Source organism: Heloderma suspectum, chromosome 6, assembly GCF_057233095.1.
Source record: "Heloderma suspectum isolate Gila_16-S chromosome 6, 16-S_ref, whole genome shotgun sequence".
In the NCBI taxonomy this organism is placed as follows: Eukaryota; Metazoa; Chordata; class Lepidosauria; order Squamata; family Helodermatidae; genus Heloderma; species Heloderma suspectum.
Genome location: NC_139463.1, coordinates 114,669,852 through 114,741,940, shown reverse-complemented (window position 1 = coordinate 114,741,940; position 72,089 = coordinate 114,669,852). Strand labels below are relative to the sequence as shown.

Here is a 72,089-nt window from a genome sequence, read left to right as displayed (position 1 = left end):
GCTTTGCTCCGCCACAGATTCCGGGGGGCCGAATGCGCTGGCACTCCGCCATCCCTAGGCCAGTCACAGACTCTCAGCCCAACCAACCTCACAGGGCTGTTGTGAAGATAAAATGGAGAGTGGGAGGTTCATTAGGTAGAACGCGGGAAGACCCACTCGCTCAGAAATAAGTAGGGGTGCACGAAAGTCCCTTACCTGTCCTCGAAGCTTTTCGCGGAGGGGGGGAGGCGCTTCACTGCTCCCCCCGCGAAGTTCAGGCCAGGGGGGGAGGCTTCCTGCCTTGCCCAGCCGAAATTCAGGCTGGGGGGGGAGGCTTCCCGCCTCGCCTGGCCAAAATTCAGGCCGGGGAGGAGGCGCTTCACCTCGCCTGGCCACGAACTAAAAAGTTAAAAAAAAACAAAATGCCCCCGTGATAGGCTACGTGACGATTAACGTAGCCTATCACGGCTAGATCTGCAAAGTCAGCCGTGATAGGCTACGTAAATCGTCACGTAGCCTATCACGGGTGACTTTAAAAAAAAAAAGCGTGTACGCAAATGGCGGCCCCCATAGGGAGCCGCCATTCGCGTTCCTTATTTGGTCGCCGTAGTCTACGTAATCTTTACGTAGACTACAGCGACCAAATAAGGAACGTGAATGGGGGCCTCTATGGGGGCCGCCATTATCCGTACACGCTTTTTTTTTTTTTTAAGTCACCCGTGATAGGCTATGTGACGATTTACGTAGCCTATCACAGCTGACTTTGCAAATCTAGCCATGATAGGCTATGTTAATCGTCACGTAGCCTATCACGGGGGCGTTTTTTTTTCCTTTATTGGAATGGCGGTGGCGGCAGCCGGTCGAAAGACCAGCTGCCGCCCTGCCCCGGATTAAGACCCGCCAAACCACCGGCCGGACCCACCGCCGGGAGGGACATTCGGCAAAGGTAAGTCCCGTCCTGGGGGGCGTGCGGAGAATTTCTCCCCGAAACTTGTTCGGGGGGCCAAACACGTTGGCGCTCGGCCCCCCGAAGTTTCGGGGAGAAATTCTCCACCTACCCTAGAAATCAGCAATACTGTTCATCTGCTAACTGAGGGCAACAAGCTAAATCACCTCTCTCCCTTGTTTTAAGAATGCATTTCCATGATAAAGGACAGGCCAGGGCAGGTGACTGAGTACCTCATTCATTCTCAGGTGACTGAGTACCTCATTCGTTCTCTTTTGCTGATTGCCTGGGCATAACTGAATCTCTATGACTACCGTCAGCCACAGTCACATCCAGATATTCATTCATGCCTGGCTGTGGGGGCAGGGGACTGATTCTTCCTACTCAGGAAGGTCTTCCAGCTGTTTCCTATGAGACATCGGGACCCTTGTTTTGGGGCGTGGGGTTCTGATGGCTTTCACACTATGACAGACACACAGAAATGCAAGAAGCAGAAATATGGAAAATGAGGTTTGTGTGCATTTCTAGTCTGCATGACTGGGAAGGAGGCACTGGAGGAAAGAATTGCATAGGTATGTCAGTCTGCTCCTGGCATATTTCTTGGGCTATCCTTTTGGTTCCCTCACAGCCCAGTGGTCATCCCTGCCAAGCCAAAACACAAACACACAAAATGCCACCACAACCAAGAGACCAAGACTACACTTTCCTATTTATTTATTTATTTATTTATTTTTTACTTACTTACTTACTTACTTACTTACTTATTTATTTCTATTCTGCCCAATAGTCGAAGCTCTCTGGGCTGCCGTTCACAAAAACTAAAACCTCAGCTCGTTCTCAGCTTTAGCCTTCCTGACACCATCCCTGCAATTCTGTGCTACCTGCCTGTATTCTTCCTTTGTTGCTTGGCCTTCCTTCCACTTCCTATAGGTGTCCTTTTTTGTTTTCAGGTCATCTCTAAGCTTTTTGTGAAGCCACCTTGGCTTCTGCTCTGAGGAGGCTTGCTGAAATTATAAGCTGATCTCTGGTAGAAATGATGTCGATGATGCAGACAGAGAGATGACCCTGCTAAAGGGAGGAGGTCTCCTGGCCTGTAATCACCCCTGGCCTGTCATATGGGCTCATTTTGTTCCTTTTCAAACTCAGGGTGCAGTTGACCTTGATCATCTCTCAGTTTGCCTAGGGCAGCAGCAGCACCAAGAGCTGATCCATTTGGGTTCACCTGGCACAGCCTCCTCCACCATGTCCATGCTCCTCTCAATCACTTGGAGAGGTGGTGTGATTTAATGGCTAGAGTGTTGGACTAGGAGTCAGGACACCCAGGATCTAGAACTTCTAGTCCCTACTTGGCCATGGAAGCTCACTGGGTGACTTTGGTTTGGGCCAGTCATAGACTCTCAGTCCAAACAACCTCACAGGGTTGAATGTAGGAAGACCCACTTGCTCAGAAATCAGCAATACTGTTCACTGGCTTGAGAGCCAGTGTGGTGTAGTGGCAAGAGTGTTGGGCTGGGAGCTGGGAGATCCAGGTTCTAGTCTCCTCTCGGCCATGGAAGCTCACTGGGTGACTTTGGGCCAGTCACACACTCTCAGCCCAACCCACCTCACAGGGTTGTTGTTGTGAGGATAAAATAGAGAGGAGGAGGATAATGTAAGCCACCTTGGGTTCCTTGCAAGAGGAAAAAAGGCAGGATATAAATGCAATAATCAATCAATCAATCAATCAATCAATCTGGTAACTGAGGGCAGCAAGCAAAATCACCTCTCCCTTGTTTTAAGAATGCATTTCCATGAAAAAGGACAGGCCGGGGCAGGTGACTGAGTACCTCATTCATTTAGCTGACTGCCTGGGGATATAACTGAATGTCTATCGACTACGGTCAGTCAGAGATTCATTCACATGCCTGGCTGTGGAAAGGGCAGGGGGCAGGGGGACTGATTTAGCTGCATGCTGCTGTGTCTGAATGGAAGAGGTGCCTTTCCTTTTCTGTATCTAGCAAGCAATACCTCTGCTTGAGAATGTTAAACTGTACACCTTCTGACACAGGTTTCATGGGACTGATGTATGGTGTAAGTCACTGCAGTCATCCCAGTGCAATAAGAGCCAGGTTGGAAAAGTATTAGTATAACTGTGCTCCTTGGTTTGTCCTGGGTTCTCTTCCCATGCCTGCAATCTTTCCTTTTTACACTGGGATGTCATCACATAGCCAGCCATACAAGGGAAACTGGTGTTTAAGTAGCATGCCCCCCCCACATGCACACTCTCCATTGTGTAGTGTGTTCTTCATGCAAATGTGGAGGGATTGCCCCTTGTAAAAATAGAGCTAGCTGGAAGCGCTGCCTCTCAGAGTATGTTGAGAGAGAAAATGCCATAGGTCCCTGTACTCTTCCTTCTTCCAGGAATGCATTGCATGTTTGTGAGATGCCATGGTACCCAAATACCCATTCCAGCAGCAATCTGACTATTTGTTATTGGTGAGGAGAATACTTTTCAGAACATATAGGTAGGAGGGTTGGAGTAATTCTTGCTGTGCAGAAAAGGCACATGTCTGTCTCTTATCAATATTGGGATGTGCTGTTGGTTAAATTCCTCACACAACAGTACTCCGATTTGCACAGTTCCAGTTAAATCATAATGAGAAATGAGAAAAAAGGAGAGCTTTTAAAAAATGCACTGCACATTCAGTGGGCCACAAGAAACTCTAGCCATGCCCAGCAATTCTTCCTAGTCATGAAGGTCTTCCAGCTGTTTCCTATGAGACATTGGGACCCTTGTGTTTTTTTTTTGGGGGGGGGGTTCTGATGGCTTCCTTCCACACTGTGACAGACACACAGAAATGCAAGAAGCAGAAATATGGAAAAGGAGGTTTGTGCGCATTTCACCATGACTGCCAGAACTGCCAGAAGCTTAATTGCAAAAAATGAGGTTTGTGCGCATTTCCAGTCTGCAAAACTGGGAAGGAGGCACTGGCTCCTGCTGCAAAGCCTAGCCTAGCACCATGCCTGCTGCAGCTGGAAAGGGAACTTTCCATTTCTCCAGGTATGCTGTTTATTCGTTCAGTTGCTTCCGACTCTTCGTGGCTTCATGGACCAGTGCACGCCAGAGCTTCCTGTTGGCCATCACCACCCCCAGCTCCCCCAAGGTCGAGTCCGTCACCTCCAGAATATCATCCATATATCTCCAGTTATATATAGTATATAATTTCCACTAGTGTGACAGTGGTATCACCATTACGGGCATTTTTCTTGGGCTGTCCTTTTGGTTCTCTCACAGCCCAGTGGTCATCCCATTCAAGTCAAAACACAAACACACAAAATGCCACCACAACCAAGAGACCAAGACCCCACTGTCCTTTTTATTATTTATTTATTTGTGTATTTATGTATTTCATTTCTATTCTGCCCAATAGCTGAAGCTCTCTGGGCTGCCGTCCACAAATGTTACAACCAAAAAGCACTCAGTAAAACAATAATTTATTTCCCTATTGAAAAGCACTGCCCAAAGATATGCACGCATATATTGATTTATGAACGAAGGAACTACCTTTTTCTTTCTGTATTTTCTGCTTCTGAACATATTCCATCAAATGTTGGAGTAAAATTCTAAGTTCTACGAGAGATTTGCCCCATAATAGCACACACCTTCTTGCTCTGTGGCTATCAACTTGCAAATGTTAAGGAATAGTACTTTGTAATTGTCATGCAGAAATTGAGGACAATGGCCCATTTCAGTCTGAATGAAACAACTGTCTGTTCAGGTAGGAAGGGGCTTGCTTGCTCTCCTCTTTTTCTATTCCCCTCCTCGACATCTCCCCACCCCCCACAACACCTGGATGCTGCATCTCTCTGTGGCTGTGGCATTTCTCAATTCATGGAATGCGCAAAAACAGAAGGAACCTGTCAGCTGCACTATTAATTTTTTTGCGCCAGAAAATGTGCATATATGGAATCAAGTAAATGTGCAAAATCAGAAGGACCCTGGAAACTGCGCATTTTTCTTTTTGCACAGAAAATGTGCATATCTCCAGATAAGCACATCGGGGTGCAGATGTGCAAAAGAGGAAGGGATAGCCGCCGGAGCCATTTGCCGAGCAGCTGCTCACCAAGAGCTGGGGAAAGCCTGCGAACAGGAATGCCATAGCACCTGAGACTTTGGGGGATTGCTTGACTGCAGCCAAGCAGTGCTGGGTGAGAGGGAGGGTTCGCGATCTCCAGTTCGGGAGACCGAACTGCAAGACGATCATCAAAGACGAAGCTGGAAACAAATGTTCACGACACCCCTAACACACACACACACACACACACACACAAGCAAAACTGGAACAGTATGACAGGACAACTAAACTTCCTTATACTCTCTGGGGTAGTCAGGCAACTTATGTCTTCATAAACTGGCTCCGTCCCTCAGTTTGTTTTTCTTTTCCTTTTTTACTCAATCCATATTCCTTTCCTTGATTTCTCCTTTGTGGCCATGCCCTTAAGTATCTTGTAGAAACATTTGCTATCTTTGCTGCTATCACAGGATGTATTATATTTATATTCACATTAGTTGTCAGTCATTATCCTCATATGTACAGGTAGAAAAACATTATTCAAATAAACACAAATGTTCTTGTTAAAAATTGTTACCATAATCTTATCAAAATTATTTCCATGAAAGTGGGGCTGTACTTTATAAGCAAGGAAATTGTTTCAGCTCACCATCCTTAGACTCAACAAAATATGCTGCGGCAGTATTGTAGTCAGAATAGTTTTCCGAATGAAGCCGCTTAATCCGCTGGCACAGCTTGCATCTGATCTCACAGAGCTTCCCAGAGCTAAGAAAGAACAACACTTAAAGCATATAGTATCACTGCAGTACTCTTTGAACTGAGACAAAAAGCAACCAAAGAAACCTCAGACCACAGGCTGAGAATTTCTCCTGCTCTAACATTGATGAGTTGAGTTGGCAGCTGTGAGCATTCCAATTTGGAGCAGGTTTTAAATACCCAGTGTTGAAAAAAGGCTAAGTCATCCACATTGCTGTCAAAGGTATAGTGTTTGGCTTCATATGCCATCAGAACAATATCCCCCAAACAAATGCCTTTATATATTACACAAAAGATGCCAGATCCAGGGAAACATTCAAACCCTTAGGGATCACAGACTGTAGTATGAAGATCCACTGTCCGCCTCCTTACATAGCAGTAAGTTATTATAATCTGTCCAATTGTATTTATGAGAATAAATTCTATCTATAACTAGGAACTTAAAGTCCTCATGCGTACGAGCCCGTTCTGAAAAATGTTGCATCCAAAACGTGGTTTCTTAATTTGGACCAATGTTCAATAATCCTAGTTCAAATGGTACGAGGGGGTTTTCCTACATACAATAACCCACATGGGTAAATAATAACATAGATAACTTGCTTGGTTACACAATTGGAAAAAAGATGCAGTTCAAAATGTCGATGATCCATGGGATGTTTGAAGACTTCGACTGGTAAGGAAAGATCACATACAGAGCAGCCCCCACATTTGTAAAGCCCATAAGGTGAAGTTACATGTTGTGCAGATAGATCAATATCTGAGTGTACTAGATGGTCTCTACGGCTTTTTGTCCGTCTAAATCCTATATGTGGAACAGCCTTTTCCTCCAACTGAATGTACCACAAGCATCAAAATGATTGGAATGTCAATTTCACATGAACATAACGATGGACAACATTATCTCTCCCGTGTTAGCCACTAGTCCATATTAGTCAGAACATGTCCTGTCTACATATTTCATTTTTGTTATCTTTCATTTTTGTTATCTTGCATTTCAGCTGGAATACCTACTGTCCATATCTCAATGGACTCCTTTCAAAAATGCATTTACCCCCTTTCCCAATACCGCATTGCAGTGAATATCAAATTAATGATGCATGTGCTAAAGAATGGCAGTTGTTTCCCAACCTGGGTCAGGTCTCTGTGCCATTTGATTCTGTCCTCATGAATGGAGACCCTTTTTCCTGGAGGAGTGTGAGGGTCCAGCCTTCCCACTTTGACCCTGATATAGGACTGATTAGGGAAGGTGACAAAGTTTGTACTATCAAATTCCCCGTTGTAATGTATGTAATGTAATTTCATCTCCGGCACTGTTGTTGAATGAGATTGTCTAAGTCCGTGAATGGAGCTATGTGGAGAGAGGAGGAGAGAATCAAATGGTCTATACAATGTTGAAATATTCTCATTTGGATTGTTCAAATAGCCTTCCAGGAATGGAGAATATCCCCCGTTAGGTATGAGATATAGGGAAAGAGTGACAAATAATGAATCCCTGTAAATTCAACAGGTGAAAGTGTTGCAAAGAGACCTTTGGAAAATATATGTACCAATAGGGATGGGGGAGAATTTCTCCCCGAAACTTCGGGGGGCTGAGTGCCAATGCATTCGGCCCCCCGAAATCGGCAGTGAAATTCTCCGCTCCCCGCCCCCCCCCGGGATGGGACTTACTGACTTTGGAAATCTAGCCGTGATAGGCTACGTAAATCGTAACGTAGCCTATCACGGGGGTGTTGTTTTTTTTTTTTACTTTTTTTTTTGCGGCCGGGTAGATGGGGCACTTCTACCCGTCCTGAATTTCGCCGGCGAGGGATGGGGTGCCTCCACCCCGGCCTGAATTTTGGCTGTGCAAGGCAGGACACCTCCCCCCCCTCGCATGAACTTCGGGGGGAGAACCAAAGCACCTCCCCCCCACCGCGAAGCAAGCTCCAAGGACAGGTAAGGGACTTTCGCCCATCCCTATGTACCAGGCAAAATGAGAAAAAATGCTAGGGATCTCAAAGAATTCCACCACGGATCTCGGTGACCGCCATGGATCTCGGTAAGGCTGAATGCCACTGCATTCGGCCGCCCAAACTCCATGGCGGAACGGCCTGCCATCCCCCTGCCCCCTGTGGATCCCCCCCGGGAAGAGACTCACCTGGGGTGGATCTTCCGGGTGGCAGCGGCTCCGGTGGCATCTCTGGCGGCGGCAGCGGCCGGTCTTCCAACGGGCTGCCACCGCCGCCATTTCCAGGCTTGTGTAAAGAAAAAAAAAAAGACGTGATAGGCTATGTAAATCTTTACGTAGCCTATCATGGTTGGGTGGGTTTAAAAAAAAAATGCGTACGCAAATGGTGGCGGCTACAGCCGCCTCCATTTGCATTCCTTCTTTTTACCATCTTAAACTATGTAAATATTTATGTAGACTATGATGGTGAAAATCAAGAGGAACGCAAATAGCGTAGCGGGCACTATTTGCATCCCCTTTTGATTCACCGTTTTAGCCTATGTAAAGATTTAAGTAGGCTAAAACGGGGAATCAAAAAGGGACGCAAATAGAGCCCGCTATGCTATTTGTGTTCCCCTTTATTTTCGCTGTCATAGTCTACGTAAATATTTATGCAGATTAAGATGGCCAAAAAGAAGGAATGCAAATGGCGGTGGGCGTTTGCGTACGCGTTTTTTTTTTTTTTACCCAGATCTTTCTGATGGATGACCCTCTGGAATCCATCAGAATCCATTAATTTCTGGGGAAGACCATTTTAATAGGTCCCCCACCCTTGCAGAGGGGGAAGGCTGCCAGAAGTCTAAACCTCAGCAGGAAGTGATCTGACCATGACCAAGGAACAGATGTTAATTCCTCCACTTTCAGATCACCATCCTCCTGACCAGTCGAGAAAACCAGATCAAGCGTGTGTCCTTTTATATGCATTGGGCCAATGACACATTGGGACAGCCTCATGGTTGTCATGGCGGCCATGAAGTCCTGAGCCGCCCTGGATACAGCGGCCTTGGCATGGAAGTTGAGATCCCCCAGGACCATCATCCTAGGGGTCCTCAACACCAAGTCTGAGACCACCTCCGTCAGCTCAGGCAGGGAGTCTGATGGGCAGCGGGGTGGGCAGCACACCAACAGAATCCCTAATCTGTCCCGGGTAACCAACACAAGGTACAAACTCTCAAGATCTGCACTCGAATGAGCAGGAAGCCTGGAGAGGGAGATTGAATTCCTATAGACCATGGCAACCCCCCCTCCCCGACCCTCAAGTCAGTTTTGGTGCTGCACCGAGTACCCAGGGGGGCACAGCTGGGAGAGAGTGACCCCTCCCAATTCCCCCACACAGGTCTCAGTAATACATACCAGGTCAGCCCCCTCATCCACAATCAAATCATGGATGAGGGAGATTTTATTTTGCGCCAACCTGGCATTCAGCAGCACCACCACCAGACCTGAGGGCAGACTGGTAAGGCTGCCAGGAACCATCAGGTTGGGGGAAGAACCAGAAGAGGGGACAGCTGTAAGGTGTCTAGCCCCTCTTCTCCTCAGCTGGCCTGTTAATCCCCCAACGCCATACCTCCCCCTGCCTGTGACCACAGTTATGGTGGTCCTTCAGTAAATAGCTCCTGAAACATCTGAATCATTGAAGAGACCAGAAGAAGCAGGAGGAATGGAGCAGAGGGAGACACGTCTGCAGCATCTGCTCATGTCTGCAAGCAAGTTTAGGGAAATTCTTAAAGTGCTTCCTTTTTGTAGGGCAGAATGTAGGCAAATCTGATCTGAAGGAAATGCTATTGAGATCTGATTTAGCTGGGGAATATTCTCTCACATATTAGGAATGGTAAGCAACCATATTTAAGTACAATAAGCTGACAAACACAGAAGCTGAAATGGTTAAGAATGTACATTCTCATCTATGTTCTGATATGGTGACTATTCACATGTTGCGAAACGGAGCATCACTTGGAGCATCTCTGAATGTCTATCAGTAAAAGAGACATTAGATCAAGAAACTGAATTAGGAATGGATGAATTTATGATGCTGAGAATCTTACAGAGGGGATCAAAAAAAGTAGCACCCCCACGTATTCATTATTGCCAGAAATTTTGCTTCTGTAATTAATGTAGAAAAGTTTTATTACATGGATTTAGAAATTAGAGGGGGGGGGATAAAGGCTAGGTAGCCACATATACTACCTTATGATCCTACTTCTAGTCACCAGGTCAGGTGCGTTGGTCATTGTCTCTCCTCACATTGCCACCTTTAGGCTCTCACCCACAACCCTCTTTAGTGTATTATGATGCTTCTGGGGAGGATCTTCCAGGCGGCGGTGGTGGCTGCAGCGGCTGATCTTCTGACCGGCTGCCGCCGCCACCATTTGTCTTGTAAAAAACAAACAAACAAAAAAACATGACGTGATAGGCTACATAAAGATTTATGTAGCCTATCATGGCTGGGTTAAAAAACAAAACAAAACTGCGTATGCATTTGCGTTCCTTATTTTTGGCTATCTTAGCCTACGTAAATATTTATGTAGAGTATAATGGCAAAAATAAAGGGGAACACAAATAGCGTAGCAGGCACTATTTGCGTCCCTTTTTGATTTGCCGTTTTAGCCTACGTAAATGTGGCACTGGCAGCATTTGCATACGCGGGTTTTTGTTTTTTGTTTTTTAAACCCAGCCATGATGGACTACGTAAATCTTTACGTAGCCTATCATGTTGTGTGTTTTTTTTTAAACCCAGCCATGATAGGCTTTCCCCCACCCATTTCCTCATCTGGGATCCTGGTCTGGTAGCCATGAATGCCAGAACCTAGGCATGGGCGAAAGTCCCTTACCTGTCCTTGAAGCTTGCTTCGTGGTGGGGGTGAGGCACTTCGGTTCTCCCCCTGAAGTTCATGCGAGGGGGGGGAGGTGCCCCGACTTGCCCGGCCAAAATTCAGGCCGGGGGGGAGGCGCCCCATCCCTCGCCGGCAAAATTCAGGCTGGGTAGAAGTGCCCCGTCTACCCAGCCGTGAAAAAAAAAGTAAAAACAACAAAAAAAACGCCCCCGTGATAGGCTACGTGACAATTTACGTAGCCTATCACAGCTAGATTTCCAAAGTCAGCCGTGATAGGCTACGTAAATCATCACATAGCCTATCACGGGTGACTTTGGAAAAAAAAAAAAGTGCGTACGCAAATGGCGGCCCCCATGGGGCGCTGCCATTTGCGTTCATTATTTGGTCCCTGTAGTCTACGTAAAGATTTACGTAGAGTACGGCGAAAATAAGGGCAACGCTATTTGCTGACTTTGGAAATCTAGCCATGATAGGCTACGTAAATCTTTACGTAGCCTATCATGGGGTTTCGTTTGTTTTTTACTTCACTTATAATGGCGGCGGCAGCAGCCGATTGAAAGACCGGCTGCCGCCCCCACCCCTGACGAAAACCTGCCGAACCGCTGCCGGGAGGGACATTCGTCAAAGGTAAGTCCTATCCCGGGGGGGTGGCGGAGAATTTCACCGCCGATTTCGGGGGGCCGAATGTCTTGGCACTTGGCCCCCCGAAGTTTCGGGGAGAAATTCTCCCCCATCCCTACCAGAACCACAGATACAGTTTTGGCCAAGATGATTGAGAGTGATACAGAGAAAAAGATGCCAAAAGCCATTTGTTGAAGAAGGCAGGTCACCTGATGAGGCTTTCAGATGAACAGGAAGGAAGAGAGGAAACACAAGAGGAGGGAGATGAGGAGAATGTAGGTGAGTCTTCAGTTGTTTGCTTTAACCTTGTTTGTTTAATTGTTTGTTTAACCTTGCCGTGATAGGCTACGTAAATCTTTACGTAGCCTATCACATCTTTTTTTTTTTTACACAGGAAATAGCGGCGGGAGCAGCCGGTCAGAAGACCGGCTGCCGCAGCCACCGCTGCCCCACCGCCGCTGGAGCCACCACCGGAGCCGCCACCTGGAAGATCTGCCCCAGGTAAGTCTCGTCCCGGGGATATCCGCGGGGGGTGGCAGGGGGGTGGCAGGCCGTTCCGCCACAGATTTTGGGGGGCCGAATGCGCTGGCATTCAGCCTCCCCGAGATCTGTGGCGGAATTCTCTGCCATCCCTAAACGGAACAAGTAGAAAAGGTGAATAAGGGCTGTTAAAGTTTGATGGAAAGTTTAGGAGGACATGCATCTATAAATGAGGAGTTCTAACCAGCATCTAAAAGCAACAAAATGGATGTGAATTTGTCTTTGCTATGGACGCGTAGGGATGGTGGAGAATTCCGCCACGGATTTCAGTGAGGCCGAATGCACTTGCATTTGGATCCCCGAAATCAGTGGTGGAATGGCCTGCCCCCCCGCCCCCCCGTGGATTCCCCCCGGGACGAAGCTTAACTGGGGCAGATGTTCTGGATGGCGGCGCCCAGTGTCCAGCTGTGGGTGGCTCCGGCTGGCGGCTCCGCAGAATCTCCGTGGAGCGGAGCCAGCCAGAGAGAATTTCTGGGGGAGGGACGGAGTGCCTCCCGCCCACCGCGAATGTCGCCCTTTGAAAAGGTAAGTGACTTTCGTACATCCCTAATCAGAGCTAAATCCCCCAATGACATTTTTTCTGAAAGCCACATTTATAGTTGGGGAGAAACTGATGGGAGTTAAAGAGAAAGTCCAAAGTGTTGCGATAGGTCATCCTTGAATCTAGGGATGTCAGAGAATTCCTCCACGAATCTCGGTGAGTCTGAATGCTAGTGCATTTGGCCCCCCGAAAACTGTGGCGGAACGGCCTGCCCCCCCTGCCCCCGTGGATTCCCCAGGGATGAGACTTACCTGGGGCGGCAGCGGCTCTGGCGGCAGCTGCGGCGGCGGCGGCTGCGGCGGCTGCTCTTCCGACCGGCTGCTGCCGCCGCCATTTGTCTTGTAAAAAACAAAAGAAAAACAACAACGTGATAGGCTACATAAAGATTTACGTAGCTTATCATGGCTGGGTTAAAAAACAAAAAACAAAACAGCGTACGCAATTGGCGGTGGCTATGTCCGCCGCCATTTGCGTTCCTTATTTTTGGCCATCTTAATCTACGTAAATATTTATGTAGACTATGACGGTGAAAATAAAGGGGAACGCAAATAGCGTAGTGGGTGCTATTTGCGTCCCTTTTTGATTTGCCATTTTAGCCTATGTAAAGATTTATGTAGGCTAAAACGGTGAATCAAAAAGGGATGCAAATAACACCCGCTACACTATTTGCGTTCCCCTTTATTTTCGCCGTCATAGTCTACTTAAATATTTACCTAGATTCAGACGGCCAAAATTAAAGAATGCAAATGGTGGCGGCCGTAGCCCCCGCCATTTGCGTATGCATTTTTTTTTCTCCCAGAGCCCTCCATGGCCAGAAATCTGGCTGCGGATGGCTCTGGGCTGGGCTGGGCCTGGCCGGCTGCTCCGTGGAGCTGCCACAGAGCACAGCTGGCCATCAAGGATTCTGGGGAGGAGGAACGGATCGCCTCCCCCCTTCATCGAGGATTCCGGGGGGAGGGACGGAACGTCTCCCCCACCACCATCAACATAATCTGCGAAAGGTAAGTCACTTTCATATATCCCTACTTGAATCAGTGTAGCTATCATAGATGTAGAACCTGAGAGTGATGTTTGGCAAGTTGTTCGGATTGTCATTGATCTCATCAATGGCAAACACAAAAGCCTGGATGTGCTGGTAGAAATTTGTCAATAACCTGCAAAAAAAGTGACATCCTGTTTCATGGGAGAGTGTACAAACTCATTTTATCTCACTACAGGTCCACTCAAGATTTGAAAGGTTCAGCTGTTTGTTTATAAGGAGAGAGCATAAATAGAAGATACAGTAATAAACTAAGTCCCTTTGGAAAGAAGAACAACATGGTGACATTTTGCTGGATTGTGCTTTTGAGCTGGTAAATCTTAATATTAGGCATGTCCCGGTCAATGTTCAGGTCAGATCATTTTTTTCCATCTCAGATATCATTTTTAATGGAGGTATCTATGTAGAATACATCAAACATTTCTTGAATTTCACTGTTTTCATGTTCAACATTTTTTTGATATTGCTCTCTGTTATATATATTCAGCTACTAACATCCACGGTGCCACAGCATTATGCTCCAGGTTTTTTTTTCTTACCATTGCCACTTTCTGAGTGATTCTGAAACAGCATCTGCTTCACCCACTGTGAGATCTCTTTGTACCTTCAGGATCTCTCTTTTCATAGCTTGAAACAAATGTTTCTAAGAAGGAATACAGGAAGTCGGCCTACACAGATGTTGCAAAGATGTTTGTTTTATCCCCCAAACTTAGTCATAAACTAAGTGCCTTTGAAAAGATGGGCCAGATGGTTACATGTTGCTGGATTGTGCTTTGGGGCTTGTATATCCTAATACTAGGCATGTCGCTGTCAATGTTCAGCTCAGATCATATTTTAACATGTCAGATATAATTTTTTATGCAAACATCTGGGTAGAATCGATGAAACATTTTCTTGTATTTCATTGTTTTCACTTTCAATATTTCCATCTATGCTGTTCTCTATTATATATTTTCCACTACTAACATCCACGGTGTCACAGCATTATGCTCCAGTGTTTTGACCATTGCCACTTTCTAGGTGCTTCCAAAACTGCATCTGCTTCACACAATTTGAGATCTCCTTGCACCTTCAGCATCTAGCTTTTCGGAGCTTCAAATGAATGAATCTAAGAAGGAATACAGGACGTTGCCTATGCAGGTCTTGCAGTGATGTCTGTGCTATCCCCTATGAACTTGTTGTGAATGGTGATCGTTAGGGCAATCATGACTGTCCTGTTTTGCATGTCACTTCTGTCTGACAACACAGGTCACGTCTCCCCTCAGCCCCCCAAGCATATACAGGTCTGCCAGATTGAGATTAACCCTTCATGGACATGATAAACTGGACAGTGTCCATGAAAGCTTAGCCACAATAAACGTATTTAAGTTTAAGGTGCTACAAGAATCTAATGTTTCTGTTTTTGCTGCAGCAGACTATCCTGGCGACCTGTCCGGAAACCACAGAAATGTTATTTATGTTCTTCACAAGTGAAGTAATACAGCTGGACATCTATAGAGCTCCCCCATAAGATCGTTAAGTACAGCATGTACAACTCCCTAGCTCCACCACTGTGAACATCAAACTTCATAATGTCCTGTGGACCTATCTTCACATTCCTTAGTTTCATTTAGGAATGGATGAAGGCGATTCCAGCTATCACATCACCCTATGGAAGAGGCAGCCTATCCAACATCACACCATCCTTGTATTTCTTTAAAAAGATCTACTCTCCTTCTTGACCACATTCATAAGTACTTTGCGGTCAGTCATGCAAATATGAAGAATCACTAAAATAACAGTAAATATCATTTTGTGGTGGGTGTGCTGGGAAGATTCCTTATGTGGGTATGTTAATTGTATCCTGAGAAGGATGTCTGATGAATAAAACCTTGGGGGGAAAGTGATGGAGATGAGATGCCATCCCACCAATGAGGAGGTCCCCTGGCTGGTACCACTCATGTGGAATGTATGGAGGCTCATTTCCACTGCACTTAATAGCATGCACTTTCCACATTGCATTTGGCAGTAGCAGTAGCAGTAGCAGCACCATCCTCAGGGCAAATTCTCCTGTACATGTCAGGTCTCCTGTCTCTCTCCAAATCAATGTAATTATTCACATCAGTCTGACTTGAAAAAGGTGTGCAGCAGCTGACTCTGAAATGCAACTTAGTGAGGAGACATGTGTCCTCTGTATCCTTAAGCTCAACAGTGTTACAAAAGCAAGCCTTCAATGCCCATGGAGAGTCACCATCTGAAGGGTGAGGTGCACGATGGAAGAGGGAAAGGGATCAACATGTCAGAGCTCTGGTTCTCTGTTCTCATGATCCCTAGCAGTCAACATCCCTTTGTTAGACTTACAAATATTTCAGACTTGCTTGATGGTTTTCTTTTTCCTAGAAAGCTCTTTGATCAGGTAAATCAATTATAGCAATGTTGATAATTACAGGGGAGATAAACACGTCTGCAATGTTTTTGGACTCCATGATGCAACATCCATAGCAGAAGTGCTGAAACAAACATTTTGTCTGATCTCCTTGCTCCATTCTGCTGCCCCCTATGGCAAGGAAGGACTAGTAGGTAGAACGATGGGTATGGACAGGGCCACAAAGGTCCTCTAGTCCAACCCATGCCAATGCAAGAAATCTCCTGTACATTGCTGCTGGTGGTGGGGAGTTTACATAAGTAGGTACATTCATGATGATCCACACTGACTCCTAGAATGGAGTCAATGAAGAGGTGAGCATGCTTGGCATAGAAATGTCACTTCTAGAGCTGATGTTTTCCTCCCTTTGCAAATGTGAAACAAGACAAATACAAAAAGGAAAAAAGAAAGTTAAAGCCCTATGCTGGGAAAGATTGAAGGCAAAGGAGAACGGGATGGCAGAGGATGAGATGGCTAGATAGCATCACCGATGCTATCTATATATACTTGAGCACACTCCGGGAGAGAGCGGAGGACAGGAAGACCTGGCGTGCTATGGTCCATGGGTTCACAAAAAGTCAGACACGACTTAACGACTGAACAACAACAATCCTGTACTAGAATATAAATCAATTAAAAAAACAGAACAGCAAGTGATGCATTTATAGGAGACATGCTGGATGGTCAAATATATATATATATATATATATATATATATATATATACATATATATATATATATATATATATATATATGTATATATATATATATGCTAGTCTAACTTTTAACTGATAGAGTTCCCAACACCCTGTGTCCCATCTAACATGGACCCTTTTGGTATCCCATGTTTTTCACTATTCACTGGAATTTTGTACTATGATGAACAGGATCCTAAAAACCAAGGGAAGTCATGTTGGCCATATGCAAAATTCCACCATCCATATTCATATAATGCCATATTAGGCCTACAAGAGATGATAAAAATGTGCCTGTTTTTGCGATCCTGAGATGTCAACATCTCTTCATATGGCAAGATCCTAGGAAAATCAAGTGATGAAGTCATGGTATCCCATGATCTCCAGCTTGAGATGGAATAGAGGAAGAATGGAGGTGGAAGGGTGTGCTTTCTATCACTCTTTCCATCCACCCCACCAGCTTTTTGCAACGTCTTGCCAGAAGAAGAGATACAGGGATGTCAAGAGAATTCCCCGACGGATCTCGCTTAGGCAGAATGCCGGTGCATTCAGCTCCCCGAAAACCATTGTGGAACGAAGGCCCTGCCCCCCCAACCCATGAAAGTCATGCAGGACAAAATGCCCACCGCCCCCACCCCACGAAAGGCACGCGAAACGGAGCACTTACCTGCTCCCGTCTGCGCTGCTGTGCGAATGGCAGCCGTCCTGCGGCCGCCATTTGCTTGCTCCTCTTCAGCCATTATAGGCTATGTAAATAATTACGTAGCCTATCATGGCTAATGCAGGGACACCATTTGTGTCCCTGTGGAGGCTGTGATAGGCTACATAAGTATTTACATAGCCTATCACGGCACGGGGGGGGGGGGGAACCCAGCATATGCAAATGGCGGCGGCTACCACCATTTGCATATGCTGGGGTTTTCCCCCTGCTGTGATAGGCTACGTAATTTTTTACGTAGCCTATCACGGCGAAAGAAAGGGACGCAAATGATGGCGGCTGCCAGGGAGATTCGCCCAAGGTAAGTCCCGTCCCGGGGGGGCGGGGGGGCAGACTGTTTCGCCACCTATTTTGGGGGGCTGAATGCGCTGGCATTCGGCCTCCCCGAGATTCGTGGCAAAATTCTCTGACATCCGTACTTTTGAGTGACTGAACTGAGGCTTTCCAGAGATATGGAAAGAGAATGCTATCTATGTTGATTGGGATGCAGTGGTCCATGAAGCCTGGCCTACTTAGACACAGCACATATGCATTAATATTATTTTTATTGTTTACATGTATTACATTTCTATACTGCCTAATAGCCAAAGCAGTCTGGGTACTTTACAAAAGTTTAAAACCATTATAAAGGAGAGCAGCTCCATCATGTAGTGCAGTCCTGAGCCTTGTCAGGTTTGATCGGTCATCATCAGCATGCTGAATTAGGCTTGGAGACATAGAAGAAGCCAGTGCTAGCGGGCCAGAATTGGTGTTATCTGTTCAGAACTTCTGGTCCCTGCTGTCAACCTGGCTGCCATATTTTCACAAGCTGGAGCTTGTAAACTACCTTCAAGGCCTGCCCCATATACAGTGCACTGCAGTCATCTAACTTGGAGGTTACCAGAGCATAGACCTATGAGGGCAAGTTTTCCCTCTCCAGATCAGCGCTTAGCTGGGTCACCAACAAAGCTGATGGAAGGTACTCTCTGCCACTGAGGCCACCAGAGTCTCCAGTGACAACGACAAAACCCCCAAACTGTGAACCTGCTACTTCAGGGAGACCACAACCCCTTCCAGAACAGGTTGATCACCCTCCATCTGGTCAGAAGAACCATCCACAAACAGCATCTGAGTCTTGTTGAGATTAAGCCTTAGTTTATTACTCATCCTCCATTCCATTGTTGCTGTCAGGTACCAATGCAGCAGACTTACATTGTCACCTGGTGATGATGAAGAGGAGGTACTGCGTACATACAATGTCTACTTCTCTGCTACTACTTCTCCCTTCTGCTGTGAGATACTTTTGGATATTTTCCATTTCCTTTCCACCTGGTGTGGCTTGTCTGGAGACACCTGGGACCTTTGCCATACTGCACTGGCTAGCTCTGATGGAGACACGGTCCACCGGACCGGATTGGTAGATATGAATTTTGTCTGTTGCAGTGGATTAGTCTAATAATAGTTTATGGATTGGAGAGAGATGCAGGACTAGGATCAGGTCTACAACTAGCAATCCAAGAAATCAAATTTCATTCATTGGTTTGGTACTGCCATTTCAATGCTATTCTTAGTTATTTTATTCATTTCCTACTCCCATACTGCTTGACATCCCAGGAATTAGAACTGATTTATATAAAAACAAGTGTGACACAATATGAAGCCAATATACACATAGCGGAAAACAATGAAAATATATTAAAAATATTACAACTAAAGCAATAAGTCAGAGCAGTGGGAAGATGGAGTATAAGGCAGGGAAAGCCTGAGTGAACAAATGCAGTTTCAAGAAGCATTTCAAGGTTGCCACCAGTTCCTTCCTCTTGAAATGTGGTAGAAACTGCCAGTGTGTGTGTGCTCTAACTGAGAAGGGCTGCTTATGTGCTCTTGCCTGGTGACACTGTGCTGGACGTGAAATGAGCAATAAGGCCTCCTTGGAATGCCTGAGGGGTCGGTTAGGTATATACTGAGGAAGCTATCATATGTATATCCTTGTGAGGCCTTTCCTAACCCATGTGTTGTGTTTTTCTGCTGTATTGTTTTCTTATGACCGTTTCTGTAGGGGTGTACGAAACACTGACCTGGTTCCACTGGGGCCATTTGCAGTGGGGGGAGGAGGCGCTCCATTCCCCCTCCCCCCGGAATCCTCCCCAGCCAGCTCCGCTCCGTGACGACTCCATGGAGCCACCGGTCGCGGCTGGCCGCAGCTGGAATTCGGGCTGCAGCCAGGCTGCTGAAGCCACAAATGGTGGCTGCTACACTGGCCACCATTTGCGTGGCTGCCAGCCGTGATAGGCTATGTAAGTATTTATGTAGCCTATCACGAAAAAGGCAGCCACGCAAATGGTGGCCGCTAAGCCATTTGTGTGGCTGCCTTTTTTGTGATACGCTACATAAATACTTATGTAGCGTATCATGCCAAACAGCAGCAGCGCAAATGGTGTAGTGGCCGCCATTTGCACCCCTGCTCTTTGCTGTGATAGGCTACATAAATACTATCATGAAAAAGGCATCCACCCAATGCTGCTAGGATGGCCGCCATTTGCGGCCGCAGCAGCCTGGCAGTGGCCGGGAGACCAGTCAGAGGAGCCACCACTGCATCTACCACCGCATCCTCTGCCGCTGCCGCCAAAGCCACTGGAGCCACCACATCCACCGTCAGGTAAGCTCCATCCCGGGAGAGTTCCATGGGATGGCAGGGGGGGAATCCACTCTGCCACAGATTCTGAGGGGGTGGATTCTACAGAATCTGGCCTCACTGGAGTCCGTGGCGGAATTCTCTGACATCCCTACTTTTCTGAGCATTACATTGTCTTAATATTAATGTTACTATTTTATTTATTTATTTCATTTCTATATCGCCCAATAGCCGAAGCTCTCTACATAGGCTACATAAATACTATCACGAAAAATTAGATGGCTAACTTCACCATTGCTTCAGTCTGCTTTTGAAGAGATGAATTATGTGGCCAGGTCATGTTCAGGTAGAATGGGAGACAATGTGACCCAGATTGGTTTCTTATATGAATTTCTTTTATCAAAGGGTGATGACGTGGCCAAATCGGTCATAAAGCAGAGGATAGCATCATGGCAAGTGGATGCAGCCAACGTGGCTAATTGGAGATCAAATAAAATATATGCTGGATTGCCAACTACATTTAATCAGGTGACACAATATCTGGCCAACCAGGTAAGTCCCTATACATTACGGCCTGTTATGACTAAATGTCGACTGAACTGTATTCCCTTCAGGGAAGGAGATGGAAATTTCAAAAGCTGCCCAGGCCATATTGGCTATGTCTGTTCAGCTGTAAGACAGTAGAAGATAGAATTCACTTTCTGCTAGAATGTATAGAAATATGATTTGAGACTCAAATATATTCTTCGACTCGTAAAGAAAAAGAGGTTGGAAACATGAAGGGATAAGGTACAGATGTTATTAAATAGACTGGATTATTATGCTGCTTTTAGAAAGGCAAAATATATTAATTCTGCTCTGCAAGTGACACAAGGGGCTTTGAATTCAAACCCGGAAATTTTGTTTGCTTCAATGTATGACAAGCCAAGATGGTTTGGCCTTCAGTTTTAAATAGTAAATTTTGAGGGTTGTTGTATTTCTGAATATAAGCAGTGACTGTATGTTAGTCAAATATGTCTTAGTCTCTTGGACTGATTTACTCTTTTGCAAATGACAGGTTGTCCACGAATTGAAATTGAACAGAATAGGATTTGCATTACTTTTATCTTTTTCTACAGGAAACCATGAAGATCAATGAAACCACAAACTCTTATTTATATCCTTCTACAGATTAGCTTCTCTCTGTTGTTCAGCTCAGGTCTCAGCACAATAATGTAGCATTTGGGGGAAAATATGCAGCACAGTAACCCAGTGCTAGAGGCCAAGATGGAGAAAACTTCAACAGCCACCATGTACTTCCCTCTTGTGCTCTGATAGGTTGGAAGAAAGGACAGCCACACACTGCAAAAGACCAACATGCTGAAGGTGATGAACTTGGCTTCATTAAAACTGTCAGGCAACTTCCTGGCCAGGAAGGCCACAGTGAAGCTGACAGCGGCCAAGAGGCCCATGTAGCCCAAGACACAAGAGAACATGAGGACTGACCCTTCATTACACAACAGGACAATTTCTTCAGTCATAGAGTGCATGTCCAAATCTGGGAATGGGGGAGATATTGCTAGCCACAGAGCACAGATCCCTGCTTGAATACTGGAGCATGAGATGACAATGGAATATGCCAGCCTTTTCCCCACCCATTTCCTCATCTGGGATCCTGGTTTGGTAGCCATGAATGCCAGAACCACAGATACAGTTTTGGCCAAGATGGTTGAGAGCGATACAGAGAAAATGATGCCAAAAGCCGTTTGTCGAAGAAGGCAGGTCACCTGATGAGGCTTTCCAATGAACAGGAAGGAAGAGAGGAAACACAAGAGGAGGGAGATGAGGAGAATGTAGGTGAGGTTTCGGTTGTTTGCTTTGACTATGGCAGTGTCCCGGTGCCTAATGAAGATGCCAAGCACCAGAGCTGTGATGAGAGACAATAGAAGTGCAGAAGAAATTGAGGCAATGGCCAGTGTCTCTTTAAAAGCGAGGAAATTTGGAATCTTAGGAATGCAATCGTCGTGGAATTTGTTTGGATAATAACTGTCTGGACAACTGACACAAGTTTCCACATCTGAGGAACAAACATATATTAATGTATAAAAACCAAAAGAAATATATTCTCACGATTAAGGCAGCTGTACCAGACATTCTGCTAACACCCAGTATTTTATTGTTTACAATAGGAGGATGCATAAACCTCCATACAATGTGCTTCATACAATGTGCTTCTATGCTATTTGCGTTATTTTCTTATTTTCACCTTATTTTCACCGTCTTAGTCTACGTAAATGTTTACGTAGACTAAGACGTGCCAAAATAAGGAACGCAAATGGCGGTGCCCATGGGCGCCGCCATTTGCATAACCGTGCTTTTTTTTCTTCTTTTAAATCAGCCGTGATAGGCTATGTAAACATTTACATAGCCTATCACAGTGTTTTTTAAAAATCTAGCTGTGATAGTCTATGTAAATCTTTACGTAGCCTATCACGTTTTTTTGTTTGTTTGTTTTTTAACTGGAAATGGCGGCAGCAGCAGCTGGTCAGAAGACTGGCTGCCGCCGCCGCCGAACCACTGCCGAACTGCCACTGGAGCCACCACCACCAGGAAGATTCGCCGAAGGTAAGTCCCATCCTGGGGGGGGCGAGGGGGCAGACCGTTTCGCCACCGATTTCGGGGGACTGAATGCGCTGGCATTCGGCCTCCCCGAGATTCGTGGTGAAATTCTCTGACATCCCTAAGTAACAGTCAGCAGTTTCAGTGCAGGTTCAAGGGGAAGATAACCAGATCTCAAAATTGGATGACTATCTTGAGGCCCCTTTAAAGGAGAAGGGAGGCTTCCTCAGACCTGCTCCCTCAAAGACAAGAGGCTCAAGGGAATAGTGAAAGGACCTCCATGTGAGGCATGGCCAACTCACTGACACAAGAATGCAAGACCTGGGCATGGGAATGAGGTCAGCAGAATTTCTTCCACAGATCCATGTGAGGGCCATGAGGGAACATTGCTATGTGTTAGACTAGACATAGGCCTGGAGCTGGGGAGCTTGCTCAGAAGAGGCTGAATTAGAAGGACAAAGCTTCAGTACTATAGAACAATAGAGCACTCCCATTGGAGGGAGGGAGTTTCTTATTATGTTTACTTTCATACTGTGGCAATCTCCAGCAAAACTGTTGCTCATTTGAAACTCCCCAAACACTTCCTTTGGGGTGCAGGTGCAAACACCTTCTTTAATCTCTTCTCCACAAAGGCCAGGAATGTTAATACCATTAAAGGAAAGTCATTTTTTATCTTCCTGCTCACACAGGAGAAGCTATGACTACTTCAGAATTCCCTGGTAACTTGACTTTTATTAATGCTAAAATGTGTTAGCTATGTTTCTAAAACGGTTTCCCTCAAGAGGGCAAGAGGAAATTTCATTAAAATCATATGTATCCATTTGATCTTTAAATGAAGAGTTCAGTGCACAATCTATAGCATGTTCAAATCTCTCAAAAATGTAATTGACAACAAAAGATGGGGAAGGGTTGCTTGCAAATAAAATGCATCTTGTTATCATATGTCCTACCATTCTGGTTTGAGAACATCCCATCTGGACATGGAGCACAATCATAGCAGCAAAATTTCTCCCCCTCTTTCTTTTTCTTGCTGTAACCAGGAGGGCAGTTGTCAGTACAATGAGAAAGTGGTGGCACCTATTCGAAGAGCTTAGTATTAAGAAAGGTTTGAGGAATTCATTTCACATCAGAGAATGCACCAGTAAACAGGAAGGCCCATGATCCTTAACAGATTTCACATGAAGTGCCAACTTCTCCTATGAACTCCAGAAGATTACAATTTCCATTCCTCGTCTGATCAATGATACAACTAGCTTGGATTCCATTTAGCACCATTAACTAGATCCATATCTCAGAATTCAAATGAAAGTAATGATGGGCAACATGATCTTTTCTTCCTTCCACACCTTTTTCTTACAGTAACCAAGATTGCAGGAGACATTAGACAGAGAAAGGGCTGGCACCAGTCCAAAATTACTGCAAGACCATAGTATAAAAGGAACATTTGGAGAATCCATCACACCTTCAGATCTTCTACCAGTCAACACAAAGGCCGATGACATGGAATGTTAGTTGTCTAAGTGCATAGGTGGTAAATTGTACAAGTTGTACAAAGCATCTAGAAGATTTGAATTCCCATTCTTAGGCTGGCTCAGATTTCTCATGAAAGTAATGATGGGCAACAGTGTGATGTAGTGGTTGGAGTGTTGGACTGGGAGTTGGGAGATTGGGGTTCTAGTCCTCACTCAGCTATGGAAGCTCACTGGGAGACTTTGGGCCAGTCACAGACTCTCAGCCCAACCCACCTCACAGGGTTGTTGTTGTGAGGATAAAATGGAGGAGGAGGATTATGTACACTGCCTGGGTTCCTTAAAGAGGAAGAAAGGTGGGATACAAATTAATAAATCAATAAACAAATCTCTCCTTTGTTAGCCACTAGACCATCTTGGTCAGTACATGTCCCATCTAGATATTGCAATTTTGTTATCTTGTCGATTTTTATGTGGAATACCCACTATCCCTATTTCAATGTACTCCTTCAAAAAGCGATGTTCCCTCTTTCTCAAAACCGTATTGCAGTGAATTTTAAATTAATGATGCATTTTCTAAAGAATGGCAGTCGTTTCCCTACCTGGGTCAGGTCTCTGTGCCATTTGATCCTGTCCTCATGAATGGTGGCCCCTTTTCCTGGAGGAGCGTGAGGATCCAGCTTTCCCACTTTGACCCTGACGTAGGACTGATTTGGGAAGGTGACGATGTTTGTAATATCGAATCCCCCCTCAAATTCTCCATGTTCATTAATTGTAATCTCATCTCCAGCACTGTTGTTGAATGAGGTTGTCTGAATCAGTGAGTGGAGCTGTTTGGAGAGAAAAAGAGAATCTGATGGTCTATCAAGTTGTGTAATATTCTCATTCAGATTGTTCAAATAGCCTACCATGAATGGGGGAATATCTTCATTTTGGTAGTAGATATAGGGAAAGACTGATAAATAATCAGTCACTGTAAACTCAACAAGTGAAGGTGTTGCAAGGAGAACTTTGGAAAATATATGTCTTGGGAAAAATGGGAAAGTATGCAATACTTACATTTGTAGTTTTCTTTACAAATTTAAGGTCACCCTGTTGCTTTAGGATAGCCATTCCCAAGTTGTTGACCTTCAGGTGTTTTGGACCTCAGCTCCCATCAGCCCCACGTATCAAGGCCAATGGTCAGGAATGCTGGTAATTGCAGATCAACATTTCTGAAGGCACCAGGTTGGGGAAGGCTGCTCAATGAACATAAAATATAGAACATATAAATCGGTTTGCCCATCAAATTATCATCACAATTGAACACGTTTAGAAGTAAATTCAGTAGATTTGTAATTCTTGCCTTGATAAAGGATATTTTAATATTCATTATACCAAACATGATAAGTTCATGAGCAAAGGAAGTTCTACATAATATCACTTAGGTTCCTATTTTATGTCTGACCAAAGGGAACTTCAACAAATAGCTCCTGAAACATCTGAATCATGGAAGAGACCAGAAGAAGCAGGAGGATCGGAGGCACGGGAAGACTAGTTGACAGCATCTGTTCATGTTTTCAAGCAAGTTTAGGGAAATTCCTAAACCTTTTCGTGTTTGTAGGGCAGAGCTTGGGGAAATCTGATCTGGAGGAAAAGCTACTGAGATCTGTTTTAAATGGGGAATATTCTCTCACCTATTGGGAATGTTAAGCAACCATATTGCAATAGTTAACCATATTTAACAACAATATGCTGACAAACACAGAAACTGAAGCTGTGAAGGATGTACATACATTCTCATCTATGTTCTGATATGGCAACTTTATTAAAATGTTGGGAATCTGAGAATCGCTTGGAGCATCCCTCAATGTCTATCAGTAAACGCTACATGAGATGAAGAAATTTAAGAAGGAATGGAAGAATTTATGATGCTGAGAATCTTACAGAGAGGTTTTTAAAAAATCCCCCCCCCAATGAATTCATTACTCTCAGAAATATTGCTTCTCTAGCTTGGGGAAATCTGATCTGGAGGAAAAGCTACTGAGATCTGATTTAACTGGGGAATATTCTCTCCCTTATTAGGAAGGTTAAGCAACCATATTGCCACATTTTCCCATAATGACTACAACAAGCCAACAAACACAGAAACGCAACTGCGAGGGATGCACATTAATGTTCATGAACTTCATCCATGTTCTGATATGGTGACTTTATTGAAAAGTTGGGAATCTTGGCATCACTTGGAGCATCCCTAAATGTCTATCATTAAAAGATACATTAGATCAATAAGTTTAATTAGGAAAGGAAGAATTTATGATGCTGGGAATCTTGCAGAGAGGTTTTTAAAACATCAACCCTCTCATGTATTCATTACTTTCAGAAATGTTGCTTCTCTAGCTTCCACAGCAAAGTTTTATTGCATGGTTTTTAGAAATTATTTGTGGGGGGGGGATGAAGGCTGGGTTGCAACATATAAACTCTTCAGTATTGAGTCTTCAATATTTTATTTGTCCATTCAACCAGATTTTTTGTTACTATGTAAATTTGTTCAATTTTTCCAGTTTTTCAGAAAAAAACAAAACAAAAACATCCCTCGAGGAAAAACAAAACAAAACAGTACATAACTCGTTCTCCCCTGAATGTTTTCTGCTTGGTTTCCAGGACTTAACATCTCTAGTCTGGATACAACCCTCTGCCTGTCTGCTGTTCACATTTGGCAAGGAAGGGAAGAAAACTGAGAAGATGAGCAAGACATCTTGGGTGCTTTGTAGAGATTGAGAGCTAAACACTGTGCTACGTTTCAATGGATGGTGTCTGTATCTGTGTCCAGTTTTTATTGGAACCACCACAAGAGGAGAGGAAGTTTAATACTTCTCTCCCCAGATGCAGGTTCATCCCCTTTGTACTTATGGAATATGGATAAAAGCACCGTATTGGCACAATTTCCTTTAAGCTGAGTCCTAAAGCTGTGGTGTGGGTGTGGGGGTTCAGAGAGAGATAATCGGTAAAATCATGGTCTGGGAGGGAAGTATGAACCATACCATTCCTGCATAGGGAGTTCTAATAAATGTAAGTCCCCAACCCTGACGATAAGAAAAGGAAAAGAGATAGGTGTTAGCTATACCATTAATGGAACAGCGTTTAGCATTTAGAGGCAATAAGGACACTGACTACTGCATGTCACACCATTGTCCAGTATCTAGACCATGACGTTTGACTTCCATCAGTAAGCACAGGTTACCTGCCAGGGTTCTACACTATGAGTCTGAGGAGACAGTCTGACTGTGCTCTCCATTGTTCTGTGGTTGACTTTAGCCAAGTAGATGGTGTGCAAGGCATGGGCCACAGTGTAGACAGCGTTGTAGATACTGTAGCTGTGGCCGGTCATGCTCATTTCAAAAACAACCCCAGGAAGGCTTTCCAGCATCTCCTCTCCAGTACATTTTCGACCTGTGTGACTCATAATTGAGTTTGAAAGTGAACACACAAATGCTTGCTCCCAGAAATTTTGAACAAAACCATCTTCATTTGCCCAGGAAGGATTGACAAGCTCAACAAATTCTGGGAAGTCTTGAAGCTCCCTTGATGGAATTGTAAAGGAGATAGCACCATGGAACATTTGTACATCAAATCCAGCAGCTAGCATAAAGCGATTTAATTGGAATTCAATTTGGGCTGTTGTTATCCATACTTTTGCTGCAAAGAACCTCCCCTTATACTGAGAAAATATTAGTGGAATTATCCTGCTTCCATATATAAAAATTTCCAGCCATATAATGGCTGGAGGTTCTCCATATATTACAACTGCATTAGCTTTGCTCTCCATAATATTTGTGAAAAGCTTCCATTTGTCAGACATGATTTGTTGCATATCAAATATAAACAGATTTTTTTCAACTGTTTCTTTGAATGCAGAACAGATTTTGTTCTGGAAAAGCAGGGGCTCCATGGTGTGCAAAAAATGCTCTCCACCCTCATCGTCCGTAGCCAAGAGTCCAACCCAGTTCCATCTGAAATGCCAAAATAACTGGACAAGTCCTTGGTATTGAAGTTCTTCCTTGGGGGCCATGGAATAAAAAGAAGGGAAATTGGCTTGATCATTCACTGCTGGCTCAAAGGAGCCATATGAAACCTAAAAAGGAGAAAGGAAAAGAAGGAAAAGAAGGAAAGCAAGGAAAGCAAAAGAAAGACAGCAACAGACATTTCAGAATGGGAGCAGGGATATCTGATGGTCCCTTCACTCATTAAAGGGGAACCCCAAAATGAACTGTTCAGCAATTATATGCCTCTAAATTCTATTGCTTACGAAAATGACACCTGTTAAGCTAACAACCTTGTTCATGTGCAGATTTGGCGAGGGTGGTTAGGCTAGCCATGGTACGTGGTGGTTATGACTAACCACCGTGAGTGCTACTGCCACATATGCAGCTAACCAAATTCTGCAACATGGTTAGACTAACCATTCTCTAGCCACCCTCCCCCCTGCAGGACCCTGCAGTCCTCCAGGAATGCATCCCAGCAGCCTTGGTTCTTGCCATGGCCATTTCAGCATTTGGTGCTGGCAGCGATCTCCCCTCAAAATCAGAAGGGATGGTGCTTGTGGGAGAAGGACCATGCCCATCGTGGCGGCAGCCCAGGGCACAAGCAGGCAAGAGCCACCGCTCTATGGGCACTTTTCTGCTGGCACAGATGTGGATTGGCAGCTATGCCATGTGTTGCTAGGCATATCTTCACCATAGAGACTTGCCACTCTGGCTAGATGGACTTCTCCTTCTTTGGCCGCTCTTGTTGTGGAGCACTATGTTAGCTGCAAATATATCAGACGTCGTCACACTAAGCCATGGTAGATCCCACTAACCATCTTGCCACAAGTATTGAGTGAGTGTGGTTAGTCCCTGGTTAATAACCCCTATGGTTGGGTCTGACCTTTGTTCAGATGTCACCCTAAACCACCTTGGTTAGATGAAAACTCCTAACCATCAGGGCTGAGCATGAAATCTGAACAGGGTCAATAACTTGAAAATTTGTATCCATGAACTTGCCAATGAGGCCGACAATTGTGAATAGTGATCTGATAACCGTGTCATCAGTAGCAAGTTTAAAAGTGCTGAGAATTAGCACATTTGTTGTGTTTACTGCAGTAGATACAGCTTGGCACATGATATATTTCTTTCAAAGTTTTCTGGAAGCTACTGGTGCCTGGTATTCAAGCTTGTTGAAGAGCTGTGTCTTTCATTGGTATGGTGAAGGTCTAAGCAGTGGGCCAAACTGAGTGATTTTTTTTTGCCCCATGAAAGCCTACAGCAGTAACTACTGGCAAAGTTGTGTTGGAGCTGATCAGTTTCACACTGAAATTCGAATACTGCAAGCACTCAAACTTATGAGAGAAATTCTTTTAGACAGGATTTCTCCTACAAGGCCTATTCCCTTCCATTATGCAATGTGACATCACAAGGTTAGACTACATGTTACTACATGGACTGGAAACCGTGTGTGTGTGTGCGGCGGGGGGAGGGGTTAGGGAGACTGTAATCCTTCTCCTCCTCCCCCTCCTCCTCCTCCCATTCTGTGGTCCCAATATGGAGTACCGAAAAGGTATCTTGCTGTATTGTAAATAGTAGGCAAAGTGTTCAAGCCTCCACCCCAGTGTCCTGATCCATATTAGCTTCCAGTGCTTACTTTTGAGGAAACCAAAGAAAAAATCTACATCTTTAAATTAACATGTAACTTGACCCTAGGGCAGTTTGGGGATGGAATTCACAAACATCAAGAACAGGGCCTCACACCACCTCTCTGAAAGCTGAAATGATGCACAAGGTCCCCAATTCCAGCTTTCCATTTCCATGTGGGGCTCATGTGGGGGGGAAAGATAAGGATTTGGGCTCATGGCTGACTGGTTTTCCCTGAAGGCAGAAAGTGTGAGGCCCAAATCCTCCTGTATGTTAACACGTGTTCATCAATTCACACAAATGCAAGTTTCATTTAGGGGTGTATGAAACCCCGCTTACCTAGCTCTGCCGTGTTCCGCAGGTGGGGGAAGGCGATCCATTCATCCCCCTGGAATACTCAACAGGGGGGATGCAGTCCATTCCTCTCCCCCGGAATCCTGCCCAGCCAGCTCCGCTCCGCGGCCAGGCTGCGGAGCTGCCAGCTGAGCCAACCCACAGTGGGGCCTCCAGCTGCTGCCGGGCTGCTGTGGATGCAAATTGCATCCTGTGTAGCAGACGCCATTTGCATCCCTACGCAAGCCCGTGATAGGCTACGTAAATATTTACGTAGCCTATCATGGCTAAAGCAGGGACGCAAATGGCTGGAGCTGCAGCCACAACCGGAGCTGTAGCCAGGTAGGCTCTGTTTCGTTAGGCTTTCGCGGGGTGGTGGGGCGGGGGGCTCTGTTCCTCCATGGATTCCGGTGGGCTAAATTCACTGGAATTCGGCCCCACTGGGATCCATGGTGGAATTCTTTAACATCCCTAGTTTCATTCAACCCAGATTAAGGTATAGACATCATTTGTAGCGTTGATTTAGTAGGATGCTTATACCTATGCAAACAGATGCCCACTAAATTAGAGGGGAACTTCTGAGAGTGCCACATCCAGAGGTTTGTCTCAGGAGCATCTGTAACATTTGTTTGTTTAGTACATTTATATCATGCCCAATAACCAAAGGTGTCTGGGAGGTGCAGAACAATTAAAAGCACAAAATACTAGGGATGTCAGAGAATTCCACGATGAATCTCGGTGAGGTGAATGCCCGTGCCCCCGAAATCCATCGTGGAATGACCTGCCACCCCCGCCCCCCGCGTATCCCCCCCGGGATGAGACCTACCTGGGACGGATGTTCCGGACAGCAGTGGCTCCAGTGGCGGCTTCAGTGGCGGCGGCGGCTGGTCTCCTGACCGGCTGCCACCACCACCATTTGCAGTCTGGTCTTTTTCTTTTTATTTCCCCCATATACATGATTGGCTATATAAAAACCTACGTAGCCTATCACGTCTGGGTTTAAAAAACAAACAAACACAAATGACACCCACTATGCTATTTGTGTTCCCCTTTCTTTTCTTCATCTTAGTCTACGTAAATATTGATGTAGACTAAGATGGCGAAAAATAAGGAACGCAAATGATGGTGGCCGTAGCCACCACCATTTGCGTATGCATTTTTTTTTTTTTTACTCGGAGCCCTACACGGCCGGAAATCTGGCTGTGGACAGCCCTGGCCTGGGCCTGGCTGGCTGCTCTATGGAGCTGCCGCGGAGCACAGCCGGCCATCGAGGATTCCGGGGGGGAGGACCGGATCGCCTTCCCCCGTTGAGGATTCCGGGCGGAGGGACGGAATGCCTCCCCCCCATGAACAGAATCTGCAAAAAGGTAAGTGACTTTCGTACATCCCTACAAAATACATCCTAAAATACCATATGAAATAAAAACATTGAAACTACACTATAAAAGTAGAACCCCCACCCCCAGAAAAAGCTAGCAGAAATGCAGAGATTAAAAGTACAATAACAGATTGAAAACAAGAGACTAAAAGTCTGGGAAAATTAACACTGGGAAATTATAGGGATGTACGAAAGTCACTTACCCGGTCCCGCAGCTTGCTTCGCGGTGGGGGGGAGGCGCTTCACTTCTCCCCCCGAAATTCAGGCCAGGGGGGAGGCGCCCCGCCTCACCCAGCTGAAATTCAGGCCGGGGAGAAGCGCCCCATCTCCCCGGCCGCGAAATACAAAAGTAAAAAACAAACAAACCCATGATAGGCTACGTAACGATTTACACAGCCTATCATGGCTAGATTTCCAAAGTCAGCCGTGATAGGCTACGTAAATCATTACGTAGCCTATCACGGCTGACTTTGAAAAAAAAAAGCACGTATGCAAATGGTGGCGCCCATGGGCACCGCCATTTGCGTTCCTTAGTTTGGCATGTCTAGTCTACATGAAGATTTACGTAGACTATGGCGAAAATAAGGGCAACGTGATAGGCTACGTTAATTGTTATGTAGCCTATCACGGTTTTTTTTTAAACTTTACTTTGTAATGGCGGCGGCGGCCCCGACGAAAAGCCACCGGGACCCACCGCCGGGACCTGCCGCCGGGAGGGACATTCGCCAAAGGTAAGTCCCATCCCGGGGGGGGGTGGCGGGGGGGTGGCAGAGAATTCCACCACCGATTTCGGGGGGCTGAATGCGTTGGCACTCGGCCCGCCAAAGTTACCTTTCTGGGAAACTCATTCCAGAACTGGGGTGCCATAGCACAAATGCAGTCTTCTTGACAGCCACCTGCCTCACTCGCTTTAGCAGTGGCTCCCAGAGAAGGTCTGCTGAAGTAGACCTTAGGGTCTGGGCAGGTACATATGGGAGGAGACGATCCTTCAGAGTACCTTGCTCCAAGCCATTTAGGGCTTTGAATGTTAAGACTAGTACTTTGAATCAGGCCCAAAAATAGACTGGCAGCCAGTGCAAATGGAAGAGTCCTTGCACAATAAGATGATGTTGGCCAGAACGCATTGACAGACTTACTCCCCAGTTTTGGACCAGCTGAATTTTCTAGACTGTCTTTGAAAGCAGCCACACCTATAATGTCTTGCCGTAAACCAGACAAGAGGATACTCCAGCTTGGATAACTGTAGCTAGGCTACCTCTGTCCAGATGACGATATAAATGGTATATTAGCCTCAGCTGATGAAAGGTTCCCCATGCCACTGAGTCAACCCATCCCTCAAGTGACTGTTCTGGGTCCAAGAGTACACCCAACGACACACCTGGTGCTTTAGGACGAGTGCAACTTCTCCAGAACAGGTTGAACCTCGCTGGGGCAGACAGACAAACCACCCATTAGCAGTACCTCCATCTTGTCCAGATTGAGTGTGCATTTCTTAGGCCTCATCCAGTCCATTACCAATGCCAGGCACTGACTTAGAACAGCCACTGCCTCACTGGGATTTGATGAAAAGGAGGGATAGAGCTGGGTGTCATCTGCATAATGATGACGCTTCAGCCTACATCTCTGGATAACCTCCCCAGCAGTTTCAGGTAGATGCTTAACAGCATGGAGAATAGAACAGAGCCCCATGAAACACCATAACCTTCGCTGTGAAAGCACAGAGCAATAATCCCGCAGCAACACCTTCTGTAAGCGGCTGCAAGCATAACCGTAACCACTACTGTGCAGTGCCTCCAACTCCCAGCCCAGACAACCTATCAAGAAGGATACCACTGTTGATGGTATGACAAGCCACACAGATGGTGCAGGAAAATCAACAGGGTCACAATCCCTGTCCCTCTCCCAGGAAAGATCATCCACCAGGGTGACCAAAGCAATGTTCATTCCAAAACCAGGCCCGAAGCCTGATTGAAATGGATCTACATGATCAATTCCATCCAAGAGTGCCTGGAGAACTGTGTTGCTTAATTGTGATATTTATTGTTGTTTGTATTCCATCAGATCTTAGGTTCACTGGATGTGAATTTCTCTTTGCCATGGTCCTCTTCCGGCTAAGTCTGGGGAAGGGTGGAAGACAATCTTCCGGAATGGCATTTTGCTACCCTCGTCCTCCTGTGGTAGTGTTCATGTTCAAAACAGTATAGTGTATCTTTTGTCTCTCATGCCTCATCCACTACTCCCTTCTTTGTTGAACCACATCCCCCAGATTTTACACATACGAATATACACAGAGATGCACATTTGCTCAATGATCCCTCTAGATAGTCAGTCCTGTTGCCAAAGGACAATCCTTCTCTACACTTATGAAACATACAGTGTTAGCTTGAGATTTAGTGGAAGCAGACCGACTGAAATCAATGGGTCTATGTTAGGTATGACTAAATCAGAATCAACTCCACTTCTCATACAAAGATTTGGAAACCCATGGGGAATTCCAAATGCAGCTCCACATATCTCAGCTCCCTTTCCTCCCCCCTCCTTCTGTACCATACCGCTACCATTGTTCATACTGACAAGTCATCAAATTGCTACTGGAAAGAGAGGAGAAGAGTTCATTACAGGAGAGTTTGGGGAATCACCATGTGCTGATCCTACCTGTGGAACCTTGTAAATACTTAAGATGTCTGCCATGCATGAGGAGGTTTCAGAGCTAAGTCCACCGATGACTCCTATGACATTTTTCTGAAAGCCACATTCATAGTTGGGGAGAAACTGATGGGAGTTAAAGAGGAAGTCCAAAGTGGTGCGATAGGTCATCCCTGAATCAGTGTAGCTGTCATAGATGTGGAACCCGAGAGTGACGTTGGGCAAGATGTTGGGATTGTCATTGATCTCGTCAATGGCAAACACCAAAGCCAGGATGTGCTGGTAGAAATTTGTCACCACCCTGCAAAAAAAGTGACATCCTGTTTCATAGGAGAGGGGACAAACCTCTTTCATGGGAGTGTAAAATGGTGCACAAAATTATTTTATCTCAGTACAGGTCTACTCGAGATCTGAAAAGTTCAGCTGCTTGTTTATAAGGAGGGAGCATAACCCGGAAATTTCATCATAAACTAAGTGCCTTTGAAAAGATGGACCAGATGGTTACATGTTGCTGGATTGTGCTTTGGGGCTTGTATATCCTAATACTAGGCATGTCACTGTCAATGTTCAGCTCAGATCATATTTTAACATGTCAGATATCATTTTTTATGGAGACATCTATGTAGAATAGATCAAACATTTTCTTGGATTTCACTGTTTTCACTTTCAATATTTCAATCTATGTTGTTCTCTGTTATATATTTTCAGCTACTAACATCCACAGTGTCACAGCATTATGCTCCAGTGTTTTGACCATTGCCACATTCTAGGTGCTTCTGAAACTGCTTCTGCTTCACAGAATTTGAGGTCTCCTTGTACCTTCAGCTAGGGATGGACGAAAGTCCCTTACCTGGTCCTGCAGCTTTTTTTTGGTGGGGGGATGCCCCATCCCTCCCCGTCAAAATTCTGGCTGGGGGGGAGCGCCCCACCTATCCGGCCACGAAAGAAAAAAGTAAAAAACAAAAACAAAATGTGATAGGCTACATAAAGATTTACGTAGCCTATCATGGCTGACTTTGGGGGAAAAAAAGCGCACACGCAAATGGAGGCGCCCTTATTTTCGCCGTAGTCTACGTAAACCTTTACATAGACTACCCGTGCCCAAATAAGGAACGCAAATGCTTACGCACTTTTTTTTTCTTCCAAAGTCAGCCGTGATAGGTTACATAAAGCTGACTTTGAAAATCTAGCCATGATAGGCTACGTAAATCTTTACGTAGCCTATCATGTTTTTTGTTTTTTTACTTTACTTTACTTTACTTTGAAATGGCGGCGCCCATGGGCCGTACCGCCGCCGGACCCACCACTGCGAGGGACATTCGCACGAGGTAAGTACCATCCCGGGGGGGTGTCGGAGAATTTCCCCACCAATTTTGGGGGGCCGAATGCGTTGGCATTCGGCCTCCCGGAGATTCATGGAGGAATTCTCCGACATCCCTACCTTCAGCATCTAGCTTTTTGGAGCTTTAAATGAATGAATCTAAGAAGGAATACAAGATGTTGGCATATACAGGTCTTGCAGTGATGTCTGTGCTATCCCCTATGAACTTGTTGTGAATGGAAACTGTTAAGGTAATCATGCCTGTTGTGTTTTGCATGTCAGTTCTGTCTTACATCACAGTTTACATCTCTCCCCAGCCCTGTAAGCATATACAGGTCTGCCAATTTGAGGTTAACACTTCATGGACATGACAAATCGGACAGTGTCCATGAAAGCTTATGCCAGAATACATGTTTCTGTTTTTGCTGCAATACACTATCCTGGCGACCCATCTGGAAAGCAGAGAAATGTTACTTTTGTGCTTCACAAGTGAAGTAATACAGATGGACATGTATAGGTCTCACCTATAAGGTTATAGGTCCAGGGTGGAAAATTTCCTAGCTCCACCACTGTGAACATCAAACTTCAGAAAGTCTTGGGAACCTATTTCCACATTCTCCTTTTCACTTAGGAATGGACAAAGGAGATTCCAACTACTTACATCACCCTCTGCAACAGGCAGCCTATCCAACACCACACCATCCTGGTATTACTTTAAAAGATCTACCACCATGATTTTCCAAGATCATAAGTACTGTGCTGTCAGTCATATAAAGACTCACTCAAATAACCCTAAATATCATTTTGGGATGGGGGGGGAGAATTCTTTACATGGGTATGTTAATCTTCTCCAGAGAAGGATGTCTGATGAATAAAACTTTGGGGGCCATGTATTGGATATGAGATGCCATCCCACCAATGAGGAAGTCTCCTGGCTGGTACCACTCGTGTGGAATATACGGAGGCTTGTTTCCACTGCACTTAGTAGCATGCATGGTCCAGATATTTGGCAGTAGCAGTAGGAGCAGCAACAGCAGCAGCAGTAGCAGCATCCTTGTGTCAAACTCCCCTCCACACATCAGGGTCTCCTGTGTCTCTCTCTACATCACATCATCACTACCATCAGTCTGACTTCAACAAGGTGCATGGCAGCTGATGCTGAAAAGGCAACTTAGAGAAGAGACAGGTGTCCTCTGTATCCGTAAGCTCAATAGGGTTACAAATGCAAGCCTTGGGTGCCAACTGAGAGTCACCATCTGAAGGTTGAGGTGCACGATGGAAGAGGGAAAGGGATCAACATGATGGAGCCCTGGTTCTCTGTTCTCATGATCCTTAGCAGTCAACAACCCTTTGTTAGACTTATAAATATTTCAGACTTGGCTGATGATTTTCTGTTTCCTAGAAAGCTCTTTGAGCAGGTAAATCAATTATAGCAATTCTATTAATTACAGGGGAGATAAACACATCTGCAATGTTTTTGGACTCCATGATGCAACATCTGTAGCAGAAGTGCTGAAACAAACATATTTGTCTGATCTCCCTGCTCCATTCTGCTCCTCCCTAATGGCGAGGAAGGAATAGCAGGTAGAATCATGGACTTGGAAGGGATTTCATAGGTCCTTTATGCAGGAAATCTGCTGTACTTTGCTGGGGGTGTAGAGTTCACCTAAGTAGGTACATTTTTGATGACCCACAGTGACTCCTAGAATGGAGTTAATGAGGAATTCAGCATGCTTGGAATAGAAATGCCACTCATTTAACTGACCTCTTCCTCTCTTTGGAAATATAAAACAAATAGCGAGTGTAAAACAAGACAAAAGAAAAATAAAAACCTTGTAGAACTGTATCCTAATCCTGCACTTGAACCAACATTAAATAAACAAGAACAACAACCCATTAATTCATTGGACACTTGCTTGTAGGTTTACATCAGGAGAGGCACTGTTTCAGGAAGCTCAGTCCTGCACCATGTAAGGCTTTATAGGTCAAAACCAGCACATCCTATGAGGCTTGGGGCTATCCAGGCAGGCCATTCAAGTGGGCCAGAATTGGTGTTATACATTCCGAACTTCTGGTCCCTGCTATCGATCTGGCTGGAGCATAGCTGGGCCATTGGCCAAAGTCGATAGAAGCTACTCCATGTCAGTGAAGCCACCAGAGCCTCAAGTGACAAGAATGACTCCAGGAGATCCCCCAAGTTATGAACCTGCTCCTTCAGGAGGAGTGCAATCCTATCCAGAACAGGTTGAACTCCCACCATCTTGTCAGAAGAACCACCTACTAACAGTAACTCAGTCTTGTCTGGATTGAGCTCCAGTTTATTAGCCCTCATCCAGTCCATCCAGACAAATGGAAGTGATTGGCTTGCCTGCCCACTCCCCCAGCCCCATCACACACTTTTTTGGAGCAATTACTGCTGGGGTTGCTGTGCTTCGGTGAATTTATTGAAATCTCCCCTGCAGGTCTTTTTAAAAGCCTTATAAGGTGGCTGTGTCTTGGAGTTTAGGAAATAGCTGATCTTGCTTTATTGGACTTGCTGGGAAGACATTTTAAAAAAATGTGAATCCAACTCTCTTAAAACAATATAAGATGTCTTATTATGAAATTAAATACCAAATGTTAATGAAACATAATTAAGAATTTGACAATGTAAATAAGTAAAGTATTTTATGAAATTCTATTAAAGAGAAGCCAACACAGAGACACAAGTAAGTTCACAAGGAATTCTGGGTAACTGGCATAAAAATAATAGTCAAGATGACCTGGGTGGTATCCAAAGAGAAAAGGTTGATTTAAAACCCTAGCACTTGGGTCAAAAAATTATTTGAATAATGAACAGGTGTAAGACTGCAGCATGCCAGGTCAAAAGTGTATTTAAAGTTCTTGCTTATCCATCAATGAGCAACAAATATTTTGTAGTGTATATACATGAGAAAGCTTGATATACAGATGTCTAGAAAAAATATAGAGTTAAATTTAAGTGGCAAAAGTATAATTCGAAATTGATCGTATGTACCCTAAAAGCTGCGCATGTAAGCCTTTTATGTAAGTTCTAATTTTTAAAAATGTTTCATAACAATGAGATAATTAAGACTGAGCCCTAATTTAGGGGATAGTAGATAATATTAGTTATGAGGTAATTTCTGCACAAAAAAGTATAAATATGTGCTGATTTTAGAATTCACAAGCTTCTTATTAGAAGCTTGACAGGCCTGTGTTCCTGTCAGCTGAATTGTCTATTCAGAATTGAAACAGGGAACTTGGTACTTAGAGTGAGAGCTCTCTCTTTCAAGGTATTAAGACTAAAAGTCTAAGAAAAAGAAATGTTGAGGAAATTTTATTTCCTTTGCAGCTGTTAAGATCTAAGGATCTTTAGCAAAGCTCTGTTTAACCACATAAAAGTTTTTATATGCACAAAATATTTTGATGTGACGTTACAAGTATACCATATTTTTTAAAAATAAAAATGAGAAATAGATCAAAAAGATTTTCCTTTCCTAATTCATGTTAGTACAAAACCTGGACTGGAACCCACCAAACAATCTTAAGTGTACACTTTGTTGAGAAGTATTTCTATCTGCTATAGGGAGTAAACAGGCAGCGAAAGCTCCCAGAGTACCGAACTATAGGCAGATGGCTCAGACAAAGTCAAACCGTGACAGCTGAACAGTGCAAGAGGGTGTGATTACTTCTGGCATGGGCACCCCACTGTCAGCTTCATCAGGACGTGGGGAGGAGTCAAAAGGGGTGAAGACACTGACAAGTGTCAGGTCAAGGCACAATAGTAAGAGGACGGCATTGCCAAGTGGGAGGGATTGCCCCAACTTTTGGTTCAACTCTTTGAACTTGGTTCACATTTCCCCCCCTTTTTCAGCGCTTCCAAATTGAATAATGGTTTCACTCTTCCTCTGAGTATGTGTGTCCCTTGGTCCTTCTATGTGCAGCTAAGTCTATGTGCAGTCTTGCCGTGTCTGTTTCCTAGTTTATTACCTACTACACTTCAGGGCTTCCCTCTACAGTTGTGACATACGAGGAAATAGACAAGGTGAGATGACACACCTCCCTGACTGTGCTGAGAGAGATGAGAGGAGGAAGCAACCACCAACCCTGCTGAAATACTGATGTCCCCGTTCTTCCCTCCTCGTTACTTTTTTCTTCTGGTATAAAAATTGGAAACCCGTGGGCAGAGACTGTCTTGTTTTACAGGTTATATGTAAGCCATTCCAGGACACTTTTTGGCTGAGAAGCAGGATAAAAATTCGTTAAATAAATAAATAAATAAATAAATAAATCTATCTTTAAGAAATGATGGTTGTATGGCATCAAATATCACAAAAAACAGACATGATTTGGGGATATGAGCAATGGTGGCTGTAGGGATGTACGAAAGTGACTTACCTTTCGCGGATTATGTTGATGGTGGGGGGGAGGCATTCTGTCCCTCCCCCCGGAATCCTGGCCAGAGGGGGGAGGCGCTCCAGAATCCTCGAACGGCCGGCTGTGCTCCGCGGAAGCTCTGTGGAGCAGCCAGCCAGGCCCGACCCAGCCAGGCCAGAGCCATCCGCAGCCGGATTTCTGGCCACGAAGGACTCCGGGTAAACAAAACAAAACAAAACAAAATGCATACGCAAATGGCGGTGGCTACGGCTACCGCCATTTGCGTTCCTTCTTTTTACTGTTTTAATCTACGTAAATATTTATGTAGACTATGACGGCAAAAACCAAGGGGAACGCAAATAGCGTAGCGGGTGCCATTTGCGTCCCCTTTTGATTCCCCATTTTAGCCTATGTAAATATTTACGTAGGTTAAAACGGTGAATGAAAAAGGGACGCAAATAGCGCCTGCTACGCTATTTACGTTCCCCTTGATTTTCGCTGTCATACTCTATGTAAATATTTACGTAGATTAAGATGGCCAAAAAGAAGGAACGGAAATGGCAGTGACCGTAGCCGCCGCCATTTGCATACGCGTTTTCTTTTTTTTAAACCCACCCCCAACCATGATAGGCTACGTAAAGATTTACGTAGCCTATCATGTCTTTTTTTCTTTTTTTAAAACCTAGCCATGATAGGCTATGTAAATCTTTACGTAGCCTATGACTTTTTTTTTTTTCTCGCCACAAGCCTGGAAATGGCGGTGGCGGCAGCCGGTCGGAAGACCAGCCGCCGCCGCCTCCTTTGCCAGAGCCGCCGCCTTTGCCAGAGCTGCCACCACCCGGAAGATCCACCCCGGTTAAGTCTCATCCCACGGGGGGTGGGTGCGGGGGTGGCAGGCCGTTCTGCCATGGATCCGCGGGGGGTGGGGGGGGTGGCAGGTCATTCTGTCACGGAGTTCAGGAGGCCGCATGCACTGGCATTCAGCCTCACTGAGATCCGTGGCAGAATTGTCCGCCATCCCTACATGAGAATTGGTCAATGAGAAGGCAGTCAAAAAAGGATGACCAGCTAACTCCTAACGTTGAATTTTACATATAAGATTAGACATTTAATAGAACTCTTTTCTGGGTTAATTTCAGAAATCCTACCTCTGTATTCCCTTCCCAGGAACTTTATACTGATGCTCCACCATCTGGACCCAAAGGTCCTCAAATTACCCCTGTTGTGTTCTTGTTAATGTGCTACAATTAGGGATGGACGAAAGTCCCTTACCTGTTCTCGAAGCTTGCTTCGTGGTGGGGGGGAGGTCCTTCGGTTCTCCCCCCAAAGTTCATGCGAGGGGGGGGAGGTGCCCTGCCTCGCCTGGCCGAAATTCAGGCCGGGGGGGAGGCACCCCATCCCTCGCCGGAGAAATTCAGGCCGGGTAGAAGCGTCCCGTCTACCCGGCCACGAAAAAAAAGTAAAAAACAAACAAACCCGTGATAGGCTATGTAACGATTAATGTAGCCTATCACGGCTAGATCTCCAAAGTCAGCCGTGATAGGCTACATAAATCGTCGTGTAGCCTATCATGGGTGACTTTTTTTTAAAAAAAAGCACGTACGCAAATGGCGGCCCCCATAGGGCGCCGCCATTTGCGTTCCTTATTTGGTCCCTGTAGTCTACGTAAAGATTTACGTAGACTACGGCGAAAGTAAGGGCAACGCTAAATCTTTACGTAAGAGTTACAATGGTAAATCTTTACGTAGACTACAGGGACCAAATAAGGAATGCAAATGGCGGCGCCCCATGGGGGCCGCCATTTGCGTACGTGCTTTTCCCCCCTTTTTTTCAAAGTCACCCGTGATAGGCTACGTAACGATTAACGTAGCCTATCATGGCTGACTTTGGAGATCTAGCTGTGATAGGCTACATTAATCGTTACGTAGCCTATCATGGTGTTTTTTTTTTTTTTTTACTTCCCTTGTAATGGCGGCGGCAGCAGCCGGTTGAAAGACCAGCTGCCACCCCCGCCGCTGGCGAAAACCTGCCGAACCGCTGCCGGGACCCGCCGCCGGGAGGGACATTCATCAAAGGTAAGTCCCATCCCGGGGGGGGGCGGGGGGGAGAATTTCACCGCCGATTTATGGGGGTCAAATGCGTTGGCACTCGGCCCCCCGAAGTTTTGGGGAGAAATTCTCCCCCATCCCTAGCTACAATATGCTGTTGATCTGTTTGTACTAGGGCCAGAACACCACTGAATCCAGCAGATATCAGAACAGAGACAACTTTTGAAAAGGATGAAAGGAGTGATGGAAACATTCTAGATCTGTGGAGGCTGCTTAGAACTCTGCTGAACCTTAGTAACAGTCTGTGGTAGACCTTGGCATCTTTGTTTAGAGCAATGTGGTATGGAGGAAACATTACATCTAATGAGATGCTAACAATAGAAGCCACTTAAGGTCACCAAAAATGTGGAACCATAGCAGTGTTGGAATCACTGGGCTAACTCCACCAGATTGACAGGAGACTGTCTTCTGAGTATAGCCTACTCTGTTTGGGTCCCCCAAACAAGTTGAGATGTTTATTAAGATCAATTGTCTATGAGCAGGGATGATTAAAACGAGTTAACAGTGTAGAGTTTATTCTGTTTTAACAAAATTATGGGCCATACAGAATGGTCACTTAGTATTAATGTATCAGTAAGGAGAATGATAGGATTGTCAAATACCACAGAGTTCAGTCCAGATGGTCTACTTGGGTCACATTAATATGGTTAACTTTTTATCTTTTTCTGTAGGATACCAAGAATATAAATGACACCATAAACTCTTCTGTTATTTATACCTTTCTTTGCATTAGCTTCTCTCTGTTGTTCAACTCAGGTCTCAGCACAATAATGTAGCATTTGGGGGAAAATATGCAGCACAGTAACCCAGTGCTAGAGGCCAAGATGGAGAAAATCTCCACAGCTACCATGTGCTTTCCTCTTGTGCTCAGGTAGGTTGGAAGAAAGGACACCCACACACTGCAAAAGACCAACATGCTGAAGGTGATGAACTTGGCTTCTTTAAAACTGTCAGGCAACTTCCTGGCCAGGAAGGCCACAGTGAAGCTGACAGTGGCCAAGAGGCCCATGTAGCCCAAGACACAAGAGAACATGAGGACTGACCCTTCGTTACACAACAGGACAATTTCTTCAGTCATAGAGTGCATGTCCAAATCTGGGAATGGGGGAGATGTTGCCAGCCACAGAGCACAGATCCCTGCTTGAATACTGGAGCAGGAGATGACAATAGCATATGCCAGCCTTTTCCCCACCCATTTCCTCATCTGGGATCCTGGTTTGGTAGCCATGAATGCCAGAACCACAGATACAGTTTTGGCCAAGATGGTTGAGAGCGATACAGAGAAAATGATGCCAAAAGCCGTTTGTCGAAGAAGGCAGGTCACCTGATGAGGCTTTCCGATGAACAGGAAGGAAGAGAGGAAACACAAGACGAGGGAGATGAGGAGAATGTAGGTGAGGTTTCGGTTGTTTGCTTTGACTATGGCAGTGTCCCGGTGCCTAATGAAGATGCCAAGCACCAGAGCTGTGATGAGAGACAATAGAAGTGCAGAAAAAATTGAAGCAATGGCCAATGTCTCTTTAAAAGCGAGGAAATTTGGAATCTTAGGAATGCAATCATCGTGGAATTTGTTTGGATAATAACTGCCTAGACAACTGACACAAGTTTCCATATCTGAGGAACAAACATATATTAATGTATAAAAAACAAAAAGAAATATATTCTCATGATTAAGGCAGCTGTACCAGACATTCTGCTAACACCCGGTATTTTAGTGTTTACAATGGGAGGATGCCTAAACCTCCATACAATGTGCTTCATAATGAATGGATAATTTTGACCTTTGTTCCATGAATGACACGTGTCTTTGTTGCCATCTTGGATTCTTTCCTTTTTCTGTGAATCACAGCTACCATGGAGTGAAATGAAAGAACATTCTGGCTCTAGTCCAAATGTTTGGGGCCAAGAATGGTTATTTTTATGATTCATTCTGGCTCAGTTTATTAGTGGTATTATCGCATTCTCTTTTTTTGTGATTGTAGCATGTATTCCACTCCAAAACATTGCACATTTTTAAAAGATCTGTTTCTAGTTTTATAAAAACCTATAATTATAGAAACTGGATTTGCTATCATTGGAATTTGTTTTGTTTTGGAGTTATCTGCCATGCACATCACATTGCATATCCATCGATTTACTCAAATGGTTATTTTGATGCCCTTTCAACCTCTCCTCAAGCAACTTCATTCCTACAGGGATGATCACTTCTTTCCCATCCTGGCCTTGCCATTTGCTTTTCGTTGAAGCACTTTCATCTCATGCAATCTGGATTCGGGTGTATCTAATTGTGCATGGACCCCTAGTTCCACACTAATACTATTAATATGTCAGAGAAATCCTTCCTTTAATGCTCTCAAAATGTTGCCACAGTCTCCTTCATCGAAACTGCTAAAGCAAATGATTGAAAGTAAGTGGAGTACATGCTGAAAAAGGAATATCACTGCTTTGGTGGACGGTGGGGTAACCTTGTCCTGGGAGCTCATGTGGGGGATGGGAGGCAGGCCTGGCTTAGGGTCAGGGAAGGGTGATGAATGAAGTGTCTTACAGTCATGTCTCTACTTTCTTGTTCATTTCCTTCAGAAGCTCAGCACCATCTGACTTTCCTATGGTTGTTGATTGTTACTGAGCATCATGGAGCACTGTTAAAATGCCAGTGACCAAGACTGGCTTGGTAGATGGAGCCTTCACTGCTCTGGAGCTGAGGTTGTCATGCTTTGGTAACAGTAGGGATGTACAAAAGTCACTTACCTTTTCGAAGGGTGACATTTGCAGTGTGGGGGGGGAGGTTTTCCATCCGTCTCCCCAAAATTCTGGTCGGGGGGGAGGCGCTCCATCCCTCCCCCCCGAAATTCTGGCCAGGGGGGCACTCTGTCCCTCCCTCCCGAAATTCTGGCCGGCCGGCTCAGCAAATGGCGGCGGCCGTAGTCGCCGCCGTTTGCATCCTTGCAGTCAGCCGTGACAGGCTACGTGAATGTTTATGTAGCCTATCACGGCTGATTTAAAAGAAAAAAAAAACGCATATGAAAATGGTGGTGCCCATTGGCGCCGCCATTTGCGTGCCTTATTTTGGCACGTCTTAGTCAACGTAAACATTTACGTAGACTAAGACAGCAAAAATAAGGGGAACGCAAATAGCATAGCATCTACGCTATTTGTGTTCCGCTTATTTTCGCCGTCTTAGTCTACATAAATGTTTACGTTGACTAAGACATGCCAAAATAAGGAACGCAAATGGCGGCACCCACTTGCGTACACGTGGGTTTTTTTTCTTTTAAATCAGCCGTGATAGGCCACGTAAACATTTACATAGCCTATCACGGTGTTTTTTAAAAATCTAGCTGTGATAGGCTATGTCAATCTTTACGTAGCCTATCACTGTTTTGTTTGTTTGTTTTTTTAACTGGAAATGGCGGCAGTGGCAGCCAGTCAGAAGACTGGCTCCCGCAGCCGCTGCTGCCGAACCGCCCCCGAACCGCCGCTGGAGCCTCCGCCACTGCCAGGATGATTCGCCAAAGGTAAGTCCGGCCCGGGAGGGGGCGGGGGGCAAACCGTTTCACCACCGATTTCGGGGGGCCAAATGCGCTGGCATGTGGCCTCCCCGAGATTCGTGGCAAAATTCTCTGACATCCCAAGGTAACAGTCGGCAGTTTCAGTGCAGGTTCAAGGGGAAGATAACCAGATCTCAAAATTGGATGATTATCTTGAGGCCCCTTTAAAGGAGAAGGGAGGCTTCCTCAGACCTGCTCCCTCAAAGACAAGAGGCTCGAGGGAATAGTGAAAGGACCTCCATGTGAGGCATGGCCAACTCACTGACACAAGAATGCAAGACCTGGGCATGGGAATGAGGTCAGCAGAATTTCTTCCACAGATCCATGTGAAGGCCATGAGGGAACATTGCTGTGTGTTAGACTAGACATAGGCCTGGAGCTGGGGAGCTTGCTCAGAAGAGGCTGAATTAGAAGGACAAAGCTTCAGTACTATAGAACGATAGAGCACTCCCATTGGAGGGAGTGAGTTTCTTATTATGTTTACTTTCATACTGTGGCAATCTCCAGCAAAACTGTTGCTCATTTGAAACTCCCCAAACACTTCCTTTGGGGTGCAGGTGCAAACACCTTCTTTAATCTCTTCTCCACAAAGGCCAGGAATGTTAATACCATTAAAGGAAAGTCATTTTTTATCTTCCTGCTCACACAGGAGCAGCTATGACTACTTCAGAATTCCCTGGTAACTTGACTTTTATTAATGCTAAAATGTGTTAGCTGTGTTTCTAAAACGGTTTCCCTCAAGAGGCACAAGAGGAAATTTCATTAAAATCATATGTATCCATTTGATCTTTAAATAAAGAGTTCAGTGCACAATCTATAGCATGTTCAAATCTCTCAAAAATGTAATTGACAACAAAAGATGGGGAAAGGTTGCTTGCAAATAAAATGCATCTTGTTATCATATGTCCTACCATTCTGGTTTGAGAACATCCCATCTGGACATGGAGCACAATCATAGCAGCAAAATTTCTCCCCCTCTTTCTTTTTCTTGCTGTAACCAGGAGGGCAGTTGTCAGTACAATGAGAAAGTGGTGGCACCTATTCGAAGAGCTTAGTATTAAGAAAGGTTTGAGGAATTCATTTCACATCAGAGAATGCACCAGTAAACAGGAAGGCCCATGATCCTTAATAGATTTCACATGAAGTGCCAACTTCTCCTATGAACTCCAGAAGATTACAACTTCCATTCCTCGTCTGATCAATGATACAACTAGCTTGGATTCCATTTAGCACCATTAACTAGATCCATATCTCAGAATTCAAATGAAAGTAATGATGGGCAACATGATCTTTTCTTCCTTCCACACCTTTTTCTTACAGTAACCAAGATTGCAGGAGACATTAGACAGAGAAAGGGCTGGCACCTATCCAAAATTACTGCAAGACCATAGTATAAAGGGAACATTTCGAGAATCCATCACACCTTCAGATCTTCTACCAGTCAACACAAAGGCCGATGACATGGAATGTTAGTTGTCTAAGTGCATAGGTGGTAAATTGTACAAGTTGTACAAGGCATCTAGAAGATTTGAATTCCCATTCTTAGGCTGGCTCAGATTTCTCATGAAAGTAATGATGGGCAACAGTGTGATGTAGTGGTTGGAGTGTTGGACTGGGAGTTGGGAGATTGGGGTTCTAGTCCTCACTCAGCTATGGAAGCTCACTGGGAGACTTTGGGCCAGTCACAGACTCTCAGCCCAACCCACCTCACAGGGTTGTTGTTGTGAGGATAAAATGGAGGAGGAGGATTATGTACACTGCCTGGGTTCCTTAAAGAGGAAGAAAGGTGGGATACAAATTAATAAATCAATAAACAAATCTCTCCTTTGTTAGCCACTAGACCATCTTGGTCAGTACATGTCCCATCTAGATATTGCAATTTTGTTACCTTGTCAATTTTTATGTGGAATACCCACTATCCCTATTTCAATGTACTCCTTCAAAAAGCGATGTTCCCTCTTTCTCAAAACCGTATTGCAGTGAATTTTAAATTAATGATGCATTTTCTAAAGAATGGCAGTCGTTTCCCTACCTGGGTCAGGTCTCTGTGCCATTTGATCCTGTCCTCATGAATGGTGGCCCCTTTTCCTGGAGGAGCGTGAGGATCCAGCTTTCCCACTTTGACCCTGACGTAGGACTGATTTGGGAAGGTGACGATGTTTGTAATATCGAATCCCCCCTCAAATTCTCCATGTTCATTAATTGTAATCTCATCTCCAGCACTGTTGTTGAATGAGGTTGTCTGAATCAGTGAGTGGAGCTGTTTGGAGAGAAAAAGAGAATCTGATGGTCTATCAAGTTGTGTAATATTCTCATTCAGATTGTTCAAATAGCCTACCATGAATGGGGGAATATCTTCATTTTGGTAGTAGATATAGGGAAAGACTGATAAATAATCAGTCACTGTAAACTCAACAAGTGAAGGTGTTGCAAGGAGAACTTTGGAAAATATATGTCTTGGGAAAAATGGGAAAGTATGCAATACTTACATTTGTAGTTTTCTTTACAAATTTAAGGTCACCCTGTTGCTTTAGGATAGCCATTCCCAAGTTGTTGACCTTCAGGTGTTTTGGACCTCAGCTCCCATCAGCCCCACGTATCAAGGCCAATGGTCAGGAATGCTGGTAATTGCAGATCAACATTTCTGAAGGCACCAGGTTGGGGTAGGCTGCTCAATGAACATAAAATATAGAACATATAAATCGGTTTGCCCATCAAATTATCATCACAATTGAACACGTTTAGAAGTAAATTCAGTAGATTTGTAATTCTTGCCTTGATAAAGGATATTTTAATATTCATTATACCAAACATGATAAGTTCATGAGCAAAGGAAGTTCTACATAATATCACTTAGGTTCCTATTTTATGTCTGACCAAAGGGAACTTCAACAAATAGCTCCTGAAACATCTGAATCATGGAAGAGACCAGAAGTAGCAGGAGGATTGGAGGCACAGGAAGACTAGTTGACAGCATCTGTTCATGTTTTCAAGCAAGTTTAGGGAAATTCCTAAACCTTTTCGTGTTTGTAGGGCAGAGCTTGGGGAAATCTGATCTGGAGGAAAAGCTACTGAGATCTGTTTTAAATGGGGAATATTCTCTCACCTATTGGGAATGTTAAGCAACCATATTGCAATAGTTAACCATATTTAACAACAATATGCTGACAAACACAGAAACTGAAGCTGTGAAGGATGTACATACATTCTCATCTATGTTCTGATATGGCGACTTTATTAAAATGTTGGGAATCTGAGAATCGCTTGGAGCATCCCTCAATGTCTATCAGTAAACGCTACATGAGATGAAGAAATTTGACGATAAGAAAAGGAAAAGAGATAGGTGTTATCTATACCATTAATGGAACAGTGTTTAGCATTTAGAGGCAATTAGGATACTGACTACTGCATGTCACGCCATTGTCCAGTATCTAGACCATGATGTTTGACTTCCATCAGTAAGCACAGGTTACCTGCCAGGGTTCTATACTCTGAGGAGACAGTCTGACTCTGCTCTCCATTGTTCTGTGGTTGACTCTAGCCGAGTAGATGGTGTGCAAGGCATGGGCCACAGTGTAGACAGCGTTGTAGATACTGTAGCTGTGGCCAGTCATGCTCATTTCAAAAGCAACCCCAGGAAGGCTTTCCAGCATCTCCTCTCCAGTACATTTTCGACCTGTGCGACTCATAATTGAGTTTGAAAGTGAACACACAAATGCTTGCTCCCAGAAATCTTGAACAAAGCCATCTTCATTTGCCCAGGAAGGATTGACAAGCTCAACAAATTCTGGGAAGTCTTGAAGCTCCCTTGATGGAATTGTAAAGGATATAGCACCATGGAGCATTTGTACATCAAATCCAGCAGCTAGCATATAGGGATTTCCATGGAATTCAATTTGGGCTGTTGTTATCCATACTTTTGCTGCAAAGAACCTCCCCTTATACTGAGAAAATATTAGTGGAATTATTCTGCTTCCATATATAAAAATTTCCAGCCATATAATGGCTGGAGATTCTCCATATATTACAACTGCATTGGCTTTGCTTTCCATGATATTTGTCAAAAGCTTCCATTTGTCAGACATGATTTGTTGCATATCAAATATAAACAGATTTTTTTCAAGTGTTTCTGTGAATGCAGAACAGATTTTGTTCTGGAAAAGCAGGGGCTCCATGGTGTGCAAAAAATGCTCTCCACCCTCATCGTCCGTAGCCAAGAGTCCAACCCAGTTCCATCTGAAGTGCCAAAATAACTGGACAAGTCCTTGGTATTGAAGTTCTTCCTTGGGGGCCATGGAGTAAAAAGAAGGGAAATTGGCTTGATCATTCACTGCTGGCTCAAAGGAGCCATATGAAACCTAAAAATGAAAAAGAAAAAGAAGGAAAAGAAGGAAAGCAAAAGAAAGACAGCAACAGACATTTCAGAATGGGAGCAGGGGTATCTGATGGTCCCTTCACTCATTAAAGGGGAACCCCAAAATGAACTGTTCAGCAATTATATGCCTCTAAATTCTATTGCTTACGAAAATGACACCTGTTAAGCTAACAACCTTGTTCATGTGCAGATTTGGGGAGGGTGGTTAGGCTAGCCATGGTACGTGGTGGTTACCACTAACCTCCGCGGGTGCTATTGCCACACATGCAGCTAACCAAATTCTGCAACACGGTTAGACTAACCATTCTCTAGCCACCCTCCCCCCTGCAGGACCCTGCAGTCCTCCAGGAAGGCATCCCAGCAGCCTTGGTTCTTGCCATGGCCATTTCAGCATTTGGTGCTGGCTGCGATCTCCCCTCAAAATCAGAAGGGATGGTGCTTGTGGGAGAAGGAACATGCCCGTCATGGCGGCAGCTCAGGGCACAAGCAGGCAAGAGCCACCGCTCTATGGGCACTTTTCTGCTGGCACAAATGTGGATTGGCAGCTATGCCATGTGTTGCTAGGCATATCGTCACCATAGAGACTTGCCACTCTGGCTAGATGGACTTCTCCTTCTTTGGCCGCTCTTGTCGTGGAGCACTATGTTAGCTGCAAATATATCAGACGTCGTCACACTAAGCCATGGTAGATCCCACTAACCATCTTGCCACAAGTATTGAGTGAGTGTGGTTAGTCCCTGGTTAATAACCCCTATGGTTGGGTCTGACCTTTGTTCAGATGTCACCCTAAACCACCTTGGTTAGATGAAAACTCCTAACCATCAGGGCTGAGCATGAAATCTGAACAGGGTCAATAACTTGAAAATTTGTATCCATGAACTTGCCAATGAGGCCGACAATTGTGAATAGTGATCTGATAACCGTGTCATCAGTAGCAAGTTTAAAAGTGCTGAGAATTAGCACATTTGTTGTGTTTACTGCAGTAGATACAGCTTGGCACATGATATATTTCTTTCAAAGTTTTCTGGAAGCTACTGGTGCCTGGTATTCAAGCTTGTTGAAGAGCTGTGTCTTTCATTGGTATGGTGAAGGTCTAAGCAGTGGGCCAAACTGAGTGATGTTTTTTTTGCCCCATGAAAGCCTACAGCAGTAACTACTGGCAAAGTTGTGTTGGAGCTGATCAGTTTCACACTGAAATTCGAATACTGCAAGCACACAAACGTTTGAGAGAAATTCTCTTAGACAGGGTTTCTCCTACAAGGCCTATTCCCTTCCATTATGCAATGTGACATCACAAGGTTAGACTACATGTTACTACATGGACTGGAAACCGTGTGTGTGTGTGCGGCGGGGGGAGGGGTTAGGGAGACTGTAATCCTTCTCCTCCTCCCCCCCCTCCTCCTCCCATTCTGTGGTCCCAATATGGATTACCGAAAAGGTATCTGGCTGTATTGTAAATAGTAGGCAAAGTGTTCAAGCCTCCACCCCAGTGTCCTGATCCATATTAGGTTCCAGTGCTTACTTTTGAGGAAACCAAGGAAAAAATCTACATCTTTAAATTAACATGTAACTTGACCCTAGGGCAGTTTGGGGATGGAATTCACAGACATCAAGAACAGGGCCTCACACCACCTCTCTGAAAGCTGAAATGATGCACAAGGTCCCCAATCCCAGCTTTCCATTTCCATGTGGGGCTCATGTGTGTGTGTGGGGGGAAGCTAGGGATTGGGGCTCATGGCTGACTGTTTTTCCCTGAAGGTAGAAAGTGTGAGGCCCAAATCCTCCTGTATGTTAACACGTGTTCATCAATTCACACAAATGCAAGTTTCATTTAGGGGTGTATGAAACCCCGCTTACCTGGCTCCGCTGGGTTCCGCAGGTGGGGAGAGGTGATACATTCCTCCCCCCAGAATCCTCGACAGGGGGGAGGGAATCCATTCCTCCCCCCCAGAATTCTGCCTAGCCAGCTCCGCTCTGCGGCCAGGCTGCAGAGCTGCCAGCTGGGCCAACCCGCAGTGGGGCCTCCAGACTTACGTTGCCTATCACATCTGGGTTTAAAAAAAAAAAAAACGCGTACGCAAATGGTGGCGGCTATGGCCGCCGCCATTTGCATTCCTTATTTCTCCTTATTTGCATTCCTTTTTTCCCTTATTTTCCTTATTTGCATTCCTTAATTTTCATTCCTTATTTTTCCTTATAGACTAAGATGAAGAAAAGAAAGGGGAACACAAATAGCGCCCACTATGCTATTTGTGTTCCCCTTTCTTTTCTTCATCTTAGTCTACATAAATATTGACATAGACTAAAACAGCGAAAAATAAGGAACGCAAATAGTGTGTTTTTTGGGTTTTTTACCCAGAGCCCTCCGCGGCCGGAAATCTGGCTGCGGACGGCCCTGGCCTGGGCCTGGCCGGCTGCTCCGCGGAGCCGCCGTGGAGCACAGCCGGCCATCTAGGATTCCGGGGGAGAGGGACGGAATGCCTTCCCCCTCCACCATGAACAGAATCCGTGAAAAGGTAAGTGACTTTCGTACATCCCTACAAAATACATCTTAAAATACCATATGAAATAGAAACATTGAAACTACACTATAAAAGTAGAACCCCCACCCCCAGAAAAAGCTAGCAGAAATGCAGAGATTAAAAGTACAATAACAGATTGAACACAAGAGACTAAAAGTCTGGGGAAATTAACACTGGGAAATTAAGAAAGTATAAGTAACACTAGGAAAATTAACCGACTACAAGACTGGGAAAATGTCCTGGTGCTGGAGAGAGGACAACTTGGGTACCTTTCTGGGAAACTCATTCCAGAACTGGGGTGCCATAGCACAAATGCAGTCTTCGTGACAGCCACCCACCTCACTTGCTTTAGCAGTGGCTCCCAGAGAAGGTCTGCTGAAGTAGACCTTAGGGTCTGGGCAGGTACATACGGGAGGAGACAATCCTTCAGAGTACCTTGCTCCAAGCCATCTAGGGCTTTGAATGTTAAGACTAGTACTTTGAATCAGGCCCCAAAATAGACTGGCAGCCAGTGCAGATGGAGGAGTCCTTGCGCAATAGGATCATGTTGGCCAGAACGCATTGACAGACTTGCTCCCCAGTTTTGGACCAGCTGAAGTTTCTGGACTGTTTTTGAAAGCAGCCACACCTATAATGTCTTGCAGTAAACCAGACAAGAGGTTACTCCAGCCTGGATAATTGTAGCTAGGCTACCTCTGTCCAGATGAGGATGTAAATGGTATATTAGCCTCAGCTGATGAAAGGTTCCCCATGCCACTGAGTCAACCCGTCCCTCAAGTGACTGTTCTGGGTCCAAGAGTACACCCAACGACACACCTGGTGCTTTAGGAGGAGTGCAACCTCTCCAGAACAGGTTGAACCTCACTTGGGCAGACAGACAAACCACCCATTAGCAGTACTTCCATCTTGTCCAGATTGAGTCTGCATTTTTTTAGCCCTCATCCAGTCCATTACCATGCCCAGGCACTGATTTAGAACAGCCACTGCCTCACTGGGATTTGATGAAAAGGAGGGATAGAGCTGGGTGTCATCTGCATAATGATGATGCTTCAGCCTACATCTCTGGATAACCTCCCCAGCAGTTTCAGGTAGATGCTTAACAGCATGGAGAATAGAACAGAGCCCCATGAAACACCATAACCATCGCTGTGAAAGCACAGAGCAATAATCCCCCAGCACCACCTTCTGCAAGTGGCTGCAAGCATAACCGTAACCACTACTGTGCAGTGCCTCCAACTCCCAGCCCAGACAACCTATCAAGAAGGATACCACTGTTGATGGTATGACAAGCCACACAGATGGTGCAGGAAAATCAACAGGGTCACAATCCCTGTCCCTCTCCCAGGAAAGATCATCCACCAGGGTGACCAAAGCAATGTTCATTCCAAAACCAGGCCCGAAGCCTGATTGAAATGGATCTACATGATCAATTCCATCCAAGAGTGCCTGGAGAACTGTGTTGCTTAATTGTGATATTTATTGTTGTTTGTATTCCATCAGATCTTAGGTTCACTGGATGTGAATTTCTCTTTGCCATGGTCCTCTTCCGGCTAAGTCTGGGGAAGGCTGGAAGACAATCTTCCAGATTGGCATTTTGCTACCCTTGTCCTCCTGTGGTAGAGTTCATGTTCAAAATAGTATAGTGTATCTTTTGTCTCTCATGCCTCATCCACAACTCCCTTCTTTGTTGAACCACATCCCCCAGATTTTACACATACGAATATACACAGAGATGCACATTTGGTCAATGATCCCTCTAGATAGTCAGTCCTGTTGCCAAAGGACAATCCTTCTCTACACATATGAAACATACAGTGTTAGCTTGAGATTTAGTGGAAGCAGACTGACTGAAATCAATTGGTCTATGTTATGTGTGACTAAATCTGGATCAACCCCACTTCTCATACAAAGATTTGGAAACCCATGGGGAATTCCAAATGCAACCCCACATATCTCAGCTCCTTTTCCTCCCCCCTCCTTCTCTACCATACTGGTACCATTGTTCATGCTGACAAATCATCAAATTGCTACTGGAAAGAGAGAAGAGTTCATTACAGGAAGCTTTAATGAGCTTCCGTCATGCATTAAAAAGGTGGCTGTTCAGGCAGGCATTTGGGGTGGGTTAGGGTATTTTAGAAAATGTTTTTATTGTAGAATTGTATTGTTTTAAACTGTTTTATTGTATGTTGTACATCGCCCAGAGTGGCTGGGTGACCAGCCAGATGGGCGATTAATAAATTTAATAATAAATAAATAAATAATACATTACAGGAGAGTTTGGGGAATCACCATGTGCTGATCCAACCTGTGGAACCTTGTAAACAGGTAAGATGTCTGCCATGCATGAGGAGGTTTCAGAGCTAAGTCCACCAATGACTCCTATGACATTCTGAAAGCCACATTCATAGTTGGGGAGAAACTGATGGGAGTTAAAGAGGAAGTCCAAAGTGGTGCGATAGGTCATCCTTGAATCAGTGTAGCTGTCATAGATGTGGAACCCAAGAGTGGTGTTGGGCAAGATGTTGGGATTGTCATTGATCTCATCAATGGCAAACACGAAAGCCAGGATGTGCTGGTAGAAATTTGTCACCACCCTGCAAAAAAAGTGACATCCTGTTTCATAGGAGAGGGGACAAACCTCTTTCATGGGAGTGTAAAATGGTGCACAAAATTATTTTATCTCAGTACAGGTCTACTCGAGATCTGAAAAGTTCAGCTGCTTGTTTATAAGGAGGGAGCATAACCTGCAAATTTAGTCATAAACTAAGTGCCTTTGAAAAGACAGACCAGATGGTTACATGTTGCTGGATTGTGCTTTGGGGCTTGTATATCCTAATACTAGGCATGTCGCTGTCAATGTTCAGCTCAGATCATATTTTAACATGTCAGATATCAATTTTTATGGAGACATCTATGTAGAATAGATCAAACATTTTCTTGTATTTCACTGTTCTCACTTTCAATATTTCCATCAATGTTGTTCTCTGTTATATAATTTCAGCTACTAACATCCACGGTGTCACAGCATTATGCTCCAGTGTTTTGACCATTGCCACTTTCTAGGTGCTTCCAAAACTGCATCTGCTGCACACAGTTTGAGACCTCCTTGTACCTTCAGCATCTAGCTTTTCGGAGCTTCAAATGAATGAATCTAAGAAGGAATACAGGACGTTGCCTATGCAGGTCTTGCAGTGATGTCTGTGCTATCCCCTATGAACTTGTTGTGAATGGTGATCGTTAGGGCAATCATGACTGTCCTGTTTTGCATGTCAATTTTGTCTTACATCACAGTTTACATCTCTCCCCAGCCCTGCAAGCATATACAGGTCTGCCAGATTGAGGTTAACACTTCATGGACATGACAGACTGGACAGTGTCCATGAAGACTTATGCCAGAATACATGTTTCTGTTTTTGCTGCAGTACACTATTCTGGCGACCCATCTGGAAAGCAGAGAAATGTTACTTTTGTGCTTCACAAGTGAAGTAATACAGATGGGCATGTATAGGTCTCACCTATAAGGTCATGAGTTCCAGGGTGGAAAAATTCCTAGCTCCACCACTGTGAACTTCAAACTTCAGAAAGTCTTGGGAACCTATTTCCACATTCTCCTTTTCACCTAGGAATGCACAAAGGAGATTCCAACGACTCACATCACCCTCTGGAGCAGGCAGCCTATCCAACACCACACCATCCTGGTATTACTTTAAAAGATCTACCACCATGATTTTCCAAGATCATAGGTACTGTGCTGTCAGTCATATAAAGACTCACTCAAATAACCCTAAATATCATCTTGGGATGGGTGTGGGGGGAGAATTCCTTACAGGGGCATGTTAATCTTCTCCAGAGAAGGATGTCTGATGAATAAAACTTTGGGGACCATGTATTGGATATGAGATGCCATCCCACCAATGAGGATGTCACCTGGCTGGTACCACTCATGTGGAATATATGGAGGCTTGTTTCCACTGCACTTAATAGCATGCATTTTCCAGACCACATTTGGCAGTAACAGTAGAGGCAGCAGCAGCAGCAACAGCATCCTTCCACACATCAGGGTCTCCTGTGTCTCTCTCTACATCCACATAATTACTACCATCAGTCTGACTTGAACAAGGTGTGTGGCAGCTGACTCTGAAATGCAACTCAGTGAAGATACAGGTGTCCTCTGTATCCTTAAGCTCAACAGGGTAACAAAAGCAAGCCTTGGGTGCCAATTGAGAGTCACCATCTGAAGGTTGAGGTGCACAATGGAAGAGGGAAAGGGATCAACATGACGGAGCCCTGGTTCTCTGTTCTCATGATCCTTAGCAGTCAACGGCCCTTTGTCAGACTTATAAATATTTCAGACTTGCCTGATGATTTTCTTTTTCCTAGAAAGCTCTTTGAGCAGGTAAATCAATTATAGCAATTTTATTAATTACAGGGGAGGTAAACACATCTGCAGTGTTTTTGGACTCCATGATGCAACATCCGTAGCAGAAGTGCTGAAACAAACATATTTGTCTGATCTCCCTGGTCCATTCTGTTCCTCCCTAATGGCGAGGAAGGACTAGCAGGTAGAATCATGGACTTGGAAGGGATATCATAGGTCCTTTGGTCCTACCCATGCCAATGGAGGAAATCTCCTGTGCATTGCTGGTGGTGGTGGGGAGTTCACAGGAGTAGGAACATTTTCGATGACCCACAGTGATTCCAAGAATGGAGTCAATGAAGAGGTCAGCATTCTTGGAATAGAACTTCCACTTCTACAATTGCTATTTTTCTGTCTTTGCAAATATAAAACAAGACAAATCAGAAAAGTGAAAAAAAGTAAAGCCCTATCCTAACCCTGCAGTAGAATGTAAATTTATTTTAAAAAAGCAAATGATGCATTTATAGGAGACATGCTGGATGATATCTATCTCTGTCTCTGTCTCTGTCTCTCTGTCTCTCGATAGATAGATAGATAGACAGATAGAGATACATACTGTGTGTGTGTGTGTGTGTATATATATATATATATATATATATATATAGTTCCTAGTCTACCTTGCAACTGCAAAAGTTCACAACATCCTCTGTTCCATCTAACATTGACCCTTCTTGGTATCCCCTGTTGTGTACTATTCACTGGAGTTTGGGACATATGATGAACAGGATCCCAAAAGCAAGGGAAGTCGTGTTGGCCATATGGAAAATTCCACATTCCATATTAATGTAATGATATATTAGTCCTACAAAAGATCATCATTCTTAGAGGGATGATCACTTCTTTCCCACCCTGGCTTAGCCATTTGCTTTTCTTTCAAGCTTTTTCATCTCATGCAGTGTTGACTCTGGTGCATCTCATTGTTCATAGACACCCAGCTCCACAGTAATACTGCTAATATGACCGATAAAATATGGCTTTAATTCTCTCAAAATCTTGCCATAGTATCCTTTATCAAAAATACCAAAGCAAAATTCTGAAAATAACTGCAGTACGTGCTGAAAAAGGAATATCGCTATTTTGGTGGATGGTAGAGTCGCTTTGTCCCAGGACCTCATGTGGAGGATGGAGGCAGGCCTGTCTTAGGGTCAAATGAGTTGGGACAGAAGGGTGATGTGTGACGTGGCTTACAACCATGTCTCTATTTTATTTTTCATTTCCATCAGAAGCTCAGCACCATCCGACTTTCCTATGGTTGTTGATTGTTACTGAGCAACATGGAGCACTGTTAAAATGCCAGTGGCCAAGATTGGCTTGGTAGATGGAGGCTTCACTGATCTGGAGATGAGGCTGTCATAGCTAGGTCTAGGCACGCAATTTGCTTTGGAAAATGGGCAGGAGAGTGCTGATGCACTTGTGTCCTGCTTGTGTATTCTCAGTCAACAGATGGTTGGCCACTGTGTGAACAGAATCCTGGACCTTGGCCTGATCCAGCAGGGATCTTCTTATGTACTTAACGTGTACACACACACACACACACACACACCATGAAATCTCTCTGTGTGAGATTACTCTAGACTTACTCTTGAACCTACATTTTGATTCTTTGATTTGATAGGCCATGTAGCAACAACAAAGTTCCAACAAAGATTTCAAGCCGGACTAGAACTCTGCATGTGTGGATTTGTTGAGGTCTTTTTCTGGAACCCTCATCTTTGATTGCCTGGGATGGATTATGCCTGGAATCATTCAAGCCCTTGCCTGTATTTTGTAAACCCTTATCTTGAAATGCCTGGGATGGATTACACCAGGAATCTCTTTGAGCCCCTTGCCTTGTATTCTGAGCCTCAGGATTGCAATGGGGAAACCATGTCATATGGATCTGTGACCCGGTTATAGTTATTAGCTTTTGACTGTTCTGGAATTACATAGAGCCTATAGCTCACAGATCTGGGCTGTCCTGTGCCAGAATGCCAGACTGTGTGCTTGAAGGATTGGGCCAATGACAATAACCTTGAGATGCTTGTAAAATGGAAAGTCTGCTTTTTCCGGAATTTCCATATAAGCAACAAAAGTTGAGGCCCTCCTTGAACTTGAAACTCTGAACATTAGAGATCCCGAGTCAGAGAAAAAAAGGGAGTTAATGGTGAGGCAAACAGGAACAAGTAGAAAAGGTAAATGAGGAGTGTCAAACTTGCACTGAAAGTTTAGGAGGACATCCATATATCAATGAGGAGCTCTAGGCAGTAGCTAAAAGAAGCAGAATGGATGTGAATTTCTCTCTGCCATGGACATCTTCCAGCTAAGGCTGGGGAAGACTGGGAGACCATCTTCTGGACTGGCATTTTCCTACCCTTGTTCTCCTGTGGCAGTCTGCATGTTTGAAATATTATGGTGGTATTTTGTCTCTTATGCCTCAACCCCAACTTACTTCTTCGTAGAACCACATCCCCCAGATTTCACACATACAAACATACACAGCAATGTACATTTGGTCAATGAGTCCTGTAGATATCCAGACCTATGAGCACTTGAACAATCCTTCTGTACACATATGAAACACACTGTGTTAGTTCGAGAGATAGTTGAAGCAGACCCACTGAAATCAATGGGTCTACTTCAGGTATGACTAAATCTGGATCAGCCCCAGAAGGTTTGGAACATTCCACTTCTCATGCAAAGATCTGGAAACCCATATGGTATTTCAATTGCAACTCCAGGTATTTCAGCTCCCTTTCCTTCCCCCTCCCTCTGTACCTCTCCATCCTGACAAATCATCAAATTGCTCCCAGAAAGAGAGGAGAAGTGTGCATTACCTGTGGAACCTTGTAAACAGGTAAGACATTTGCCATGCATGAGGAGATATCAGAACTAAGTGCCCTGACAACTCCTATGACATTTTTCTGAAAGCCACATTTATAGTTGAGGAGAAACTGAAGGGAGTTAAAGAGAAAATCCCAAGTGGTGCGATAGGTCTTCCTTGAGTCAGTGTAGCTGTCATAGATGTGGAACCCAAGAGTGACACTGGGCAAGGTTTTGGGATTGCCATTGATCTCGTCAATGGCAAACACGAAAGCCAGGATGTGCTGGTAGAACTTTGTCGCCACCCTGCAATAGAAGTGACATCATGTTTCATGGGAGAGTTAAACGATGCACAAAATCATTTTATGTCAGTTGTTGTTGTTCAGTCGTTCAGTCATGTCCGACTCTTCGTGACCCCATGGACCATAGCACGCCAGGCCTTCCTGTCCTGAGCTCTCTCCTGGAGTGTGCTCAAGTTCATATTCATTGCATCAGTGATGCTATCTAGCCATCTCATCCTCTGTCGTCCCCTTCTCCTTTTGCCTTCAGTCTTTCCCAGCATCAGGGTCTTTTCCAGAAAGTTTTCTCTTCGCATTAGGTGGCCAAAATATTGCAGCTTCAGCTTCAGTATCTGTCCTTCCAATGAGCACTCAGGGTTGATTTCCTCTAGGATTGACTGATTTGACCTCCTTGCAGTCCAGGGGACTCGTAAGAGTCTTCTCCAGCACCACAGTTCGAAAGCATCAATTCTTCGGCACTCAGCCTTCCTTATAGTCCAGCTCTCACAGCCATACATTACTACTGGGAAAACCATCGCTTTGATTAGACAGACCTTTGTCGGCAAGGTGATGTCTCTGCTTCTTACTATGCTGTCTAGGTTGGCCATAGCTTTCCTCCCAAGGAGCAAGCATCTTTTAATTTCATGGCTACAGTCACCGTCTGCGGTGATCTTGGAGCCCAAGAAAGTAAAATCTGTCACTGCTTCCATTTCTTCCCCTTCTATATGCCAGGAAGTGATGGGGCCAGATGCCATGATCTTCGTTTTTTTAATGTTGAGTTTCAAACCAGCTTTTGCACTCTCCTCTTTCACCCTCAACAAGAGGCTCTTGAGATCCTCTTCACTTTCTGCCATTAGGGTGGTATCGTCTGCATATCGGAGGTTGTTGATAATTCTCCCAGCAATCTTAATTCCGACCTGTGATTCATCCAACCCAGCGTTTCTCATGATGTACTCTGCATATAAGTTAAATAAGCAGGGTGACAATATGCAGCCTTGTCGTACTCCTTTCCCAACTTTGAACCAATCGGTTGTTCCATGTCTGGTTCTTACTGTTGCTTCTTGACCCTCGTACAGGTTTCTCAGGAGACAGGTAAGGTGGTCTGGTACTCCCATCACTGTAAGAATTTGCCACAGTTTGTTGTGATCCACACAATCAAAGGCTTTAGCGTAGTCAATGAAGCAGAAATAGACGTTTTTCTGGAATTCTCTTGCTTTCTCCATGATCCAGCGAACATTGGCGATTTGATCTCTAGTTCCTCTGCCTCTCCAGCTTGTACTTCCGGTAGTTCTCGGTTCGCATACTGCTGAAGCCTAGCTTGTAGGATTTTGAGCATCACCTTGCTGGCATGTGAAATGAGCGCAATTGTGCAGTAGTTTGAACACTCTTTGGCGTTGCCCTTCTTTGGAACTGGAATGTAAACTGACCTTTTCCAGTCTTGCGGCCATTGTTGAGTGTTCCAAATTTGTTGGCATATTGAATGCAGCACTTTAACAGCATCATCTTTTAGGATTTTAAATAGCTCAGCTGGAATACTGTAATCTCCGCTAGCTTTGTTGTTACTAATGCTTCCTAAGGCCCACTTGACTTCACTCTCGAAGATGTCGGCTCAAGTTCAGTGACCACACTATCATGGCTATCAAGGACATTCAGATCTTTCCTGTATAGTTCTTCTGTGCATTCTTTCCACCTCTTCTTAATCTCATCTGCTTCTGTTAGGTCCCTGCCTTCTTTGTCCTTTATCATGCCCGTCTTGGCACAAAACGTTCCCTTGAGATCTCCAATTTTCTTGAAGAGATCTCTAGTCTTTCCCATTCTGTTGTTTTCCTCGATTTCTTTGCATTGTTCATTTAAGAAGGCCTTCTTGTCTCTCCTTGCTATTCTCTGGAACTCTGCATTCAGTTGGATATATCTTCCCCTTTCTCTCTTGCTTTTCACTTCCCTTCTTTCGTCAGCTACTTGTAAAGCCTCATCAGACAGCCACTTGGCTTTCTTGCATTTCTTTTTCTTTGGGATGGATTTCGTTGCTGCCTCCTGAACAATGTTACGGACCTCCGTCCATAGTTCCTCAGGCACTCTGTCTATCAGGTCTAATCCCTGAAATCTATTCCTCACCTCCACTGTATATTCATAAAGGATATGATTGAGGTCATACCGGAATGGTTCTCAAAGATGGAGAAGCTCTATACAGTCAGTAAAAACAAGACCTGGAGCTGACTGTGGCTCAGATCATGAGCTTCTTGTTGCAAAATTTCAGCTTAAATTGAAGAACGTAGGGAAAACCTCTAAACCATTCTGGTATGACCTCAATTTATGTCATTACAGGTCCACTTGAGATCTGAAAGATCTGAAAGATTGTGGTTTCAGGCTTTTATATCCTAATATTAGGCACGTTCAGGTCAATGTTTTTTTTTTTTACTTTTTCAGCACTTCAGAATTACATAATGGGTTCATACTTCCTCTGGGTATTTGTGTCCCTTGATCCTTTGCAAGTAGTGTAGCTGAGTCTATGTGCAGTCTTGCCATGTCAGTTCCCTAATTTATTCCCTACTACACTTCAGGGCTTCCCTCCACAGTTGTGACATACAAGGAAATAGACAAGGTGAGATGACGCATAGTGGACAGGCGAATCTGTGCACTTGTGAAGGACAGGGAAAAAACACTAACAAAAAAAATTCTGGACCCATTTGTGTACTTCTGAAACACCCCCCCCCCAAAAAAAAAGTGGCCCCTGAATGGCTTGGGGCCAGGTTACCTGAAGGATTGCTTCCTCCCATATGTGTCTGCCCAGACCCTAAGATCATCCTCAGCCGTCCTTCTCCATGAGCCCTTGTCAAAGGAAGTGAGGTGAGTGGCTACTAGGAAGAGGGCCTTTTCTGCTGTGGCACTCCGGCTGTGGAATGAGCTCCCTAGGGAGGTTCGCCTGGCACCTACGTTGTATTCCTTCTGTTGCCAGGTGAAGACCTTTTTATTCTTTTAGGTTTCCTAGGTTTTCCCGCCTCCCAGCTGAGCAGAGCAGAGCAGAGCAAGCTGCTCCAGCTGGTCCAGGGACTACAGAAGCAGGCAAGCTCCCAGAGAGCGAGTGAACAGAGCGAGCGAACAGGGGGAGCAAACAGGAGTTGGCCAGGGGAGTTGCAGTGGTTGAAGAGACAAAGGAGACAAAGGAGACAGAGGCTAAGAGGTAAGTGGGTTGCCGGAAGCCCGGGGCGCTGCCCTTTATCCTTCTGATTGGCTGTGAGCTCACCAGATGCTTCTGAGAGCTCCAACTGAATTGGAGGGTTGTGGCCTGAGTACTCCCAGCAGCTGACTGGGCGGGAAGCTTCAGTCTGTTTCCTGCCTCCCAGCTGAGCAGAGCAGAGCAGAGCAAGCTGCTCCAGCTGGTCCAGGGACTACAGAAGCAGGCAAGCTCCCAGAGAGCGAGCAAACAGAGCGAGCGAACAGGGGGAGCAAACAGGAGTTGGCCAGGGGAGTTGCAGTGGTTGAAGAGACAAAGGAGACAGAGGCTAAGAGGTAAGTGGGTTGCAGGAAGCCCAGGGGGCTGCCCTTTATCCTTCTGATTGGCTGTGAGCTCACCAGGTGCTTCTGAGAGCTCCAACTGAATTGGAGGGGTGTGGCCTGAGTACTCCCAGCAGCTGACTGGGTGGGAAGCTTCAGTCTGTTTCCCGCCTCCCAGCTGAGCAGAGCAGAGCAGAGCAAGCTGTTCCAGCTGGTCCAGGGACTACAGAAGCAGGCAAGCTCCCAGAGAGCGAGCGAACAGAGTGAGCGAACAGGGGGAGCAAACAGGAGTTGGCCAGGGGAGTTCGGCATGGGAGGTCAAGGGGGAGGCCCCTAAGATTTTTTTTTAATTTTTTTACTAACTTTTTTTCATTTATTTGTCTTGTAACACACACTTCCACACCAGTGGGACTCTGCTTTTAACCTCTACTGAGTAGAAGAGCAGGCACAGGCTAGTCTAGAACAATCACAAAGCTAGACACAAAAAGGGAAAAGAGGCTATGGAAGGACAAGACTCTCCAGTGGTGGTGACCTGCAAGGTGTGTGCAATGTTTGTTTTCTTGCCTGAGAACAACATGGCCTACACCTGCAACAAGCGCAAGTTGATCACGCTGCTGGAGGAAAAAGTAAGTGGACTGGAGCGGCGACTGTCTACCCTCCGCGGAATAAGAGAACACGAAGAATTCTTGGACAGAATGGGGGAACTACAGCAGCAAAGGGAAGACCAGAAGCTTGAAGAGCAACAGCAAGCTGAGTCAATGGGAAATGCTGAGGTGAAGAAAAATGGAATAGAGGATACTCCTTGGGAAATGGTGACATCTAGGAGAAGAAGAACTAGACGCCACTCTGCACCAGTGGAAGCAGTGGAGCTGTGGAACCGATTCCAGGTACTTGCAGATGAGACTGGAGGACAGCCTGCAGAGGAAGAATCACAGGGGAACCTGCATGAGAGTGAGCAAGAGGCTAAAGGTCAGTCAAACAGAGGCGATGAAACCCAGGCCTACAAGAAGAAGAAGAGAAGAGTGGTAGTAGTGGGAGACTCCTTGCTGCGTGGGATCGAGACCCAAGTATGTCGCGAAGACCCATGGACTCGCCAGGTATGTTGTCTCCTGGGAGGACAGATTAGAGACGTGACTGAAAGGTTGCCTGCACTCATAAAGCCCACTGACAGGTATCCCTTTCTTCTCATCCATGTGGGAACAAATGATACCGCCAAACGGAGCTATGAAGAGATCACGTCAGACTTTGAAGCTTTGGGAAGGAAACTCAAGAACTTTGGGGCCCAGATAGTTTTCTCATCCATCCTTCCAGTAGTTAGAAGAGGGATAGAAAGGGAACGGAAAATACTCCGGGTGAATGACTGGCTACGAAGGTGGTGCCGACGAGAGAGATTTGGATTCTGGGACCACGGGCTATACTTCCTGAAAGATGGGCTGTTGGCTAGGGATGGGTTGCACCTCACAAAGGCTGGGAAGAATGTGTTTGGCCACAGCATGAAGAACTTCATCAGGAGGGTTTTAAACTGAATCCTACGGGGAAGGGAGATGTAATGTTGGGGGTAACAATGGACATAGGCGCATGCACTGCAATGGAGAGAACAGCTCTAATAGCGCCCAATAATAGTCTTCAGACACATGTAGGAAGAAAGCCAGACTATGAAGCACATGGTCTTCAATGTCTATACACTAATGCCCAGAGTATGGGAAACAAACAGAACGAACTTGAACTCTTAATACAAGAGGGAAATTATGACCTGATAGGTATAACTGAGACTTGGTGGGATGACTCTCATGACTGGAATACAGCAATTGAAGGATATAACTTGTTCAAAAAGAACAGGAGGAACAGAAAGGGAGGTGGGGTTGCACTGTATGTGAAAAATACATATCTCTGCACAGAAATACAGGAGGAGGAGCTTGGTAGCCCCATCGAGAGCATCTGGGTTGAAATAAATGGAGCAAAGAATAAAAGGAACCTGGTGGTCGGAGTCTACTACCAGCCACCCAATCAAGGAGAAGACAAGGATGAAACTTTTGAAAAGCAAATAGCCAATGTTTTAAGGAAGCATGGCATAGTAGTAATGGGGGACTTCAATTTCCCCGATATTTGTTGGGAGACAAATTCTGCAAAACATGGCCCCTCCAGGAAATTCCTGACTTGTGTGGCGGATAACTTCCTCCTACAGAAAGTAGAGGAAGGAACTAGAGGATCGGCTATCCTTGACTTGATCCTAACCAACAGAGATGACTTAGTGGATAAAGTAGCAGTTACAGGAACTCTGGGGGAAAGCGACCATGTTGTACTTGAGTTCTTGGTTCTAAGGGAAGCAAAAGCCGAGTGTAGTCAAACGCGTACCCTGGATTTTAGGAAAGCTGATTTTCATAAACTCAGAACAACGATCAGTAAGGTCCCATGGCAAGCGATGCTAGAGAGAAAAGGAGTCCAAGATGGGTGGGAGCTTTTAAAAAAAGGAAATTCTCAAGGCACAATCACAAGCAATTCCAACAAGAAGAAAAGGTGGAAGACAACAGAAGAAGCCAATGTGGCTTCACAAAAAGCTTAGGGATGAACTGAAAACAAAAAAGGACACATATAGGAAGTGGAAAGTGGAATTGCAGGGATGGCGTCAGGAAGGCTAAAGCTGAGAATGAGCTGAGGTTAGCAAGGGATGTTAAAAACAACAAAAAGGCTTTCTTCAGCTACGTGCATAGTAAAAGGCAGAGGAAAGAAATGGTGGTTCAGCTATTAAATAAGGATGGAAAAATGATAACAGATGACAAAGAAAAGGCAGAGGTGCTCAATTCCTACTTTGGCTCAGTCTTCTCCCAAAAGAGGGTCTATGACCCCCCTGGCAAAGGCGAAGTACAGGCTGAAGGGGCAGGATTGCAGCTTGAGATCGACAGGCATATGGTCAAGGAACACCTCATTACTTTGAATGAGTTCAAATCTCCAGGGCCAGATAAACTGCATCCTAGAGTCATAAAGGAACTGGCAGAAGAACTCTCAGAACCGCTGTCTATTCTCTTTGAGAAATCATGGAGGACAGGGGAAGTGCCAGATGACTGGAGGAGGGCTAACGTTGTCCCTATCTTCAAAAAGGGTAAAAAGGAGGAACCTGGGAACTACAGACCAGTCAGTCTGACATCCATCCCTGGGAAAATTCTGGAGCAGATCATAAAGCAATCCATCTGTAAGCACCTTGACAACAATGCCGTGATTACTCGAAGCCAACATGGATTTGTCAAGAACAGGTCCTGCCAGACTAATCTGATCTCATTTTTTGATCAAGTAACCTCCCTTGTAGACCGTGGGAATGCTGTAGACATCATATACCTCGACTTCAGCAAAGCTTTCGACAAAGTGCCCCATGATCTCCTGATGAGCAAACTAGCTCGAAGTGGGCTAGATGAAACAACGATCCGGTGGATCCACAGTTGGGTACAGAATCGGACTCAAAGAGTGCTTCTCAATGGGACCTTCTCAAGCTGGGGAGAGGTAACGAGTGGGGTACCGCAGGGCTCAGTCCTGGGCCCAGTGCTCTTCAACATTTGTATTAATGACTTGGAGGAGGAGGTGCAGGGAATGCTGATCAAATTTGCAGGTGACACAAAATTGGGAGGGATAGCTAATACTTTGGAAGACAGAAACAAAATTCAAAGTGATCTGGATAGACTGGAGCGCAGGGCAGAAAACAACAGAATGGCATTTAATAGGGACAAATGCCAAGTTCTGCACCTAGGAAGAAGAAACCAAATGCACAGTTACAAGATGGGGGATACGTGGCTCAACCACACTATGAGTGAGAAGGATCTTGGAATTGTTGTCGATCACAAGCTGAATATGAGCCAACAATGTAATGTGGCTGCAAAAAAGGCAAATGCTATTTTGGGCTGCATTCATAGAAGCATCGCTTCCAAATCCCGGGAAGTACTAGTTCCCTTCTACTCAGCACTGGTTAGGCCTCATCTGGAGTACTGTGTCCAGTTCTGGGCACCACACTTGAAGAAGGTTGCAGACAAACTGGAGAGGGTTCAGAGGAGGGCAACAAAGATGATCAGGGGACTGAAAACAAAGCCCTATGAAGAGAGACTGAAAGAACTGGGCATGTTTAGCCTTGAGAAGAGAAGACTGAGGAGAGATATGATAGCGCTCTTCAAGTACTTGAAAGGTTGTCACAGAGAAGAAGGCCAGGATCTCTTCTCGATCATCCCAGAGTGCAGGACACGGAATAATGGGCTCAAGTGACAGGAAGCCAGATTCTGGCTGAACATCAGGAAAAACTTCCTGAGTGTCAGAGCAATACGACAATGGAACCAATTACCTGGGGAGGTGGTGGGCTCTCCCACACTGGAGGCCTTCAAGACGAGGCTGGACAGCCATTTGTCAGGGATGCTCTGACTTGGATTGCTGCATTGAGCAGGGGGTTGGACTCAATGGCCTTGTAGGCCCCTTCCAACCCTACTATTCTATGATTCTATGATTCTCCCAGGCATTTTAGTATTTCAGCTTTCTAGTCCTTTAGCGTTGGTGTTTTAAATCTGAGTTTTAAATCTCTGCATTGTTGCTAGGTTTTATTCTGGTTTTATTCTGGTTGTATTGATACTTTATTTTATTGGTTTTATTCTGGTTGTATTGATAGTTTAATGCTTTTATATTTTATTTATTTTATTATTTTATTATTTAATTTATTAATTGCCCATCTGGCTGGTCACCCAGCCACTCTGGGCGATGTACAACATACAATAAAACAATAAAATTCTACAATAAAAACATTTTCTAAAATACCCTAACCCACCCCAAATGCCTGCCTGAACAGCCACGTTTTTAATACATGATGGAAGCTCATTAAAGAGGGGGCATGACAGAGTTCCCTAGGGAGGGAGTTCCACAGAGTGGGGGCCACTACAGAAAAGGCCCTCTCCCTCGTCCCCACCAGTCTAGCTGTCCTGGCTGATGGGACAGAGAGAAGGCCATCCAAGGCTGATCTTGTTAAGCGGCCTGTCTGGTGCTTCTGGAGGTGCTCCTTAAGATAGGCTGGGCCAGAACCATATAGGGTTTTAAAAGTCAAAACCAACACCTTGAATTTGGCCCGGAAAACAACTGGTAACCATTGCAACACCTTCAGCACTGGAGTGATGTGATTTCACTGGCGGCTGCCTTTAATCAGGCGAGCCGCCACATTCTGTACCAGCTGCAGCTTCTGAACCGTCTTCAAGGGTAACCCCATGTAGAGCGCATTACAGTAGTCTAAACGAGAGGAGACCAGGCCATGTACTACCAATGGGAGCAGATGGTCGGGAAGGAAGGGGCGCAGCCACCGTATCAGATGGAGTTGATACAGCGCTGTCTGGCTCACAGCTGACACTTGAGCCTCCATGGACAGCTGGGAGTCCAAAATGACCCCCAGGCTGCGGACCTGGTCTTTCAAGGGTAGCTGTACCCCATTCAACACCAGGTAAACATCCCCTAGCCTCCTCTTGTCTCCCACCAAAAGTACCTCGGTCTTGTCAGGGTTCAGCTTCAGCCTATTCCTCCCCATCCAGACACTCACCGTCTCCAGACATTTGGACAGGGATTCTACGGCCAACCTTGGTGAAGATTTGAATGAGAGGTAGAGCTGCGTGTCATCCGCATATTGATGACACTGCACCCCAAACCTCCTGATGATAGCCCCCAGCGGCTTCACATAGATGTTAAATAGCATCGGGAAGAGGATGGAACCCTGTGGCACCCCACAAGTGAGTGGCCACGGGTCCGAAACCTCCTCTCCCAGTGCTACCCTCTGGTACCTGCCAGAGAGGAAGGACCGGAACCACCGCAATACGGTGTCTCCAATGCCCAACCCCTCCAGGCGGTCCAGGAGGATACCGTGGCCAACGGTATCAAAAGCCGCTAAGAGGTCGAGGAGAACAAGGAAGGAGCATTCACCCCTATCCAGACCCCTCCTCATATCATCTACCAAGGTGACCAAGGCCGTTTCTGTCCCATGCCCAAGCCTGAAGCCTGACTGAAATGGGTCTAGATAATCAGTTTCTTCCAAGTGTGCCTTCAACTGCACCGCCACCACCCACTCAATCACCTTGCCCAAAAATGGCAGATTTGAGACTGGGCGAAAGTTGTTCAGAACTTGAGGATCCAAGGAGGGCTTCTTTAAGAGCGGTCTTATCACTGCCTCCTTGAGGGCTGATGGCATCACTCCCTCCTCAAGGGAGGCGTTCACCACCACCCTGATGCCCTCACCCAGTCTCTCTCTGCAGCCCATAATGAGCCACGATGGGCAAGGATCAAGTAAGCAGGTGGTCGGCCTTACAGATGAAAGCACCTTGTCCACTTCATCAGGAGGAAGAAGCTGGAACCGATCCCACAAAACCGGTTTGCCACAGGCCGCCTCTTGCTCACTAACTGTATCCACAGTGTGCAGAGTAACACACCTAATCTGATCAATTTTATCTGCAAAGTGCCTTGCCAAAGCCTCACAGGAGGCCTTAGAATGCTCCAGTGGTTCCGGAGCCACAGGACCGACCAGGCTCCAGACCACTTGGAACAGCCTCCTGAATATTTTATATTGTTTTACCCTGTGCTTTTTGGTTTTAATTTTTGTGAATCACGCAGAAAGCTTCAGCTATTGGGCCGTATAGAAATTAGATAAACAAACAAACAAATAAATAAACAAACCCTGAGTTATGGTCCTTCTACACTGCCATTTCAGTGAAAGTGGAAGAGCAGACATCACTGTCGAGGGAGGAGGAAGGCTGGAGGTGGCACTGGTGAAACTGTGAGGCACAGCATGGACATTTTTGATGCTCTTGCCAGGCAACGCTACAGCTGCTTGGGACTAGCACCAGTGCCAGGTTTGGATGTCACAACAAGCCACTGTGAGAGCAAGCCACTCTCAACAACCCAGCAACAAGCCATGGGTTCTCAGGGTGTCTCGTGTGTGGTTGGCCATAAGGAGTGTTCGGTTCACACATCAGGGTAAATCTAGGGATGTACAAAAGTCACTTACCTTTCGCAGATTATGTTGATGGTGGGGGGGAGGCGTTCTGTCCCTCCCCCCGGAATCCTCACCGGGGGGGAGGCGCTCCGTTCCTCCTCCCCGGAATCCTTCATGGCCGGCTGTGCTCCGCGGCTGCTCTGCGGAGCAGCTGGCCAGGCCCAGCCAGGCCAGAGCCGTCCGCAACCAGATTTCCGCAGAAATTTTTACGGATTTCTGGGTAAACAAAACAAAACAAAACGCGTATGCAAATGGCGGCGGCTACGGCCGCCGCCATTTGCGTTCCTTCTTTTTTACTGTCTTAATCTACGTAAATATTTACATAGACTATGACGGCGAAAATCAAGGGGAACGCAAATAGCGTAATGGGCACCATTTGCGTCCCCTTTTGATTCCCCATTTTAGCCTATGTAAATATTTATGTAGGCTAAAACGGTGAAAGAAAAAGGGAGACAAATAGTGCCCGCTACGCTATTTACATTCCCCTTGATTTTCGCCATCATAGTCTATTGATTTTCGCCGTCATAGTCCATTTGCGTACACGTTTTCTTTTTTTAAAACCCACCCCCAATGATGATAGTCTACGTAAAGCTTTACGTAGCCTATCATGTTTTTTTTTTTTAAACTTAGCCATGATAGGCTACGTAAATCTTTACGTAGCCTATCATGTCTTTTTTTTTTTTCCCCCACCACAAGCCTGGAAATGGCGGCGGTGGCAGCCGGTTGGAAGACCGGCCACCACTGCCGCCTTCGCCAGAGCCACCGCCAGAGCCACTGCCGGAGCCACTGCTGGAGCCGCTGTTGCCCGGAAGATCCGCCCCAGGTAAGTCTCTTCCCGGGGGGGATCCGCAGGGGGGCTGGGGGGGTGGCAGGCCATTCCGCCACGGAGTTTGGGGGGCCAAATGCACTGGCAGTCGGCCTCACCGAGATCCGTGGCGGAATTCTCTGACATCCCTAGGTGGCTGACATGAGCCACAACCTACCATCTAGTTCACACTAACCTGCACTCAGTAGTCGAGTATGGTTTGTTGTTGATCTGTGGGTTATTGTGTTTTCTGGACGCAGTGTGTTTTCCACAGGGTGGCTTCTTAACTATGCAGTGTGACTTGTTAACCAGCCTAAACAGCTAAACAACAAGCCATGGGTTCTCAAGGTGGCTTGTTCAAGAACAGTGAGCCACACTGCATGGTTAACAAGCCACCTTGGGAAAACATACTGCATTTGGACAATACGATAACCCACAGTACAACCCCTAGTTCAACAACAGCCTACACTGTTGGGCAGGTTTCCTGCTGCAACAACATCAACTGTCTTGGCAGGCTGGCCCGCCAGTTTGCAGCCACTGCAATGCAGGTGGGGGTGGGGTGGTGCCGAGCTCCAGGGACGAGGTGGAGTTCATGCTCTGCCAAAGTCTGTCCTCTGATTTCCTGAAAGTTTTCTCCCCCTGAGAAAGAGGTTTCCGTTGTTCTGACTCATTCAGGATGTTTTATCATTTTTTTCTGGTGGTGTTTTTGAGCTTACCTCATCACAGCCAGCCTTCCAGGCTGACTGCACATCCTGGTCTGGAAAAGCCCTCTGGGAGGAATTAGCTCATGGTGCCTTCAAATGGGCTTTAATTGAAGTGTAGGAAGCTGAGGAGGCTACAGGCTGCCAGAGAGATGATCGTACAATGAAAAACAGGACACTTGTGATCACTCCCCGGCCACCTCCTAAGTAAGGGAAGCCCAAGAAATATTTAGGTAGACTACCCGTGCCAAAATAAGGAACACAAATGGCGGTGCTCATGGGCACCACCATTTGTGTACGCGGTTTTTTTTTTTCAAAGTCAGCCGTGATAGGCTACATAAACCTTTACGTAGCCTATCATGGTGGTTTTTGAAAAACTAGCCGTGATAGGCTACATAAATCTTTATGTAGCCTATCACGTTTGTTGGTTGTTGTTTTTTTTTCACTTGGAAATGGCAGCGGCAGCGGCCAGCCGAGAGACCAGCTGCCGCCGCAATGCCGCCGCGACGCCGCCGGGACCTGCCGCCGCGAGGGACATTCGCCGAAG

General features: G+C 45.3%; 2 protein-coding genes across 2 annotated transcripts; both read right to left on the bottom strand.

The window, feature by feature from the left end:
* Positions 1-20,881: 20,881 nt before the first annotated feature.
* Positions 20,882-27,845, bottom strand: LOC146342632 (vomeronasal type-2 receptor 26-like). Its single transcript, XM_084807948.1, has 4 exons — positions 27,018-27,845; positions 24,397-24,624; positions 23,276-23,402; positions 20,882-21,783 (listed from the first exon to the last, which is right to left on the bottom strand). The coding sequence occupies exons 1-4, from the start codon at positions 27,843-27,845 to the stop codon at positions 20,882-20,884; spliced, it is 2,085 nt and encodes a 694-aa protein (XP_084664074.1).
* Positions 27,846-32,542: 4,697 nt separating this feature from the next.
* On the bottom strand, positions 32,543-49,451 carry LOC146342631 (vomeronasal type-2 receptor 26-like). Its single transcript, XM_084807947.1, has 8 exons — positions 48,630-49,451; positions 47,189-47,416; positions 46,068-46,194; positions 42,327-43,222; positions 36,066-36,223; positions 33,832-34,103; positions 32,859-32,970; positions 32,543-32,708 (listed from the first exon to the last, which is right to left on the bottom strand). The coding sequence occupies exons 1-8, from the start codon at positions 49,449-49,451 to the stop codon at positions 32,543-32,545; spliced, it is 2,781 nt and encodes a 926-aa protein (XP_084664073.1).
* Positions 49,452-72,089: the final 22,638 nt, after the last annotated feature.

Excerpts from the sequence above, each read along its gene's own strand:
- LOC146342632 (XM_084807948.1), bottom strand. The coding sequence starts at position 27,845 with ATGGCCCCCAAGGAAGAACTTCAATACCAAGGACTTGTCCAGTTATTT. Across the intron at positions 24,625-27,017 it reads ATAGTGTAGAACCCTGGCAG|CTCCACTCACTGATTCAGAC; the intron begins GTAACCTGTGCT and ends CTCTCCAAACAG. Across the intron at positions 21,784-23,275 it reads GATGTTCTCAAACCAGAATG|ATGTGGAAACTTGTGTCAGT; the intron begins GTAGGACATATG and ends TTTGTTCCTCAG.
- LOC146342631 (XM_084807947.1), bottom strand. The coding sequence starts at position 49,451 with ATGGCCCCCAAGGAAGAACTTCAATACCAAGGACTTGTCCAGTTATTT. Across the intron at positions 47,417-48,629 it reads AGAGTATAGAACCCTGGCAG|CTCCACTCACTGATTCAGAC; the intron begins GTAACCTGTGCT and ends CTCTCCAAACAG. Across the intron at positions 34,104-36,065 it reads CCGTATATTCCACACGAGTG|GGTGGTGACAAATTTCTACC; the intron begins GTACCAGCCAGG and ends CTTTTTTTGCAG.